We start from the raw sequence: 72,089 nt of genomic DNA on the forward strand, positions 1-72,089 counted from the left end.
CAAATGATTATGACATCATCTAATGATTATGACATCATCAAATGATTATGACATCAACAAAATGATTATGACATCATCAAATGATTATGACATCAACAAAATGATTATGACATCATCTAATGATTATGACATCATCAAATGATTATGACATCAAATGATTATGACATCATCAAATCATTATGACATCAACAAAATGATTATGACATCAACAAAATGATTATGACATCATCCAATGATTATGACATCTAATGATTATGACATCATCAAATGATTATGACATCATCTAATGTTTATGACATCATCAAATGATTATGACATCAACAAAATGATTATGACATCATCCAATGATTATGACATCAAATGATTATGACATCAACAAAATAATTATGACATCATCCAATGATTATGACATCATCCAATGATTATAACATCATCAAATCATTATGACATCAACAAAATGATTATGACATCAACAAAATGATTATGGCATCATCAAATGATTATGACATCAAAAAATGATTATGACATCATCCAATGATTATGACATCATCCAATGATTATGACATCATCAAATCATTATGACATCAACAAAATGATTATGACATCAACAAAATGATTATGACATCATCAAATGATTATACAATCAACAAAATGATTATGACATCATCCAATGATTATGACATCAAATGATTATGACATCATCAAATGATTATGACATCAACAAAATGATTATGACATCATCCAATGATTATGACATCATCCAATGATTATGACATCATCAAATCATTATGACATCAACAAAATGATTATGACATCAACAAAATGATTATGACATCATCAACTGATTATGACGACATCCAAAGATTATGACATCAAATGATTATGACATCATCAAATGATTATGACATCAACAAAATGATTATGACATCATCCAATGATTATGACATCAAATGATTATGACATCATCAAATGATTATGCCATCAACAAAATGATTATGGCATCATCAAATGATTATGACATCAACAAAATGATTATGACATCATCCAATGATTATGACATCAACAAAATGATTATGACATCATCAAATGATTATGACATCAACAAAATGATTATGACATCATCTAATGATTATGACATAATCTAATGATTATGACATCAACAAAATGATTATGACATCATCCAATGATTATGACATCAAATGATTATGACATCATCAAATGATTATGACATCAACAAAATGATTATGACATCATCCAATGATTATGACATCAAATGATTATGACATCATCAAATGATTATGACATCAACAAAATGATTATGACATCATCCAATGATTAAGACATCATCAAATGTTTATGACATCAACAAAATGGTTATGACATCATCCAATGATTATGACATCAAATGATTATGACATCATCTAATGATTATGACATCATCAAATGATTATGACATCAACAAAATGATTATGACATCATCAAATGATTATGACATCAACAAAATGATTATGACATCATCTAATGATTATGACATCATCAAATGATTATGACATCAAATGATTATGACATCATCAAATCATTATGACATCAACAAAATGATTATGACATCAACAAAATGATTATGACATCATCCAATGATTATGACATCAAATGATTATGACATCATCAAATGATTATGACATCAACAAAATGATTATGACATCATCCAATGATTATGACATCAAATGATTATGACATCATCAAATCATTATGACATCAACAAAATGATTATGACATCAACAAAATAATTATGACATCATCTAATGATTATGACATCATCAAATGATTATGACATCAACAAAATGATTATGACATCATCCAATGATTATGACATCAAATGATTATGACATCATCAAATCATTATGACATCAACAAAATGATTATGACATCAACAAAATGATTATGACATCATCTAATGATTATGACATCAAATGATTATGACATCAACAAAATGATTATGACATCATCCAATGATTATGACATCAAATGATTATGACATCATCAAATGATTATGACATCAACAAAATGATTATGACATCATCCAATGATTATGACATCAAATGATTATGACATCATCAAATCATTATGACATCAACAAAATTATTATGACATCAACAAAATAATTATGACATCATCTAATGATTATGACATCATCAAATGATTATGACATCAAATGATTATGACATCATCTAATGATTATGACATCATCAAATGATTATGACATCAACAAAATGATTATGACATCATCCAATTATTATGACATCAACAAATGATTATGACATCAACAAAATGATTATGACATCATCCAATGATTATGACATCAACAAAATGATTATGGCATCATCAAATGATTATGACATCAACAAAAGGATTAAGGCATCATCAAATGATTATGACATCAACAAAATGATTATGACATCATCAAATGATTATGACATCATCCAATGATTATCACATCAAATGATTATGACATCAACAAAATTATTATGACATCAACAAAATGATTGACATCATCAAATGATTATGACATCAACAAAATGATTATGACATCATCCAATGATTATGACATGAAATGATTATGACATCATCAAATCATTATGACATCAACAAAATGATTATGACATCAACAAAATGATTATGGCATCATCAAATGATTATGACATCAACAAAATCATTATGACATCATCAAATGATTAAGACATCAACAAAATGATTATGACATCATCCAATGATTATGACATCAAATGATTATGACATCATCAAATCATTATGACATCAACAAAATGATTATGACATCAACAAAATGATTATGACATCATAAAATGATTATGACATCAACAAAATGATTATGGCATCATCAAATGATTATGACATCAACAAAATGATTATGACATCATCCAATGATTATGACATCATCAAATCATTATGACATCAACAAAATGATTATGACATCAACAAAATGATTATGACATCATCAAATGATTATGACATCAAATGATTATGACATCATCAAATGATTATGACATCAACAAAATGATGATGACATCATCCAATGATTATGACATCATCCAATGATTATGACATCATCAAATCATTATGACATCAACAAAATGATTATGACATCATCTAATGATTATGACATCATCAAATGATTATGACATCAACAAAATGATTATGACATCATCCAATGATTATGACATCAAATGATTATGACATCATCAAATGATTATGACATCAATAAAATGATTATGACATCATCAAATGATTATGACATCAAAAAAATGATTATGGCATCAACAAAATGATTATGACATCATCTAATGATTATGACATTATCAAATGATTATGACATCAACAAAATGATTATGACATCATCCGATGATTATGACAACAAATGATTATGACATCATCAAATGATTATGACATCAACAAATTGATTATGACATCATCTAATGATTATGACATCATCAAATGATTATGACATCAACAAAATGATTATGACATCATCTAATGATTATGACATCATCAAATGATTATGACATCAACAAAATGATTATGACATCATCCAATGATTATGACATCAAATGATTATGACATCATCAAATGATTATGACATCAACAAAATGAATATGACATCATCTAATGATTATGACATCATCAAATGATTATGACATCAACAAAATGATTATGACATCATCCAATGATTATGACATCAAATGATTATGACATCAACAAAATGATTATGACATCATCCAATGATTATGACATCATCCAATGATTATAACATAATCAAATCATTATGACATCAACAAAATGATTATGACATCAACAAAATGATTATGACATCATCAAATGATTATGACATCAACAAAATGATTATGACATCATCAAATGATTATGACATCAACAAAATGATTATGACATCATCCAATGATTATGACATCATCCAATGATTATGACATCAAATGATTTTGACATCATCAAATGATTATGATATCAACAAAATGATTATGACATCATCCAATGATTATGACATCAAATGATTATGACATCATCAAATGATTATGCCATCAACAAAATGATTATGGCATCATCAAATGATTATGACATCAACAAAATGATTATGACATCATCCAATGATTATGACATCAAATGATTATGACATCATCTAATGATTATGACATCATCAAATGATTATGACATCAACAAAATGATTATGACATCAAATGATTATGACATCAACAAAATGATTATGACATCATCCAATGATTATGACATCAAATGATTATGACATCATCAAATGATTATGACATCAAAAAAATGATTATGACATCAACAAAATGATTATGACATCATCTAATGATTATGACATTATCAAATGATTATGACATCAACAAAATGATTATGACATCATCCGATGATTATGACAACAAATGATTATGACATCATCAAATGATTATGACATCAACAAAATGATTATGACATCATCTAATGATTATGACATCATCAAATGATTATGACATCAACAAAATGATTATGACATCATCCAATGATTATGACATCAAATGATTATGACATCATCAAATGATTATGACATCAATAAAATGATTATGACATCATCAAATGATTATGACATCAAAAAATGATTATGACATCAACAAAATGATTATGACATCATCTAATGATTATGACATTATCAAATGATTATGACATCAACAAAATGATTATGACATCATCTAATGATTATGACATCATCAAATGATTATGACATCAACAAAATGATTATGACATCATCTAATGATTATGACATCATCAAATGATTATGACATCAACAAAATGATTATGACATCATCCATTGATTATGACATCAAATGATTATGACATCATCAAATGATTATGACATCAACAAAATGATTATGACATCATCTAATGATTATGACATCATCAAATGATTATGACATCAACAAAATGATTATGACATCATCCAATGATTATGACATCAAATGATTATGACATCAACAAAATGATTATGACATCATCCAATGATTATAACATCATCAAATCATTATGACATCAACAAAATGATTATGACATCAACAAAATGATTATGGCATCATCAAATGATTATGACATCAACAAAATGATTATGACATCATCCAATGATTATGACATCATCCAATGATTATGACATCATCAAATCATTATGACATCAACAAAATGATTATGACATCAACAAAATGATTATGACATCATCAAATGATTATGACATCAACAAAATGATTATGACATCATCCAATGATTATGACATCAAATGATTATGACATCATCAAATGATTATGACATCAACAAAATGATTATGACATCATCCAATGATTATGACATCATCCAATGATTATGACATCAACAAAATGATTATGACATCAACAAAATGATTATGACATCATCAAATGATTATGACATCAACAAAATGATTATGATATCATCAAATGATTATGACATCAACAAAATGATTATGACATCATCAAATGATTATGACATCATCCAATGATTATGACATCAAATGATTATGACATCATCAAATGATTATGATATCAACAAAATGATTATGACATCATCCAATGATTATGACATCAAATGATTATGACATCATCAAATGATTATGCCATCAACAAAATGATTATGGCATCATCAAATGATTATGACATCAACAAAATGATTATGACATCATCCAATGATTATGACATCAAATGATTATGACATCATCTAATGATTATGACATCATCAAATGATTATGACATCAACAAAATGATTATGACATCAAATGATTATGACATGATCTAATGATTATGACATCATCAAATGATTATGACATCAACAAAATGAATATGACATCATCCAATGATTATGACATCATCAAATGATTATGACATCAACAAAATGATTATGACATCATTAAATGATTATGACATCAACAAAATGATTATGGCATCATCAAATGATTATGACATCAAAAAAAATGATTATGGCATCATCAAATGATTATGACATCAACAAAATGATTATGACATCATCAAATGATTATGACATCATCCAATGATTATCACATCAAATGATTATGACATCATCAAATGATTATGACATCAACAAAATTATTATGACATCATCCAATGATTATGACATCATCCAATGATTATGACATCATCAAATCATTATGACATCAACAAAATGATTATGACATCAACAAAATGATTGACATCATCAAATGATTATGACATCAACAAAATGATTATGACATCATCCAATGATTATGACATCAAATGATTATGACATCATCAAATGATTATGCCATCAACAAAATGATTATGACATCATCAAATGATTATGACATCAACAAAATGATTATGACATCATCTAATGATTATGCCATCATCAAATTATTATGACATCAACAAAATGATTATGACATCATCCAATGATTATGACATCAAATGATTATGACATCATCAAATGATCATGACATCAACAAAATGATTATGACATCATCAAATGATTATGACATCAACAAAATGATTATGACATCATCTAATGATTATGACATCAATAAAATGATTATGACATCATCCAATGGTTATGACATCATCCAATGATTATGACATCAAATGATTATGACATCATCAAATGATTATGACATCAACAAAATGATTATGACATCATCTAATGATTATGACATCATCAAATGATTATGACATCAACAAAATGATTATGACATCATCTAATGATTATGACATCATCAAATGATTATGACATCAACAAAATGATTATGACATCATCTAATGATTATGACATCATCAAATGATTATGACATCAACAAAATGATTATGGCTTCATCAAATGATTATGACATCAACAAAATCATTATGACATCATCAAATGATTAAGACATCAACAAAATGATTATGACATCATCCAATGATTATGACATCAAATGATTATGACATCATCAAATCATTATGACATCAACAAAATGATTATGACATCAACAAAATGATTATGACATCATAAAATGATTATGACATCAACAAAATGATTATGGCATCATCAAATGATTATGACATCAACAAAATGATTATGACATCATCCAATGATTATGACATCATCAAATCATTATGACATCAACAAAATGATTATGACATCAACAAAATGATTATGACATCATCAAATGATTATGACATCAAATGATTATGACATCATCAAATGATTATGACATCAACAAAATGATGATGACATCATCCAATGATTATGACATCATCCAATGATTATGACATCATCAAATCATTATGACATCAACAAAATGATTATGACATCATCTAATGATTATGACATCATCAAATGATTATGACATCAACAAAATGATTATGACATCATCCAATGATTATGACATCAAATGATTATGACATCATCAAATGATTATGACATCAATAAAATGATTATAACATCATCAAATGATTATGACATCAAAAAAATGATTATGGCATCAACAAAATGATTATGACATCATCTAATGATAATGACATTATCAAATGATTATGACATCAACAAAATGATTATGACATCATCCGATGATTATGACAACAAATGATTATGACATCATCAAATGATTATGACATCAACAAAATGATTATGACATCATCCAATGATTATGACATCAAATGATTATGACATCATCAAATGATTATGACATCAACAAAATGAATATGACATCATCTAATGATTATGACATCATCAAATGATTATGACATCAACAAAATGATTATGACATCATCCAATGATTATGACATCAAATGATTATGACATCAACAAAATGATTATGACATCATCCAATGATTATGACATCATCCAATGATTATAACATCATCAAATCATTATGACATCAACAAAATGATTATGACATCAACAAAATGATTATGACATCATCAAATGATTATGACATCAACAAAATGATTATGACATCATCAAATGATTATGACATCAACAAAATGATTATGACATCATCAAATGATTATGACATCATCCAATGATTATGACATCAAATGATTTTGACATCATCAAATGATTATGATATCAACAAAATGATTATGACATCATCCAATGATTATGACATCAAATGATTATGACATCATCAAATGATTATGCCATCAACAAAATGATTATGGCATCATCAAATGATTATGACATCAACAAAATGATTATGACATCATCCAATGATTATGACATCAAATGATTATGACATCATCTAATGATTATGACATCATCAAATGATTATGACATCAACAAAATGATTATGACATCAAATGATTATGACATCAACAAAATGATTATGACATCATCCAATGATTATGACATCAAATGATTATGACATCATCAAATGATTATGACATCAATAAAATGATTATGACATCATCAAATGATTATGACATCAAAAAAATGATTATGACATCAACAAAATGATTATGACATCATCCAATGGTTATGACATCATCCAATGATTATGACATCAACAAAATGATTATGACATCATCCAATGATTATGACATCAAATGATTATGACATCATCAAATGATTATGACATCAATAAAATGATTATGACATCATCAAATGATTATGACATAAAAAAAATGATTATGACATCAACAAAATGATTATGACATCATCTAATGATTATGACATTATCAAATGATTATGACATCAACAAAATGATTATGACATCATCTAATGATTATGACATCATCAAATGATTATGACATCAACAAAATGATTATGACATCATCTAATGATTATGACATCATCAAATGATTATGACATCAACAAAATGATTATGACATCATCCAATGATTATGACATCAAATGATTATGACATCATCAAATGATTATGACATCAACAAAATGATTATGACATCATCTAATGATTATGACATCATCAAATGATTATGACATCAACAAAATGATTATGACATCATCCAATGATTATGACATCAAATGATTATGACATCAACAAAATGATGATGACATCATCCAATGATTATAACATCATCAAATCATTATGACATCAACAAAATGATTATGACATCAACAAAATGATTATGGCATCATCAAATGATTATGACATCAACAAAATGATTATGACATCATCCAATGATTATGACATTATCCAATGATTATGACATCATCAAATCATTATGACATCAACAAAATGATTATGACATCAACAAAATGATTATGACATCATCAAATGATTATGACATCAACAAAATGATTATGACATCATCCAATGATTATGACATCAAATGATTATGACATCATCAAATGATTATGACATCAACAAAATGATTATGACATCATCCAATGATTATGACATCATCCAATGATTATGACATCAACAAAATGATTATGACATCAACAAAATGATTATGACATCATCAAATGATTATGACATCAACAAAATGATTATGATATCATCAAATGATTATGACATCAACAAAATGATTATGACATCATCAAATGATTATGACATCATCCAATGATTATGACATCAAATGATTATGACATCATCAAATGATTATGATATCAACAAAATGATTATGACATCATCCAATGATTATGACATCAAATGATTATGACATCATCAAATGATTATGCCATCAACAAAATGATTATGGCATCATCAAATGATTATGACATCAACAAAATGATTATGACATCATCCAATGATTATGACATCAAATGATTATGACATCATCTAATGATTATGACATCATCAAATGATTATGACATCAACAAAATGATTATGACATCAAATGATTATGACATGATCTAATGATTATGACATCATCAAATGATTATGACATCAACAAAATGAATATGACATCATCCAATGATTATGACATCATCAAATGATTATGACATCAACAAAATGATTATGACATCATCCAATGATTATTACATCAACAAAATGATTATGGCATCATCAAATGATTATGACATCAACAAAATGATTATGGCACCATCAAATGATTATGACATCAACAAAATGATTATGACATCATCAAATGATTATGACATCATCCAATGATTATCACATCAAATGATTATGACATCATCAAATGATTATGACATCAACAAAATTATTATGACATCATCCAATGATTATGACATCATCCAATGATTATGACATCATCAAATCATTATGACATCAACAAAATGATTATGACATCAACAAAATGATTGACATCATCAAATGATTATGACATCAACAAAATGATTATGACATCATCCAATGATTATGACATCAAATGATTATGACATCATCAAATGATTATGCCATCAACAAAATGATTATGACATCATCAAATGATTATGACATCAACAAAATGATTATGACATCATCTAGTGATTATGCCATCATCAAATTATTATGACATCAACAAAATGATTATGACATCATCCAATGATTATGACATCAAATGATTATGACATCATCAAATGATCATGACATCAACAAAATGATTATGACATCATCAAATGATTATGACATCAACAAAATGATTATGACATCATCTAATGATTATGACATCAATAAAATGATTATGACATCATCCAATGGTTATGACATCATCCAATGATTATGACATCAACAAAATGATTATGACATCATCCAATGATTATGACATCAAATGATTATGACATCATCAAATGATTATGACATCAATAAAATGATTATGACATCATCAAATGATTATGACATCAAAAAAATGATTATGGCATCAACAAAATGATTATGACATCATCTAATGATTATGACATTATCAAATGATTATGACATCAACAAAATGATTATGACATCATCCGATGATTATGACAACAAATGATTATGACATCATCAAATGATTATGACATCAACAAATTGATTATGACATCATCTAATGATTATGACATCATCAAATGATTATGACATCAACAAAATGATTATGACATCATCTAATGATTATGACATCATCAAATGATTATGACATCAACAAAATGATTATGACATCATCCAATGATTATGACATCAACTGATTATGACATCATCAAATGATTATGACATCAACAAAATGAATATGACATCATCTAATGATTATGACATCATCAAATGATTATGACATCAACAAAATGATTATGACATCATCCAATGATTATGACATCAAATGATTATGACATCAACAAAATGATTATGACATCATTCAATGATTATGACATCATCCAATGATTATAACATCATCAAATCATTATGACATCAACAAAATGATTATGACATCAACAAAATGATTATGACATCATCAAATGATTATGACATCAACAAAATGATTATGACATCATCAAATGATTATGACATCAACAAAATGATTATGACATCATCCAATGATTATGACATCATCCAATGATTATGACATCAAATGATTTTGACATCATCAAATGATTATGATATCAACAAAATGATTATGACATCATCCAATGATTATGACATCAAATGATTATGACATCATCAAATGATTATGCCATCAACAAAATGATTATGGCATCATCAAATGATTATGACATCAACAAAATGATTATGACATCATCCAATGATTATGACATCAAATGATTATGACATCATCTAATGATTATGACATCATCAAATGATTATGACATCAACAAAATGATTATGACATCAAATGATTATGACATCAACAAAATGATTATGACATCATCCAATGATTATGACATCAAATGATTATGACATCATCAAATGATTATGACATCAATAAAATGATTATGACATCATCAAATGATTATGACATCAAAAAAATGATTATGACATCAACAAAATGATTATGACATCATCTAATGATTATGACATTATCAAATGATTATGACATCAACAAAATGATTATGACATCATCCGATGATTATGACAACAAATGATTATGACATCATCAAATGATTATGACATCAACAAAATGATTATGACATCATCTAATGATTATGACATCATCAAATGATTATGACATCAACAAAATGATTATGACATCATCCAATGATTATGACATCAAATGATTATGACATCATCAAATGATTATGACATCAATAAAATGATTATGACATCATCAAATGATTATGACATCAAAAAAATGATTATGACATCAACAAAATGATTATGACATCATCTAATGATTATGACATTATCAAATGATTATGACATCAACAAAATGATTATGGCATCATCAAATGATTATGACATCAACAAAATGATTATGACATCATCCAATGATTATGACATCATCCAATGATTATGACATCATCAAATCATTATGACATCAACAAAATGATTATGACATCAACAAAATGATTATGACATCATCAAATGATTATGACATCAACAAAATGATTATGACATCATCCAATGATTATGACATCAAATGATTATGACATCATCAAATGATTATGACATCAACAAAATGATTATGACATCATCCAATGATTATGACATCATCCAATGATTATGACATCAACAAAATGATTATGACATCAACAAAATGATTATGACATCATCAAATGATTATGACATCAACAAAATGATTATGATATCATCAAATGATTATGACATCAACAAAATGATTATGACATCATCAAATGATTATGACATCATCCAATGATTATGACATCAAATGATTATGACATCATCAAATGATTATGATATCAACAAAATGATTATGACATCATCCAATGATTATGACATCAAATGATTATGACATCATCAAATGATTATGCCATCAACAAAATGATTATGGCATCATCAAATGATTATGACATCAACAAAATGATTATGACATCATCCAATGATTATGACATCAAATGATTATGACATCATCTAATGATTATGACATCATCAAATGATTATGACATCAACAAAATGATTATGACATCAAATGATTATGACATGATCTAATGATTATGACATCATCAAATGATTATGACATCAACAAAATGAATATGACATCATCCAATGATTATGACATCATCAAATGATTATGACATCAACAAAATGATTATGACATCATCCAATGATTATGACATCAACAAAATGATTATGGCATCATCAAATGATTATGACATCAACAAAATGATTATGGCATCATCAAATGATTATGACATCAACAAAATGATTATGACATCATCAAATGATTATGACATCATCCAATGATTATCATATCAAATGATTATGACATCATCAAATGATTATGACATCAACAAAATTATTATGACATCATCCAATGATTATGACATCATCCAATGATTATGACATCATCAAATCATTATGACATCAACAAAATGATTATGACATCAACAAAATGATTGACATCATCAAATGATTATGACATCAACAAAATGATTATGACATCATCCAATGATTATGACATCAAATGATTATGACATCATCAAATGATTATGCCATCAACAAAATGATTATGACATCATCAAATGATTATGACATCAACAAAATGATTATGACATCATCAAATGATTATGACATCATCAAATTATTATGACATCAACAAAATGATTATGACATCATCCAATGATTATGACATCAAATGATTATGACATCATCAAATGATCATGACATCAACAAAATGATTATGACATCATCAAATGATTATGACATCAACAAAATGATTATGACATCATCTAATGATTATGACATCAATAAAATGATTATGACATCATCCAATGGTTATGACATCATCCAATGATTATGACATCAAATGATTATGACATCATCAAATGATTATGACATCAACAAAATGATTATGACATCATCTAATGATTATGACATCATCAAATGATTATGACATCAACAAAATGATTATGACATCATCTAATGATTATGACATCATCAAATGATTATGACATCAACAAAATGATTATGACATCATCTAATGATTATGACATCATCAAATGATTATGACATCAACAAAATGATTATGGCATCATCAAATGATTATGACATCAACAAAATCATTATGACATCATCAAATGATTAAGACATCAACAAAATGATTATGACATCATCCAATGATTATGACATCAAATGATTATGACATCATCAAATCATTATGACATCAACAAAATGATTATGACATCAACAAAATGATTATGACATCATAAAATGATTATGACATCAACAAAATGATTATGGCATCATCAAATGATTATGACATCAACAAAATGATTATGACATCATCCAATGATTATGACATCATCAAATCATTATGACATCAACAAAATGATTATGACATCAACAAAATGATTATGACATCATCAAATGATTATGACATCAAATGATTATGACATCATCAAATGATTATGACATCAACAAAATGATGATGACATCATCCAATGATTATGACATCATCCAATGATTATGACATCATCAAATCATTATGACATCAACAAAATGATTATGACATCATCTAATGATTATGACATCATCAAATGATTATGACATCAACAAAATGATTATGACATCATCCAATGATTATGACATCAAATGATTATGACATCATCAAATGATTATGACATCAATAAAATGATTATAACATCATCAAATGATTATGACATCAAAAAAATGATTATGGCATCAACAAAATGATTATGACATCATCTAATGATTATGACATTATCAAATGATTATGACATCAACAAAATGATTATGACATCATCCGATGATTATGACAACAAATGATTATGACATCATCAAATGATTATGACATCAACAAATTGATTATGACATCATCAAATGATTATGACATCATCAAATGATTATGACATCAACAAAATGATTATGACATCATCTAATGATTATGACATCATCAAATGATTATGACATCAACTAAGTGATTATGACATCATCCAATGATTATGACATCAAATGATTATGACATCATCAAATGATTATGACATCAACAAAATGAATATGACATCATCTAATGATTATGACATCATCAAATGATTATGACATCAACAAAATGATTATGACATCATCCAATGATTATGACATCAAATGATTATGACATCAACAAAATGATTATGACATCATCCAATGATTATGACATCATCCAATGATTATAACATCATCAAATCATTATGACATCAACAAAATGATTATGACATCAACAAAATGATTATGACATCATCAAATGATTATGACATCAACAAAATGATTATGACATCATCAAATGATTATGACATCATCCAATGATTATGACATCAAATGATTTTGACATCATCAAATGATTATGATATCAACAAAATGATTATGACATCATCCAATGATTATGACATCAAATGATTATGACATCATCAAATGATTATGCCATCAACAAAATGATTATGGCATCATCAAATGATTATGACATCAACAAAATGATTATGACATCATCCAATGATTATGACATCAAATGATTATGACATCATCTAATGATTATGACATCATCAAATGATTATGACATCAACAAAATGATTATGACATCAAATGATTATGACATCAACAAAATGATTATGACATCATCCAATGATTATGACATCAAATGATTATGACATCATCAAATGATTATGACATCAATAAAATGATTATGACATCATCAAATGATTATGACATCAAAAAAATGATTATGACATCAACAAAATGATTATGACATCATCTAATGATTATGACATTATCAAATGATTATGACATCAACAAAATGATTATGACATCATCCGATGATTATGACAACAAATGATTATGACATCATCAAATGATTATGACATCAACAAAATGATTATGACATCATCTAATGATTATGACATCATCAAATGATTATGACATCAACAAAATGATTATGACATCATCCAATGATTATGACATCAAATGATTATGACATCATCAAATGATTATGACATCAATAAAATGATTATGACATCATCAAATGATTATGACATCAAAAAAATGATTATGACATCAACAAAATGATTATGACATCATCTAATGATTATGACATTATCAAATGATTATGACATCAACAAAATGATTATGACATCATCTAATGATTATGACATCATCAAATGATTATGACATCAACAAAATGATTATGACATCATCTAATGATTATGACATCATCAAATGATTATGACATCAACAAAATGATTATGACATCATCCAATGATTATGACATCAAATGATTATGACATCATCAAATGATTATGACATCAACAAAATGATTATGACATCATCTAATGATGATGACGACATCATCAAATGATTATGACATCAACAAAATGATTATGACATCATCCAATGATTATGACATCAAATGATTATGACATCAACAAAATGATTATGACATCATCCAATGATTATAACATCATCAAATCATTATGACATCAACAAAATGATTATGACATCAACAAAATGATTATGGCATCATCAAATGATTATGACATCAACAAAATGATTATGACATCATCCAATGATTATGACATCATCCAATGATTATGACATCATCAAATCATTATGACATCAACAAAATGATTATGACATCAACAAAATGATTATGACATCATCAAATGATTATGACATCAACAAAATGATTATGACATCATCCAATGATTATGACATCAAATGATTATGACATCATCAAATGATTATGACATCAACAAAATGATTATGACATCATCCAATGATTATGACATCATCCAATGATTATGACATCAACAAAATGATTATGACATCAACAAAATGATTATGACATCATCAAATGATTATGACATCAACAAAATGATTATGATATCATCAAATGATTATGACATCAACAAAATGATTATGACATCATCAAATGATTATGACATCATCCAATGATTATGACATCAAATGATTATGACATCATCAAATGATTATGATATCAACAAAATGATTATGACATCATCCAATGATTATGACATCAAATGATTATGACATCATCAAATGATTATGCCATCAACAAAATGATTATGGCATCATCAAATGATTATGACATCAACAAAATGATTATGACATCATCCAATGATTATGACATCAAATGATTATGACATCATCTAATGATTATGACATCATCAAATGATTATGACATCAACAAAATGATTATGACATCAAATGATTATGACATGATCTAATGATTATGACATCATCAAATGATTATGACATCAACAAAATGAATATGACATCATCCAATGATTATGACATCATCAAATGATTATGACATCAACAAAATGATTATGACATCATCCAATGATTATGACATCAACAAAATGATTATGGCATCATCAAATGATTATGACATCAACAAAATGATTATGGCACCATCAAATGATTATGACATCAACAAAATGATTATGACATCATCAAATGATTATGACATCATCCAATGATTATCACATCAAATGATTATGACATCATCAAATGATTATGACATCAACAAAATTATTATGACATCATCCAATGATTATGACATCATCCAATGATTATGACATCATCAAATCATTATGACATCAACAAAATGATTATGACATCAACAAAATGATTGACATCATCAAATGATTATGACATCAACAAAATGATTATGACATCATCCAATGATTATGACATCAAATGATTATGACATCATCAAATGATCATGACATCAACAAAATGATTATGACATCATCAAATGATTATGACATCAACAAAATGATTATGACATCATCTAATGATTATGACATCAATAAAATGATTATGACATCATCCAATGGTTATGACATCATCCAATGATTATGACATCAAATGATTATGACATCATCAAATGATTATAACATCAACAAAATTATTATGACATCATCTAATGATTATGACATCATCAAATGATTATGACATCAACAAAATGATTATGACATCATCTAATGATTATGACATCATCAAATGATTATGACATCAACAAAATGATTATGACATCATCTAATGATTATGACATAATCAAATGATTATGACATCAACAAAATGATTATGACATCATCCAATGATTATGACATCAAATGATTATGACATCAACAAAATGATTATGACATCATCCAATGATTATGACATCATCCAATGATTATAACATCATCAAATCATTATGACATCAACAAAATGATTATGACATCAACAAAATGATTATGTCATCATCAAATGATTATGACATCAACAAAATTATTATGACATCATCCAATGATTATGACATCATCCAATGATTATGACATCATCAAATCATTATGACATCAACAAAATGATTATGACATCAACAAAATGATTATGACATCATCAAATGATTATGACATCAACAAAATGATTATGACATCATCCAATGATTATGACATCAAATGATTATGACATCATCAAATGATTATGACATCAACAAAATGATTATGACATCATCCAATGATTATGACATCATCCAATGATTATGACATCATCAAATCATTATGACATCAACAAAATGATTATGACATCAACAAAATGATTATGACATCATCAAATGATTATGACATCAACAAAATGATTATGACATCATCCAATGATTATGACATCAAATGATTTTGACATCATCAAATGATTATGATATCAACAAAATGATTATGACATCATCCAATGATTATGACATCAAATGATTATGACATCATCAAATGATTATGCCATCAACAAAATGATTATGGCATCATCAAATGTTTATGACATCAACAAAATGATTATGACATCATCCAATGATTATGACATCAAATGATTATGACATCATCTAATGATTATGACATCATCAAATGATTATGACATCAACAAAATGATTATGACATCAAATGATTATGACATCAATAGTGTTGAGCATTCCGATACCGCAAGTATCGGGTATCGGCCGATACTTGCTGTATCGGAATTCCGATACCGACTTCCGATATTTTTTCAATATCGGAATTCGGCATCGGAATCGGAAGTTCAGTTGATTGACGGCCTGACATCATCATGATGCGCGGTGTGTGCGCATCATGATGCGCCCTCATTTCGGGCCTTCCGGGGGTCTCTGCCGGCCTGCCGGGGGGCTGTGCCGGCCTGCCGGGGGGCTGTGTGGACTGCCCGGGGTCTCTGCCGGCCTGCCGGGGGGCTGTGCCGGCCTGCCGGTGGTCTGTGCACCCTGTGGGGGTCTGTGCCGGCCTGCCGGGGGGCTGTGCCGGCCTGCCGGGGGGCTGTGCTGATGTCCGGGGGTCTGTGCAAGCATCGTCCGATGGGACTACAAGTCCCATCGGGCGATGCCTGCTACCATGACAGTGATTGACACATTAGCCAATGATGGGACAGTAGTAGTCCCATCATCCGGCTAATGTGTTAAATGTTAAAAAAAAAAAAAAAATACTACATACATACTACATGCATGCTACATACATACTACATGCTACATACATACTACATACATACATACTACATAACACATATATACTACATACATACTACATACATACTACATACATACTACATACATACATACTACATAACACATATATACTACATACATACTACATGCTACATACATACTACATGCTACATACATACTACATGCTACATACATACTACATGCTACATACATACTACATATATATTACATACATACTACATACATGCTACATACATACTACATGCATGCTACATACATACTACATGCTACATACATACTACATGCATGCTACATACATACTACATGCTACATACATACTACATGCTACATACATACTACATATATACTACATACATACTACATACATGCTACATACATACTACATGCATGCTACATACATACTACATGCTACATACATACTGCATGCATGCTACATACATACTACATGCATGCTACATACATACTGCATGCTACATACATACTACATGCATGCTACATACATACTACATGCATGCTACATACATACTACATGCATACTACATATATACTACATGCTACATACATACTGCATGCTACATACATACTACATATATACTACATACATACTACATACATACTACATGCTACATACATACTACATGCTACATACATACTACATGCTACATACATACTACATGCTACATACATACTACATGCTACATACATACTACATATATACTACATACATACTACATACATGCTACATACATACTGCATGCTACATACATACTACATACATGCTACATATATACTACATGCATGCTACATACATACTACATATATACTACATGCATGCTACATACATACTACATACATACCACATATATACTACATACATACAATACATACATAGACATACAGTACATATAACATAGAGTAACATACTTACCAATACTTGTCACATTGTTCCCTGAAGCCATTGTCTTTCCGGAATAAATATTAACATAACAAACCACAAAAATACTCACCCACGATCCGAAGCAGTCCACGAGTGTGTCCCACGACGATCTTGGGTAGAGAACTGCAGCATCAGATGATGCTGCCGTTGTCTACGGGCTGCAGGAATCCAATGACGGAAGGTAGGTATCCTTCCGCACTGTATTCCTCCGCCACTTAAAAAAAAAAAAGTCCCTAGTCTCACTTTATGCCATTGCTGTGTGGGAATTTCCCACGCAGCAATGGCATAAAGTGAGACTAGAGACTTTTTTTTTTTTAAGTGGCGGAGGAATACAGTGCGGAAGGATACCTACCTTCCGTCATTGGATTCCTGCAGCCAGTAGAGAACGGCAGCAACAGCTGATGCTGCAGTTCTCTACCCAAGATCGTCGTGGGACACACTCGTGGACTGCTTCGGATCGTGGGTGAGTATTTTTGTGGTTTGTTATGTTAATATTTATTCCGGAAAGACAATGGCTTCGGGGAACAATGTGACAAGTATTGGTAAGTATGTTACTCTATGTTATATGTACTGTATGTCTATGTATGTATTGTATGAATGTATTGTATGTATGTAGTATATATGTGGTATGTATGTAGTATGTTTGTAGTATGTATGTAGCATGCATGTAGCATGCAGTATGTATGTAGCATGCATGTAGTATGTATGTAGCATGCATGTAGTATATATGTAGTATGTATGTAGCATGCAGTATGTATGTAGCATGTATGTAGTATGTATGTAGTATATATGTAGTATGTATGTAGCATGTAGTATGTATGTAGCATGCATGCAGTATGTATGTAGCATGTATGTAGTATATATGTGGTATGTATGTAGCATGCATGTAGTATATATGTAGTATGTATGTAGCATGCATGTAGTATATATGTAGTATGTATGTAGCATGCATGTAGTATATATGTAGTATGTATGTAGTATGTATGTAGCATGCAGTATGTATGTAGCATGCATGTAGTATATATGTAGTATGTATGTTGCATGTAGTATGAATGTAGCATGTATGTAGTATGTAGTATGTATGTAGTATGTATGTAGTATGCATGTTGTATGTATGTAGCATGTAATTTTTTTTTTTTTTTTTTTTTTTACATTTAACACATTAGCCGGATGATGGGACTACTACTGTCCCATCATTGGCTAATGTGTCAATCACTGTCATGGTAGCAGGCATCGCCCGATGGGACTTGTAGTCCCATCGGACGATGCCTGCACAGACCCCCGGAGCCTGCACAGCCCCCCGGCAGGCCGGCACAGCCCCCCGGCAGGCCGGCACAGCCCCCCGGAGCCTGCACAGCCCCCCGGCAGGCCGGCACAGCCCCCCGGCAGGCCGGCACAGCCCCCCGGAGCCTGCACAGACCACCGGCAGGCCGGCACAGACCACCGGAGCCTGCACAGACCCCCTGGCAGGCCGGCACAGCCCCCCGAAAGGCCCGTACAGACCCCAGAGAGGCTGTACAAGGGCAGGAAAGGGTTTTTCTTATTCCGATACCGGAAGTCCCATAGACTTGAATGGGACTTCCGGTATCGGAATCGGCGATACCGATACTTTTTTTAAAGATCGGCCGATACCATCCGATACGATACTTTGAAGTATCGGACGGTATCGCTCAACTCTAGACATCAACAAAATGATTATGACATCATCCAATGATTATGACATCAAATGATTATGACATCATCAAATGATTATGACATCAATAAAATGATTATGACATCATCAAATGATTATGACATCAAAAACATGATTATGACATCAACAAAATGATTATGACATCATCTAATGATTATGACATTATCAAATGATTATGACATCAACAAAATGATTATGACATCATCCGATGATTATGACAACAAATGATTATGACATCATCAAATGATTATGACATCAACAAAATGATTATGACATCATCTAATGATTATGACATCATCAAATGATTATGACATCAACAAAATGATTATGACATCATCCAATGATTATGACATCAAATGATTATGACATCATCAAATGATTATGACATCAATAAAATGATTATGACATCATCAAATGATTATGACATCAATAAAATGATTATGACATCATCAAATGATTATGACATCAAAAAAATGATTATGACATCAACAAAATGATTATGACATCATCTAATGATTATGACATTATCAAATGATTATGACATCAACAAAATGATTATGACATCATCTAATGATTATGACATCATCAAATGATTATGACATCAACAAAATGATTATGACATCATCTAATGATTATGACATCATCAAATGATTATGACATCAACAAAATGATTATGACATCATCCAATGATTATGACATCAAATGATTATGACATCATCAAATGATTATGACATCAACAAAATGATTATGACATCATCTAATGATTATGACATCATCAAATGATTATGACATCAACAAAATGATTATGACATCATCCAATGATTATGACATCAAATGATTATGACATCAACAAAATGATTATGACATCATCCAATGATTATAACATCATCAAATCATTATGACATCAACAAAATGATTATGACATCAACAAAATGATTATGGCATCATCAAATGATTATGACATCAACAAAATGATTATGACATCTTCCAATGATTATGACATCATCCAATGATTATGACATCATCAAATCAATATGACATCAACAAAATGATTATGACATCAACAAAATGATTATGACATCATCAAATGATTATGACATCAACAAAATGATTATGACATCATCCAATGATTATGACATCAAATGATTATGACATCATCAAATGATTATGACATCAACAAAATGATTATGACATCATCCAATGATTATGACATCATCCAATGATTATGACATCAACAAAATGATTATGACATCAACAAAATGATTATGACATCATCAAATGATTATGACATCAACAAAATGATTATGATATCATCAAATGATTATGACATCAACAAAATGATTATGACATCATCAAATGATTATGACATCATCCAATGATTATGACATCAAATGATTATGACATCATCAAATGATTATGATATCAACAAAATGATTATGACATCATCCAATGATTATGACATCAAATGATTATGACATCATCAAATGATTATGCCATCAACAAAGTGATTATGGCATCATCAAATGATTATGACATCAACAAAATGATTATGACATCATCCAATGATTATGACATCAAATGATTATGACATCATCTAATGATTATGACATCATCAAATGATTATGACATCAACAAAATGATTATGACATCAAATGATTATGACATGATCTAATGATTATGACATCATCAAATGATTATGACATCAACAAAATGAATATGACATCATCCAATGATTATGACATCATCAAATGATTATGACATCAACAAAATGATTATGACATCATCCAATGATTATGACATCAACAAAATGATTATGGCATCATCAAATGATTATGACATCAACAAAATGATTATGGCATCATCAAATGATTATGACATCAACAAAATGATTATGACATCATCAAATGATTATGACATCATCCACTGATTATCACATCAAATGATTATGACATCATCAAATGATTATGACATCAACAAAATTATTATGACATCATCCAATGATTATGACATCATCCAATGATTATGACTTCATCAAATCATTATGACATCAACAAAATGATTATGACATCAACAAAATGATTGACATCATTAAATGATTATGACATCAACAAAATGATTATGACATCAACAAAATGATTATGACATCATCTAATGATTATGCCATCATCAAATTATTATGACATCAACAAAATGATTATGACATCATCCAATGATTATGACATCAAATGATTATGACATCATCAAATGATCATGACATCAACAAAATGATTATGACATCATCAAATGATTATGACATCAACAAAATGATTATGACATCATCTAATGATTATGACATCATCAAATGATTATGACATCAATAAAATGATTATGACATCATCCAATGGTTATGACATCATCCAATGATTATGACATCAAATGATTATGACATCATCAAATCATTATGACATCAACAAAATGATTATGACATCAACAAAATGATTATGACATCATAAAATGATTATGACATCAACAAAATGATTATGGCATCATCAAATGATTATGACATCAACAAAATCATTATGACATCATCAAATGATTATGACATCAACAAAATGATTATGACATCATCCAATGATTATGACATCAAATGATTATGACATCATCAAATCATTATGACATCAACAAAATGATTATGACATCAGCAAAATGATTATGACATCATAAAATGATTATGACATCAACAAAATGATTATAGCATCATCAAATGATTATGACATCAACAAAATGATTATGACTAGTGTTGAGCATTCCGATACCGCAAGTATCGGGTATCGGCCGATACTTGCTGTATCGGAATTCCGATACCGACTTCCGATATTTTTTCAATATCGGAATTCGTCATCGGAATCGGAAGTTCAAAGTTGATTGACAGACTGACGTCATCATGATGCGCGGTGTGTGCGCATCATGATGCGCCGTCATTTCGGGCCTTCCGGGGGTCTCTGCCGGCCTGCCGGGGGGCTGTGCAGGCCTGCCAGGGGGCTGTGTGGACTGCCCGGGTCTGTACCGGCCTGCCGGGGGGCTGTGCCGGCCTGCCGGTGGTCTGTGCACCCTGTGGGGGTCTGTACCGGCCTGCCGGGGGGCTGTGCCGGCCTGCCGGTGGTCTGTGCACCCTGTGGGGGTCTGTACCGGCCTGCCGGGGGGCTGTGCCGGCCTGCCGGGGGGCTGTGCTGATGTCCGGGGGTCTGTGCAAGCATCGTCCGATGGGACTACAAGTCCCATCGGGCGATGCCTGCTACCATGACAGTGATTGACACATTAGCCAATGATGGGACAGTAGTAGTCCCATCATCCGGCTAATGTGTTAAATGTAAAAAAAAAAAAAAAAATACTACATACATACTACATGCATGCTACATACATACTATATATATACTACATACATGCTACATACATACTACATGCATGCTACATACATACTACATGCTACATACATACTACATGCATGCTACATACATACTACATGCTACATACATACTACATATATATACTACATACATACTACATATATACTACATACATACTACATACATGCTACATACATACTGCATGCTACATACATACTACATACATACTACATACATACTACATGCATGCTACATGCATGCTACATACATACTACATGCATGCTACATGCATGCTACATACATACTACATGCTACATACATACCACATACATACTACATACATACTACATACTACATATATACTACATGCATGCTACATACATACTACTTGCTACATACATACCACATACATACTACATACATGCTACATACTACATACATACTACATACATACTACATGCATGCTACATACATACTACATGCATGCTACATACATACTACATGCCACATACATACCACATACATACTACATACATACTACATACATACTACATGATACATACATACTACATATATACTACATGCATGCTACATACATACTGCATGCTACATGCATGCTACATACATACTACATACATACTACATGCTACATACATACCACATACATACTACATACATGCTACATACATACTACATGCATGCTACATACATACTACATATATACTACATGCATGCTACATACATAACACATGCTACATACATACTACATACATACTACATACATACTACATGCTACATACATACCACATATATACTACATACATACTACATACAATACATTCATACAATACATACATAGACATACAGTACATATAACATAGAGTAACATACTTACCAATACTTGTCACATTGTTCCCCGAAGCCATTGTCTTTTCCGGAATAAATATTAACATAACAAACCACAAAAATACTCACCCACGATCCGAAGCAGTCCACGAGTGTGTCCCACGACGATCTTGGGTAGAGAACGGCAGCATCAGATGATGCTGCCGTTCTCTACGGGCTGCAGGAATCCAATGACGGAAGGTAGGTATCCTTCCGCACTGTATTCCTCCGCCACTTAAAAAAAAAAAAGTCCCTAGTCTCACTTTATGCCATTGCTGCGTGGGAAATTCCCACACAGCAATGGCATAAAGTGAGACTAGGGACTTTTTTTTTTAAGTGGCGGAGGAATACAGTGCGGAAGGATACCTACCTTCCGTCATTGGATTCCTGCAGCCCGTAGAGAACGGCAGCAACAGCTGATGCTGCAGTTCTCTACCCAAGATCGTCGTGGGACACACTCGTGGACTGCTTCGGATCGTGGGTGAGTATTTTTGTGGTTTGTTATGTTAATATTTATTCCGGAAAAGACAATGGCTTTGGGGAACAATGTGACAAGTATTGGTAAGTATGTTACTCTATGTTATATGTACTGTATGTCTATGTATGTATTGTATGAATGTATTGTATGTATGTAGTATATATGTGGTATGTATGTAGCATGTAGTATGTATGTAGTATGTATGTAGCATGCATGTAGCATGCAGTATGTATGTAGCATGCATGTAGTATATATGTAGTATGTATGTAGCATGTAGTATGTAGCATGCATGTAGTATATATGTAGTATGTATGTAGCATGTAGTATGTATGTAGCATACATGTAGTATATATGTGTTATGTATGTGGTATGTATGTAGCATGCATGTAGCATGCATGTAGTATGTATGTAGTATGTATGTAGTATATATGTAGTATGTATGTAGCATGTAGTATGTATGTAGCATGCATGTAGTATATATGTAGTATGTATGTAGCATGTAGTATGTATGTAGCATGCATGTAGTATATATGTAGTATGTAGTATGTAGTATGTATGTAGCATGCATGTAGTATATATGTAGTATGTAGCATGTAGTATGTATGTAGCATGCATGTAGTATATATGTTATGAATGTAGCATGTAGCATGCATGTAGCATGTATGTAGTATGTATGTAGTATATATGTGGTATGTATGTAGCATGCAGTATGTATGTAGCATGCATGTATTATATATGTAGTATGTATGTTGCATGTAGTATTTATGTAGTATGAATGTAGCATGTATGTAGTATGTAGTATGAATGTAGCATGTATGTAGTATGCATGTTGTATGTATGTAGCATGTAATTTTTTTTTTTTTTTTTTTTTTTTACATTTAACACATTAGCCGGATGATGGGACTACTACTGTCCCATCATTGGCTAATGTGTCAATCACTGTCATGGTAGCAGGCATCGCCCGATGGGACTTGTAGTCCCATCGGACGATGCCTGCACAGACCCCCGGAGCCTGCACAGACCACCGGCAGGCCGGCAAAGCCCCCCGGAGCCTGCACAGCCCCCCGGCAGGCCGGCACAGCCCACCGGAGCCTGCACAGCCCCCCTGGCAGGCCGGCACAGCCCCCCGGCAGGCCGGCACAGACCACCGGAGCCTGCACAGACCCCCTGGCATGCCGGCACAGCCCCCCGAAAGGCCCGTACAGACCCCAGAGAGGCTGTACAAGGGCAGGAAAGGGTTTTTCTTATTCCGATACCGGAAGTCCCATAGACTTGAATGGGACTTCCGGTATCGGAATCGGCGATACCGATACTTTTTTTAAAGATCGGCCGATACCATCCGATACGATACTTTGAAGTATCGGACGGTATCGCTCAACTCTAATTATGACATCATCCAATGATTATGACATCATCAAATCGTTATGACATCAACAAAATGATTATTACATCAACAAAATGATAATGACATCATCAAATGATTATGACATTAACAAAATGATTATGACATCATCCAATGATTATGACATCAAATGATTATGACATCATCAAATGATTATGACATCAACAAAATGATGATGACATCATCCAATGATTATGACATCATCAAATCATTATGACATCAACAAAATGATTATGACATCATCTAATGATTATGACATCATCAAATGATTATGACATCAACAAAATGATTATGACAACATCCCATGATTATGATATCAAATGATTATGACATCATCAAATGATTATGACATCAACAAAATGATTATGACATCATCAAATGATTATGACTTCAACAAAATGATTATGACATCATCAAATGATTATGACATCAACAAAATGTTTACGACATCATCCAATGATTATGACATCAAATGATTATGACATCAACAAAATGATTATGACATCATCTAATGATTATGACATCATCAAATGATTATGACATCAACAAAATGATTATGACATCATCTAATGATTATGACATCATCAAATGATTATGACATCAACAAAATGATTATGACATCATCTAATGATTATGACATCATCAAATGATTATGACATCAACAAAATGATTATGACATCATCTAATGATTATGACATCATCCAATGATTATGACATCAAATGATTATGACATCATCAAATGATTATGACATCAATAAAATGATGATGACATCATCTAATGATTATGACATCAACAAAATGATTATGGCATCATCAAATGATTATGACATCAACAAAATGATTATGGCATCATCAAATGATTATGACATCAACAAAATGATTATGACATCATCAAATGATTATGACATCATCCAATGATTATCACATCAAATGATTATGACATCAACAAAATTATTATGACATCATCCAATGATTTTGACATCATCAAATCATTATGACATCAACAAAATGATTATGACATCAACAAAATGATTGACATCATCAAATGATTATGACATCAACAAAATGATTATGACATCATCCAAGGATTATGACATCAAATGATTATGACATCATCAAATCATTATGACATCAACAAAATGATTATGGCATCAACAAAATGATTATGGCATCATCAAATCATTATGACATCATCAAATGATTATGACATCAACAAAATGATTATGACATCAACAAAATGATTATGACATCATCCAATGATTATGACATCATCAAATCATTATGACATCAACAAAATGATTATGACATCAACAAAATGATTATGACATCATAAAATGATTATGACATCAACAAAATGATTATGGCATCATCAAATGATTATGACATCAACAAAATGATTATGACATCATTCAATGATTATGACATCATCAAATCATTATGACATCAACAAAATGATTATGACATCAACAAAATGATTATGACATCTTCAAATGATTATGACATCAAGTGATTATGACATCATCAAATGATTATGACATCAACAAAATGATGATGACATCATCCAATGATTATGACATCATCCAATGATTATGACATCATCAAATCATTATGACATCAACAAAATGATTATGACATCATCTAATGATTATGACATCATCAAATGATTATGACATCAACAAAATGATTATGACATCATCCAATGATTATGACATCAAATGATTATGACATCATCAAATGATTATGACATCAATAAAATGATTATGACATCATCAAATGATTATGACATCAACAAAATGATTATGACATCAACAAAATGATTATGACATCATCTAATGATTATGACATTATCAAATGATTATGACATCAACAAAATGATTATGACATCATCCGATGATTATGACATCAACAAAATGATTATGACATCATCCAATGATTATGACATCAAATGATTATGACATCATCAAATGATTATGACATCAACAAAATGATTATGACATCATCTAATGATTATGACATCATCAAATGATTATGACATCAACAAAATGATTATGACATCGTCCAATGATTATGACTTCAAATGATTATGACATCAACAAAATGATTATGACATCATCCAATGATTATGACATCATCCAATGATTATAACATCATCAAATCATTATGACATCAACAAAATGATTATGACATCAACAAAATGATTATGGCATCATCAAATGATTATGACATCAACAAAATGATTATGACATCATCCAATGATTATGACATCATCCAATGATTATGACATCATCAAATCATTATGACATCAACAAAATGATCATGACATCAACAAAATGATTATGACATCATCAAATGATTATGACATCAACAAAATGATTATGACATCATCCAATGATTATGACATCAAATGATTATGACATCATCAAATGATTATGACATCAACAAAATGATTATGACATCAACAAAATGATTATGGCATCATCAAATGATTATGACATCAAATGATTATGACATCATCAAATGATTATGACATCAACAAAATGATGATGACATCATCCAATGATAATGACATCATCAAATCATTATGACATCAACAAAATGATTATGACATCAACAAAATGATTATGACATCATCAAATGATTATGACATCAAATGATTATGACATCATCAAATGATTATGACATCAACAAAATGATGATGACATCATCCAATGATTATGACATCATCCAATGATTATGACATCATCAAATCATTATGACATCAACAAAATGATTATGACATCATCTAATGATTATGACATCATCAAATGATTATGACATCAACAAAATGATTATGACATCATCCAATGATTATGACATCAAATGATTATGACATCATCAAATGATTATGACATCAATAAAATGATTATGACATCATCAAATGATTATGACATCAAAAAAACGATTATGACATCAACAAAATGATTATGACATCATCTAATCATTATGACATTATCAAATGATTATGACATCAACAAAATGATTATGACATCATCCGATGATTATGACATCAAATGATTATGACATCATCAAATGATTATGACATCAACAAAATGATTATGAAATCATCTAATGATTATGACATCATCAAATGATTATGACATCAACAAAATGATTATGACATCATCTAATGATTATGACATCATCAAATGATTATGACATCAACAAAATGATTATGACATCATCCAATGATTATGACATCAAATGATTATGACATCATCAAATGATTATGACATCAACAAAATGATTATGACATCATCTAATGATTATGACATCATCAAATGATTATGACATCAACAAAATGATTATGACATCATCCAATGATTATGACATCAAATGATTATGACATCAACAAAATGATTATGACATCATCCAATGATTATGACATCATCCAATGATTATAACATCATCAAATCATTATGACATCAACAAAATGATTATGACATCAACAAAATGATTATGGCATCATCAAATGATTATGACATCAACAAAATGATTATGACATCATCCAATGATTAGGACATCATCAAATCATTATGACATCAACAAAATGATTATGACATCAACAAAATGATTATGACATCATCAAAATGATTATGACATCATCCAATGATTATGACATCAAATGATTATGACATCATCAAATGATTATGACATCAACAAAATGATTATGACATCATCCAATGATTATGACATCATCCAATGATTATGACATCATCAAATCATTATGACATCAACAAAATGATTATGACATCAACAAAATGATTATGACATCATCAAATGATTATGACATCAACAAAATGATCATGACATCATCAAATGATTATGACATCATCCAATGATTATGACATCATCCAATGATTATGACATCATCAAATGATTATGACATCAACAAAATGATTATGACATCATCTAATGATTATGACATCATCAAATGATTATGACATCAACAAAATGATTATGACATCATCCAATGATTATGACATCAAATGATTATGACATCATCAAATGATTATGACATCAACAAAATGATTATGACATCATCTAATGATTATGACATCATCAAATGATTATGACATCAACAAAATGATTATGACATCATCCAATGATTATGACATCAAATGATTATGACATCAACAAAATGATTATGACATCAACAAAATGATTATGGCATCATCAAATGATTATGACATCAACAAAATGATTATGACATCATCCAATGATTATGACATCATCAAATCATTATGACATCAACAAAATGATTATGACATCAACAAAATGATTATGACATCATCCAATGATTATGACATCAAATGATTATGACATCAACAAAATGATTATGACATCAACAAAATGATTATGGCATCATCAAATGATTATGACATCAACAAAATGATTATGACATCATCCAATGATTATGACATCATCAAATCATTATGACATCATCAAATGATTATGACATCAACAAAATGATTATGACATCATCCAATGATTATGACATCAAATGATTATGACATCATCAAATGATTATGACATCAACAAAATGATTATGACATCATCCAATGATTATGACATCATCCAATGATTATGACATCATCAAATCATTATGACATCATCAAATGATTATGACATCAACAAAATGATTATGACATCATCAAATGATTATGACATCATCCAATGATTATGACATCAAATGATTATGACATCATCAAATGATTATGACATCAACAAAATGATTATGACATCAAATGATTATGACATCAAATGATTATGACATCATCAAATGATTATGCCATCAACAAAATGATTATGGCATCATCAAATGATTATGACATCAACAAAATGATTATGACATCATCCAATGATTATGACATCAAATGATTATGACATCATCTAATGATTATGACATCATCAAATGATTATGACATCAACAAAATGATTATGACATCAAATGATTATGACATGATCTAATGATTATGACATCATCAAATGATTATGACATCAACAAAATGAATTTGACATCATCCAATGATTATGACATTATCAAATGATTATGACATCAACAAAATGATTATGACATCAACAAAATGATTATGACATCATCAAATGATTATGACATCATCGAATGATTATGACATCAAATGATTATGACATCATCAAATGATTATGACATCAACAAAATGATGATGACATCATCCAATGATTATGACATCATCCAATGATTATGACATCATCAAATCATTATGACATCAACAAAATGATTATGACATCATCTAATGATTATGACATCATCAAATGATTATGACATCAACAAAATGATTATGACATCATCCAATGATTATGACATCAAATGATTATGACATCATCAAATGATTATGACATCAATAAAATGATTATGACATCATCAAATGATTATGACATCAACAAAATGATTATGACATCATCTAATGATTATGACATTATCAAATGATTATGACATCAACAAAATGATTATGACATCATCCGATGATTATGACATCAACAAAATGAGTATGACATCATCCAATGATTATGACATCAAATGATTATGACATCATCAAATGATTATGACATCAACAAAATGATTATGACATCATCTAATGATTATGACATCATCAAATGATTATGACATCAACAAAATGATTATGACATCATCCAATGATTATGACATCAAATGATTATGACATCAACAAAATGATTATGACATCATCCAATGATTATAACATCATCAAATCATTATGACATCAACAAAATGATTATGACATCATCTAATGATTATGACATTATCAAATGATTATGACATCAACAAAATGATTATGACATCATCCGATGATTATGACATCAACAAAATGATTATGACATCATCAAATGATCATGACATCAACAAAATGATTATGACATCATCTAATGATTATGACATCATCAAATGATTATGACATCAACAAAATGATTATGACATCATCCAATGATTATGACATCAAATGATTATGACATCAACAAAATGATTATGACATCATCCAATGATTATGACATCATCCAATGATTATAACATCATCAAATCATTATGACTTCAACAAAATGATTATGACATCAACAAAATGATTATGGCATCATCAAATGATTATGACATCAACAAAATGATTATGACATCATCCAATGATTATGACATCATCAAATCATTATGACATCATCAAATCATTATGACATCAACAAAATGATTATGACATCAACAAAATGATTATGACATCATCAAATGATTATGACATCAACAAAATGATTATGACATCATCCAATGATTATGACATCAAATGATTATGACATCATCAAATGATTATGACATCAACAAAATGATTATGACATCAACAAAATGATTATGGCATCATCAAATGATTATGACATCAAATGATTATGACATCATCAAATCATTATGACATCAACAAAATGATTATGACATCAACAAAATGATTATGACATCATCTAATGATTATGACATCATCAAATGATTATGACATCAACAAAATGATTATGACATCATCCAATGATTATGACATCACATGATTATGACATCAACAAAATGATTATGACATCATCCAATGATTATGACATCATCCAATGATTATAACATCATCAAATCATTATGACATCAACAAAATGATTATGACATCAACAAAATGATTATGACATCATCCAATGATTATGACATCATCCAATGATTATGACATCATCAAATCATTATGACATCAACAAAATGATTATGACATCAACAAAATGATTATGACATCATCAAATGATTATGACATCAACAAAATGATTATGACATCATCAAATGATTATGACATCATCCAATGATTATGACATCAAATGATTATGACATCATCAAATGATTATGACATCAACAAAATGATTATGACATCATCCAATGATTATGACATCATCAAATGATTATGCCATCAACAAAATGATTATGGCATCATCAAATGATTATGACATCAACAAAATGATTATGACATCATCCAATGATTATGACATCAAATGATTATGACATCATCTAATGAATATGACATCATCAAATGATTATGACATCAACAAAATGATTATGACATCAAATGATTATGACATGATCTAATGATTATGACATCATCAAATGATTATGACATCAACAAAATGAATATGACATCATCCAATGATTATGACATCATCAAATGATTATGACATCAACAAAATGATTATGACATCATCCAATGATTATGACATCAACAAAATGATTATGGCATCATCAAATGATTATGACATCAACAAAATGATTATGACATCATCAAATGATTATGACATCATCCAATGATTATGACATCAAATGATTATGACATCATCAAATGATTATGACATCAACAAAATGATGATGACATCATACAATGATTATGACATCATCCAATGATTATGACATCATCAAATCATTATGACATCAACAAAATGATTATGACATCATCTAATGATTATGACATCATCAAATGATTATGACATCAACAAAATGATTATGACAACATCAAATGATTATGACATCATCAAATGATTATGACATCAGCAAAATGATTATGACATCATCAAATCATTATGACATCAACAAAATGATTATGACATCAACAAAATGATTATGACATCATCCAAGGATTATGACATCAAATGATTATGACATCATCAAATCATTATGACATCAACAAAATGATTATGGCATCAACAAAATGATTATGGCATCATCAAATCATTATGACATCATCAAATGATTATGACATCAACAAAATGATTATGACATCATCCAATGATTATGACATCAAATGATTATGACATCATCAAATCATTATGACATCAACAAAATGATTATGACATCAACAAAATGATTATGACATCATAAAATGATTATGACATCAACAAAATGATTATGACATCATCCAATGATTATGACTTCAAATGATTATGACATCAACAAAATGATTATAACATCATCCAATGATTATGACATCATCAAATCATTATGACATCAACAAAATGATTATGACATCAACAAAATGATTATGACATCATCAAATGATTATGACATCAAATGATTATGACATCATCAAATGATTATGACATCAACAAAATGATGATGACATCATCCAATGATTATGACATCATCAAATCATTATGACATCAACAAAATGATTATGACATCATCTAATGATTATGACATCATCAAATGATTATGACATCAACAAAATGATTATGACATCATCCAATGATTATGACATCAAATGATTATGACATCATCAAATGATTATGACATCAATAAAATGATTATGACATCATCAAATGATTATGACATCAAAAAAACGATTATGACATCAACAAAATGATTATGACATCATCTAATCATTATGACATTATCAAATGATTATGACATCAACAAAATGATTATGACATCATCCGATGATTATGACATCAAATGATTATGACATCATCAAATGATTATGACATCAACAAAATGATTATGAAATCATCTAATGATTATGACATCAAATGATTATGACATCATCAAATAATTATGACATCAACAAAATGATTATGACATCAATAAAATGATTATGACATCATCCAATGGTTATGACATCATCCAATGATTATGACATCAAATGATTATGACATCATCAAATGATTATGACATCAACAAAATGATTATGAAATCATCTAATGATTATGACATCAAATGATTATGACATCATCAAATAATTATGACATCAACAAAATGATTATGACATCAATAAAATGATTATGACATCATCCAATGATTATGACATCATCAAATAATTATGACATCAACAAAATTATTATGACATCAACAAAATGATTGACATCATCAAATGATTATGACATCAACAAAATGATTATGACATCATCCAAGGATTATGACATCAAATGATTATGACATCATCAAATCATTATGACATCAACAAAATGATTATGGCATCAACAAAATGATTATGGCATCATCAAATCATTATGACATCATCAAATGATTATGACATCAACAAAATGATTATGACATCAACAAAATGATTATGACATCATCCAATGATTATGACATCATCAAATCATTATGACATCAACAAAATGATTATGACATCAACAAAATGATTATGACATCATAAAATGATTATGACATCAACAAAATGATTATGGCATCATCAAATGATTATGACATCAACAAAATGATTATGACATCATTCAATGATTATGACATCATCAAATCATTATGACATCAACAAAATGATTATGACATCAACAAAATGATTATGACATCATCAAATGATTATGACATCAAGTGATTATGACATCATCAAATGATTATGACATCAACAAAATGATGATGACATCATCCAATGATTATGACATCATCAAATCATTATGACATCAACAAAATGATTATGACATCATCTAATGATTATGACATCATCAAATGATTATGACATCAACAAAATGATTATGACATCATCCAATGATTATGACATCAAATGATTATGACATCATCAAATGATTATGACATCAATAAAATGATTATGACATCATCAAATGATTATGACATCAACAAAATGATTATGACATCAACAAAATGATTATGACATCATCTAATGATTATGACATTATCAAATGATTATGACATCAACAAAATGATTATGACATCATCCGATGATTATGACATCAACAAAATGATTATGACATCATCCAATGATTATGACATCAAATGATTATGACATCATCAAATGATTATGACATCAACAAAATGATTATGACATCATCTAATGATTATGACATCATCAAATGATTATGACATCAACAAAATGATTATGACATCGTCCAATGATTATGACTTCAAATGATTATGACATCAACAAAATGATTATGACATCATCCAATGATTATGACATCATCCAATGATTATAACATCATCAAATCATTATGACATAAACAAAATGATTATGACATCAACAAAATGATTATGGCATCATCAAATGATTATGACATCAACAAAATGATTATGACATCATCCAATGATTATGACATCATCCAATGATTATGACATCATCAAATCATTATGACATCAACAAAATGATCATGACATCAACAAAATGATTATGACATCATCAAATGATTATGACATCAACAAAATGATTATGACATCATCCAATGATTATGACATCAAATGATTATGACATCATCAAATGATTATGACATCAACAAAATGATTATGACATCAACAAAATGATTATGGCATCATCAAATGATTATGACATCAACAAAATCATTATGACATCATCAAATGATTATGACATCAAATGATTATGACATCATCAAATGATTATGACATCAACAAAATGATGATGACATCATCCAATGATAATGACATCATCAAATCATTATGACATCAACAAAATGATTATGACATCAACAAAATGATTATGACATCATCAAATGATTATGACATCAAATGATTATGACATCATCAAATGATTATGACATCAACAAAATGATGATGACATCATCCAATGATTATGACATCATCCAATGATTATGACATCATCAAATCATTATGACATCAACAAAATGATTATGACATCATCTAATGATTATGACATCATCAAATGATTATGACATCAACAAAATGATTATGACATCATCCAATGATTATGACATCAAATGATTATGACATCATCAAATGATTATGACATCAACAAAATGATTATGACATCATCTAATGATTATGACATCATCAAATGATTATGACATCAATAAAATGATTATGACATCATCAAATGATTATGACATCAAAAAAACGATTATGACATCAACAAAATGATTATGACATCATCTAATCATTATGACATTATCAAATGATTATGACATCAACAAAATGATTATGACATCATCCGATGATTATGACATCAAATGATTATGACATCATCAAATGATTATGACATCAACAAAATGATTATGAAATCATCTAATGATTATGACATCATCAAATGATTATGACATCAACAAAATGATTATGACATCATCTAATGATTATGACATCATCAAATGATTATGACATCAACAAAATGATTATGACATCATCCAATGATTATGACATCAAATGATTATGACATCATCAAATGATTATGACATCAACAAAATGATTATGACATCATCTAATGATTATGACATCATCAAATGATTATGACATCAACAAAATGATTATGACATCATCCAATGATTATGACATCAAATGATTATGACATCAACAAAATGATTATGACATCATCCAATGATTATGACATCATCCAATGATTATAACATCATCAAATCATTATGACATCAACAAAATGATTATGACATCAACAAAATGATTATGGCATCATCAAATGATTATGACATCAACAAAATGATTATGACATCATCCAATGATTAGGACATCATCAAATCATTATGACATCAACAAAATGATTATGACATCATCAAAATGATTATGACATCATCCAATGATTATGACATCAAATGATTATGACATCATCAAATGATTATGACATCAACAAAATGATTATGACATCATCCAATGATTATGACATCATCCAATGATTATGACATCATCAAATCATTATGACATCAACAAAATGATTATGACATCAACAAAATGATTATGACATCATCAAATGATTATGACATCAACAAAATGATCATGACATCATCAAATGATTATGACATCATCCAATGATTATGACATCAAATGATTATGACATCATCAAATGATTATGACATCAACAAAATGATTATGACATCATCCAATGATTATGACATCAAATGATTATGACATCATCAAATGATTATGCCATCAACAAAATGATTATGGCATCATCAAATGATTATGACATCAACAAAATGATTATGACATCATCCAATGATTATGACATCAAATGATTATGACATCATCTAATGATTATGACATCATCAAATGATTATGACATCAACAAAATGATTATGACATCAAATGATTATGACATGATCTAATGATTATGACATCAACAAAATGAATATGACATCATCCAATGATTATGACATCATCAAATGATTATGACATCAACAAAATGATTATGACATCATCCAATGATTATGACATCAACAAAATGATTATGGCATCATCAAATGATTATGACATCAACAAAATGATTATGACATCATCAAATGATTATGAAATCATCCAATGATTATGACATCAAATGATTATTTCATCATCAAATGATTATGACATCAACAAAATGATGATGACATCATCCAATGATTATGACATCATCCAATGATTATGACATCATCAAATGATTATGACATCATCCAATGATTATGACATCATCAAATGATTATGACATCAACAAAATGATTATGACATCAAATGATTATGACATCAAATGATTATGACATCATCAAATGATTATGCCATCAACAAAATGATTATGGCATCATCAAATGATTATGACATCAACAAAATGATTATGACATCATCCAATGATTATGACATCAAATGATTATGACATCATCTAATGATTATGACATCATCAAATGATTATGACATCAACAAAATGATTATGACATCAAATGATTATGACATGATCTAATGATTATGACATCATCAAATGACTATGACATCAACAAAATGAATTTGACATCATCCAATGATTATGACATCATCAAATGATTATGACATCAACAAAATGATTATGACATCAACAAAATGATTATGACATCATCAAATGATTATGACATCATCCAATGATTATGACATCAAATGATTATGACATCATCAAATGATTATGACATCAACAAAATGATGATGACATCATCCAATGATTATGACATCATCCAATGATTATGACATCATCAAATCATTATGACATCAACAAAATGATTATGACATCATCTAATGATTATGACATCATCAAATGATTATGACATCAACAAAATGATTATGACATCATCCAATGATTATGACATCAAATGATTATGACATCAATAAAATGATTATGACATCATCAAATGATTATGACATCAACAAAATGATTATGACATCATCTAATGATTATGACATTATCAAATGATTATGACATCAACAAAATGATTATGACATCATCCGATGATTATGACATCAACAAAATGATTATGACATCATCCAATGATTATGACATCAAATGATTATGACATCATCAAATGATTATGACATCAACAAAATGATTATGACATCATCTAATGATTATGACATCATCAAATGATTATGACATCAACAAAATGATTATGACATCATCCAATGATTATGACATCAAATGATTATGACATCAACAAAATGATTATGACATCATCCAATGATTATGACATCATCCAATGATTATAACATCATCAAATCATTATGACATCAACAAAATGATTATGACATCATCTAATGATTATGACATTATCAAATGATTATGACATCAACAAAATGATTATGACATCATCCGATGATTATGACATCAACAAAATGATTATGACATCATCAAATGATCATGACATCAACAAAATGATTATGACATCATCTAATGATTATGACATCATCAAATGATTATGACATCAACAAAATGATTATGACATCATCCAATGATTATGACATCAAATGATTATGACATCAACAAAATGATTATGACATCATCCAATGATTATGACATCATCCAATGATTATAACATCATCAAATCATTATGACATCAACAAAATGATTATGACATCAACAAAATGATTATGGCATCATCAAATGATTATGACATCAACAAAATGATTATGACATCATCCAATGATTATGACATCATCAAATCATTATGACATCATCAAATCATTATGACATCAACAAAATGATTATGACATCAACAAAATGATTATGACATCATCAAATGATTATGACATCAACAAAATGATTATGACATCATCCAATGATTATGACATCAAATGATTATGACATCATCAAATGATTATGACATCAACAAAATGATTATGACATCAACAAAATGATTATGGCATCATCAAATGATTATGACATCAAATGATTATGACATCATCAAATCATTATGACATCAACAAAATGATTATGACATCAACAAAATGATTATGACATCATCTAATGATTATGACATCATCAAATGATTATGACATCAACAAAATGATTATGACATCATCCAATGATTATGACATCACATGATTATGACATCAACAAAATGATTATGACATCATCCAATGATTATGACATCATCCAATGATTATAACATCATCAAATCATTATGACATCAACAAAATGATTATGACATCAACAAAATGATTATGACATCATCCAATGATTATGACATCATCCAATGATTATGACATCATCAAATCATTATGACATCAACAAAATGATTATGACATCAACAAAATGATTATGACATCATCAAATGATTATGACATCAACAAAATGATTATGACATCATCAAATGATTATGACATCATCCAATGATTATGACATCAAATGATTATGACATCATCAAATGATTATGACATCAACAAAATGATTATGACATCATCCAATGATTATGACATCATCAAATGATTATGCCATCAACAAAATGATTATGGCATCATCAAATGATTATGACATCAACAAAATGATTATGACATCATCCAATGATTATGACATCAAATGATTATGACATCATCTAATGAATATGACATCATCAAATGATTATGACATCAACAAAATGATTATGACATCAAATGATTATGACATGATCTAATGATTATGACATCAACAAAATGAATATGACATCATCCAATGATTATGACATCATCAAATGATTATGACATCAACAAAATGATTATGACATCATCCAATGATTATGACATCAACAAAATGATTATGGCATCATCAAATGATTATGACATCAACAAAATGATTATGACATCATCAAATGATTATGAAATCATCCAATGATTATGACATCAAATGATTATTTCATCATCAAATGATTATGACATCAACAAAATGATGATGACATCATCCAATGATTATGACATCATCCAATGATTATGACATCATCAAATGATTATGACATCATCCAATGATTATGACATCATCAAATGATTATGACATCAACAAAATGATTATGACATCAAATGATTATGACATCAAATGATTATGACATCATCAAATGATTATGCCATCAACAAAATGATTATGGCATCATCAAATGATTATGACATCAACAAAATGATTATGACATCATCCAATGATTATGACATCAAATGATTATGACATCATCTAATGATTATGACATCATCAAATGATTATGACATCAACAAAATGATTATGACATCAAATGATTATGACATGATCTAATGATTATGACATCATCAAATGACTATGACATCAACAAAATGAATTTGACATCATCCAATGATTATGACATCATCAAATGATTATGACATCAACAAAATGATTATGACATCAACAAAATGATTATGACATCATCAAATGATTATGACATCATCCAATGATTATGACATCAAATGATTATGACATCATCAAATGATTATGACATCAACAAAATGATGATGACATCATCCAATGATTATGACATCATCCAATGATTATGACATCATCAAATCATTATGACATCAACAAAATGATTATGACATCATCTAATGATTATGACATCATCAAATGATTATGACATCAACAAAATGATTATGACATCATCCAATGATTATGACATCAAATGATTATGACATCAATAAAATGATTATGACATCATCAAATGATTATGACATCAACAAAATGATTATGACATCATCTAATGATTATGACATTATCAAATGATTATGACATCAACAAAATGATTATGACATCATCCGATGATTATGACATCAACAAAATGATTATGACATCATCCAATGATTATGACATCAAATGATTATGACATCATCAAATGATTATGACATCAACAAAATGATTATGACATCATCTAATGATTATGACATCATCAAATGATTATGACATCAACAAAATGATTATGACATCATCCAATGATTATGACATCAAATGATTATGACATCAACAAAATGATTATGACATCATCCAATGATTATGACATCATCCAATGATTATAACATCATCAAATCATTATGACATCAACAAAATGATTATGACATCATCTAATGATTATGACATTATCAAATGATTATGACATCAACAAAATGATTATGACATCATCCGATGATTATGACATCAACAAAATGATTATGACATCATCAAATGATCATGACATCAACAAAATGATTATGACATCATCTAATGATTATGACATCATCAAATGATTATGACATCAACAAAATGATTATGACATCATCCAATGATTATGACATCAAATGATTATGACATCAACAAAATGATTATGACATCATCCAATGATTATGACATCATCCAATGATTATAACATCATCAAATCATTATGACATCAACAAAATGATTATGACATCAACAAAATGATTATGGCATCATCAAATGATTATGACATCAACAAAATGATTATGACATCATCCAATGATTATGACATCATCAAATCATTATGACATCATCAAATCATTATGACATCAACAAAATGATTATGACATCAACAAAATGATTATGACATCATCAAATGATTATGACATCAACAAAATGATTATGACATCATCCAATGATTATGACATCAAATGATTATGACATCATCAAATGATTATGACATCAACAAAATGATTATGACATCAACAAAATGATTATGGCATCATCAAATGATTATGACATCAAATGATTATGACATCATCAAATCATTATGACATCAACAAAATGATTATGACATCAACAAAATGATTATGACATCATCTAATGATTATGACATCATCAAATGATTATGACATCAACAAAATGATTATGACATCATCCAATGATTATGACATCACATGATTATGACATCAACAAAATGATTATGACATCATCCAATGATTATGACATCATCCAATGATTATAACATCATCAAATCATTATGACATCAACAAAATGATTATGACATCAACAAAATGATTATGACATCATCCAATGATTATGACATCATCCAATGATTATGACATCATCAAATCATTATGACATCAACAAAATGATTATGACATCAACAAAATGATTATGACATCATCAAATGATTATGACATCAACAAAATGATTATGACATCATCAAATGATTATGACATCATCCAATGATTATGACATCAAATGATTATGACATCATCAAATGATTATGACATCAACAAAATGATTATGACATCATCCAATGATTATGACATCATCAAATGATTATGCCATCAACAAAATGATTATGGCATCATCAAATGATTATGACATCAACAAAATGATTATGACATCATCCAATGATTATGACATCAAATGATTATGACATCATCTAATGAATATGACATCATCAAATGATTATGACATCAACAAAATGATTATGACATCAAATGATTATGACATGATCTAATGATTATGACATCATCAAATGATTATGACATCAACAAAATGAATATGACATCATCCAATGATTATGACATCATCAAATGATTATGACATCAACAAAATGATTATGACATCATCCAATGATTATGACATCAACAAAATGATTATGGCATCATCAAATGATTATGACATCAACAAAATGATTATGACATCATCAAATGATTATGACATCATCCAATGATTATGACATCAAATGATTATGACATCATCAAATGATTATGACATCAACAAAATGATGATGACATCATACAATGATTATGACATCATCCAATGATTATGACATCATCAAATCATTATGACATCAACAAAATGATTATGACATCATCTAATGATTATGACATCATCAAATGATTATGACATCATCAAAATGATTATGACAACATCCCATGATTATGACATCAAATGATTATGACATCATCAAATGATTATGACATCAACAAAATGATTATGACATCATCAAATGATTATGACATCAACAAAATGATTATGACATCATCAAATGATTATGACATCAACAAAATGTTTATGACATCATCCAATGATTATGACATCAAATGATTATGACATCAACAAATGATTATGACATCAACAAAATGATTATGACATCATCTAATGATTATGACATCATCAAATGATTATGACATCAACAAAATGATTATGACATCATCTAATGATTATGACATCATCAAATGATTATGACATCAACAAAATGATTATGACATAATCTAATGATTATGACATCATCAAATGATTATGACATCAACAAAATGATTATGACATCATCTAATGATTATGACATCATCAAATGATTATGACATCAACAAAATGATTATGACATCATACAATGATTATGACATCAAATGATTATGACATCATCAAATGATTATGACATCAATAAAATGATGATGACATCATCTAATGATTATGACATCAACAAAATGATTATGGCATCATCAAATGATTATGACATCAACAAAATGATTATGGCATCATCAAATGATTATGACATCAACAAAATGATTCTGGCATCATCAAATTATTATGACATCAACAAAATTATTATGACATCATCCAATGATTTTGACATCATCAAATCATTATGACATCAACAAAATGATTATGACATCAACAAAATGATTGACATCATCAAATGATTATGACATCAACAAAATGATTATGACATCATCCAAGGATTATGACATCAAATGATTATGACATCATCAAATGATTATGACATCAACAAAATGATTATGACATCAAATGATTATGACATGATCTAATGATTATGACATCATCAAATGATTATGACATCAACAAAATGAATATGACATCAACAAAATGATTATGGCATCATCAAATGATTATGACATCAACAAAATGATTATGACATCATCAAATGATTATGACATCAACAAAATGATTATGGCATCATCAAATGATTATGACATCAACAAAATGATTATGACATCATCAAATGATTATGACATCATCCAATGATTATGACATCAAATGATTATGACATCATCCAATGATTATGACATCAACAAAATGATTATGGCATCATCAAATGATTATGACATCAACAAAATGATTATGACATCATCAAATGATTATGACATCATCCAATGATTATGACATCAAATGATTATGACATCATCAAATGATTATGACATCAACAAAATGATGATGACATCATACAATGATTATGACATCATCCAATGATTATGACATCATCAAATCATTATGACATCAACAAAATGATTATGACATCATCTAATGATTATGACATCATCAAATGATTATGACATCAACAAAATGATTATGACAACATCCCATGATTATGACATCAAATGATTATGACATCATCAAATGATTATGACATCAACAAAATGATTATGACATCATCAAATGATTATGACATCAACAAAATGATTATGACATCATCAAATGATTATGACATCAACAAAATGTTTATGACATCATCCAATGATTATGACATCAAATGATTATGACATCAACAAATGATTATGACATCAACAAAATGATTATGACATCATCTAATGATTATGACATCATCAAATGATTATGACATCAACAAAATGATTATGACATCATCTAATGATTATGACATCATCAAATGATTATGACATCAACAAAATGATTATGACATAATCTAATGATTATGACATCATCAAATGATTATGACATCAACAAAATGATTATGACATCATCTAATGATTATGACATCATCAAATGATTATGACATCAACAAAATGATTATGACATCATACAATGATTATGACATCAAATGATTATGACATCATCAAATGATTATGACATCAATAAAATGATGATGACATCATCTAATGATTATGACATCAACAAAATGATTATGGCATCATCAAATGATTATGACATCAACAAAATGATTATGGCATCATCAAATGATTATGACATCAACAAAATGATTCTGGCATCATCAAATTATTATGACATCAACAAAATTATTATGACATCATCCAATGATTTTGACATCATCAAATCATTATGACATCAACAAAATGATTATGACATCAACAAAATGATTGACATCATCAAATGATTATGACATCAACAAAATGATTATGACATCATCCAAGGATTATGACATCAAATGATTATGACATCATCAAATGATTATGACATCAACAAAATGATTATGACATCAAATGATTATGACATGATCTAATGATTATGACATCATCAAATGATTATGACATCAACAAAATGAATATGACATCATCCAATGATTATGACATCATCAAATGATTATGACATCAACAAAATGATTATGACATCATCCAATGATTATGACATCAACAAAATGATTATGGCATCATCAAATGATTATGACATCATCCAATGATTATGACATCAAATGATTATGACATCATCAAATGATTATGACATCAACAAAATGATGATGACATCATCCAATGATTATGACATCATCCAATGATTATGACATCATCAAATCATTATGACATCAACAAAATGATTATGACATCATCTAATGATTATGACATCATCAAATGATTATGACATCAACAAAATGATTATGACATCATCCAATGATTATGACATCAAATGATTATGACATCATCAAATGATTATGACATCAATAAAATGATTATGACATCATCAAATGATTATGACATCAAAAAAATGATTATGACATCAACAAAATGATTATGACATCATCTAATGATTATGACATTATCAAATGATTATGACATCAACAAAATGATTATGACATCATCCGATGATTATGACATCAACAAAATGATTATGACATCATCCAATGATTATGACATCAAATGATTATGACATCATCAAATGATTATGACATCAACAAAATGATTATGACATCATCTAATGATTATGACATCATCAAATGATTATGACATCAACAAAATGATTATGACATCATCCAATGATTATGACATCAAATGATTATGACATCAACAAAATGATTATGACATCATCCAATGATTATGACATCATCCAATGATTATAACATCATCAAATCATTATGACATCAACAAAATGATTATGACATCAACAAAATGATTATGGCATCATCAAATGATTATGACATCAACAAAATGATTATGACATCATCCAATGATTATGACTTCATCAAATCATTATGACATCATCAAATCATTATGACATCAACAAAATGATTATGACATCAACAAAATGATGATGACATCATCAAATGATTATGACATCAACAAAATGATTATGACATCATCCAATGATTATGATATCAAATGATTATGACATCATCAAATGATTATGACATCAACAAAATGATTATGACATCAACAAAATGATTATGGCATCATCAAATGATTATGACATCAACAAAATCATTATGACATCATCAAATGATTATGACATCAACAAAATGAATATGACATCATCCAATGATTATGACATCAAATGATTATGACATCATCAAATCATTATGACATCAACAAAATGATTATGACATCAACAAAATGATTATGACATCATCTAATGATTATGACATCATCAAATGATTATGACATCAACAAAATGATTATGACATCATCCAATGATTATGACATCACATGATTATGACATCATCAAATGATTATGACATCAACAAAATGATTATGACATCATCAAATGATTATGACATCATCCAATGATTATGACATCAAATGATTATGACATCATCAAATGATTATGACATCAACAAAATGTTTATGACATCATCCAATGATTATGACATCAAATGATTATGACATCATCAAATGATTATGCCATCAACAAAATGATTATGGCATCATCAAATGATTATGACATCAACAAAATGATTATGACATCATCCAATGATTATGACATCAAATGATTATGACATCATCTAATGAATATGACATCATCAAATGATTATGACATCAACAAAATGATTATGACATCAAATGATTATGACATGATCTAATGATTATGACATCATCAAATGATTATGACATCAACAAAATGAATATGACATCATCCAATGATTATGACATCATCAAATGATTATGACATCAACAAAATGATTATGACATCATCCAATGATTATGACATCAAATGATTATGACATCAACAAAATGATGATGACATCATCTAATGATTATGACATCAACAAAATGATTATGGCATCATCCAATGATTATGACATCAACAAAATTATTATGGCATCATCAAATGATTATGACATCAACAAAATGATTATGACATCATCAAATGATTATGACATCATCCAATGAATATCACATCAAATGATTATGACATCAACAAAATTATTATGACATCATCCAATGATTATGACATCATCAAATCATTATGACATCAACAAAATGATTATGACATCAACAAAATGATTGACATCATCAAATGATTATGACATCAACAAAATGATTATGACATCATCCAAGGATTATGACATCAAATGATTATGACATCAACAAATCATTATGACATCAACAAAATGATTATGACATCAACAAAATGATTATGGCATCATCAAATGATTATGACATCAACAAAATCATTATGACATCATCAAATGATTATGACATCAACAAAATGATTATAACATCATCCAATGATTATGACATCAAATGATTATGACATCATCAAATCATTATGATATCAACAAAATGATTATGACATCAACAAAATGATTATGACATCATAAAATGATTATGACATCAACAAAATGATTATGGCATCATCAAATGATTATGACATCAACAAAATGATTATGACATCATCCAATGATTATGACATCATCAAATCATTATGACATCAACAAAATGATTATGACATCAACAAAATGATTATGACATCATCAAATGATTATGACATCAAATGATTATGACATCATCAAATGATTATGACATCAACAAAATGATGATGACATCATCCAATGATTATGACATCATCCAATGATTATGACATCATCAAATCATTATGACATCAACAAAATGATTATGACATCATCTAATGATTATGACATCATCAAATGATTATGACATCATCCAATGATCATGACATCAAATGATTATGACATCATCAAATGATTATGACATCAATAAAATGATTATGACATCATCAAATGATTATGACATCAAAAAAATGATTATGACATCATCCGATGATTATGACATCAAATGATTATGACATCATCAAATGATTATGACATCAACAAAATGATTATGACATCATCTAATGATTACGACATCATCAAATGATTATGACATAAACAAAATGATAATGACATCATCTAATGATTATGACATCATCAAATGATTATGACATCATCAAATGATTATGACATCAACAAAATGATTATGACATCATCCAGTGATTATGACATCATCAAATGATTATGACATCAACAAAATGAATATGACATCATCCAATGATTATGACATCAAATGATTATGACATCATCTAATGATTATGACATCATCAAATGATTATGACATCAACAAAATGATTATGACATCAAATGATTATGACATGATCTAATGATTATGACATCATGAAATGATTATGACATCAACAAAATGAATATGACATCAACAAAATGATTATGGCATCATCAAATGATTATGACATCAACAAAATGATTATGACATCATCCAATGATTATGACATCATCCAATGATTATGACATCATCAAATCATTATGACATCAACAAAATGATTATGACATCAACAAAATGATTATGACATCATCAAATGATTATGACATCAACAAAATGATTATGACATCATCCAATGATTATGACATCAAATGATTATGACATCATCAAATGATTATGACATCAACAAAATGATTATGACATCATCCAATGATTATGACATCATCCAATGATTATGACATCATCAAATCATTATGACATCAACAAAATGATTATGACATCAACAAAATGATTATGACATCATCAAATGATTATGACATCAACAAAATGATTATGACATCATCAAATGATTATGACATCAACAAAATGATTATGACATCATCAAAAGATTATGACATCATCAAATGATTATGACATCAAATGATTATGACATCATCAAATGATTATGACATCAACAAAATGATTATGACATCATCCAATGATTATGACATCAAATGATTATGACATCATCAAATGATTATGCTATCAACAAAATGATTATGGCATCATCAAATGATTATGACATCAACAAAATGATTATAACATCATCCAATGATTATGACATCAACAAAATGATTATGACATCATCAAATGATTATGACGTCAACAAAATGATTATGACATCATCTAATGATTATGACATCAACAAAATGATTATGTCATCATCCAATGATTATGACATCAAATGATTATGACATCATCAAATGATTATGACATCAACAAAATGATTATGACATCATCCAATGATTATGACATCAAATGATTATGACATCATCAAATGATTATGACATCAACAAAATGAATATGACATCATCCAATGATTATGACATCAAATGATTATGACATCATCTAATGATTATGACATCATCAAATGATTATGACATCAACAAAATGATTATGACATCAAATGATTATGACATGATCTAATGATTATGACATCAACAAAATGATTATGACATCATCAAATGATTATGACATCATCAAATGATTATCACATCAAATGATTATGACATCATCAAATGATTATGACATCAACAAAATTATTATGACATCATCCAATGATTATGACATCATCCAATGATTATGACATCATCAAATCATTATGACATCAACAAAATGAATATGACATCAACAAAATGATTGACATCATCAAATGATTATGACATCAACAAAATGATTATGACATCATCCAATGATTATGACATCAAATGATTATGACATCATCAAATCAATATGACATCAACAAAATGATTATGACATCAAAAAAATGATTATGACATCATCTAATGATTATGACATCATCAAATGATTATGACATCAAATGATTATGACATCATCAAATGATTATGACATCAACAAAATGATTATGACATCATCAAATGATTATGACATCAACAAAATGATTATGACATCATATAATGATTATGACATCATCAAATGATTATGACATCAACAAAATGATTATGACATCATCCAATGATTATGACATCATCCAATGATTATGACATCAAATGATTATGACATCATCAAATGATTATGACATCAACAAAATGATTATGACATCATCCAATGATTATGACATCAAATGATTATGACATCATCAAATGATTATGACATCAACAAAATGAATATGACATCATCCAATGATTATGACATCAAATGATTATGACATCATCTAATGATTATGAAATCATCAAATGATTATGACATCAACAAAATAATTATGACATCAAATGATTATGACATGATCTAATGATTATGACATCATGAAATGATTATGACATCAACAAAATGAATATGACATCATCCAATGATTATGACATCATCAACTGATTATGACATCAACAAAATGATTATGACATCATATAATGATTATGACATCATCAAATGATTATGACATCAACAAAATGATTATGACATCATCCAATGATTATGGCATCATCAAATGATTATGACATCAACAAAATGATTATGACATCATCAAATGATTATGACATCATCAAATGATTATGACATCATCCAATGATTATCACATCAAATGATAATGACATCATCAAATGATTATGACATCAACAAAATTATTATGACATCATCCAATGATTATGACATCATCCAATGATTATGACATCATCAAATCATTATGACATCAACAAAATGAATATGACATCAACAAAATGATTGACATCATCAAATGATTATGACATCAACAAAATGATTATGACATCATCCAATGATTATGACATCAAATGATTATGACATCATCAAATCAATATGACATCAACAAAATGATGATGACATCAAAAAAATGATTATGACATCATCTAATGATTATGACATCATCAAATGATTATGACATCAACAAAATGATTATGACATCATCCAATGATTATGACATCAAATGATTATGACATCATCAAATGATTATGACATCAACAAAATGATTATGACATCATCAAATGATTATGACATCAACAAAATGATTATGACATCATATAATGATTATGACATCATCAAATGATTATGACATCAACAAAATGATTATGACATCATCCAATGATTATGACATCATCCAATGATTATGACATCAAATGATTATGACATCATCAAATCATTATGACATCAACAAAATGATTATGACATCATAAAATGATTATGACATCAACAAAATGATTATGGCATCATCAAATGATTATGACATCAACAAAATCATTATGACATCATCAAATGATTATGACATCAACAAAATGATTATGACATCATCCAATGATTATGACATCAAATGATTATGACATCATCAAATCATTATGACATCAACAAAATGATTATGACATCAACAAAATGATTATGACATCATAAAATGATTATGACATCAACAAAATGATTATGACATCATCCAATGATTATGACATCATCAAATCATTATGACATCAACAAAATGATTATTACATCAACAAAATGATTATGACATCATCAAATGATTATGGCATTAACAAAATGATTATGACATCATCCAATGATTCTGACATCAAATGATTATGACATCATCAAATGATTATGACATCAACAAAATGATGATGACATCATCCAATGATTATGACATCATCCAATGATTATGACATCATCAAAGCATTATGACATCAACAAAATGATTATGACATCATCTAATGATTATGACATCATCAAATGATTATGACATCAACAAAACGATTATGACAGCATCCCATGATTGTGACATCAAATGATTATGACATCATCAAATGATTATGACATCAACAAAATGATTATGACATTGTCAAATGATTATGACATCAACAAAATGATTATGACATCATCTAATGATTATGACATCATCAAATGATTATGACATCAACAAAATGATTATGACATGATCAAATGATTATGACATCAACAAAATGTTTATGACATCATCCAATGATTATGACATCAAATGATTATGACATCATCAAATGATTATGACATCAACAAAATGATTATGACATCATCTAATGATTATGACATCATCAAATGATTATGACATCAACAAAATGATTATGACATCATCTAATGATTATGACATCATCAAATGATTATGACATCAACAAAATGATTATGACATCATCTAATGATTATGACATCAACAAAATGATTATGACATCATCTAATGATTATGACATCATCAAATGATTATGACATCAACAAAATGATTATGACATCATCCAATGATTATGACATCAAATGATTATGACATCATCAAATGATTATGACATCAACAAAATGATTATGACATCATCTAATGATTATGACATCAAATGATTATGACATCAACAAAATGATTATGACATCATCCAATGATTATGACATCTACAAAATTATTATGACATCATCCAATGATTATGACATCATCCAATGATTATGACATCATCAAATCATTATGACATCAACAAAATGAATATGACATCAACAAAATGATTGACATCATCAAATGATTATGACATCAACAAAATGATTATGACATCATCCAATGATTATGACATCAAATGATTATGACATCATCAAATCAATATGACATCAACAAAATGATTATGACATCAAAAAAATGATTATGACATCATCTAATGATTATGACATCATCAAATGATTATGACATCAACAAAATGATTATGACATCATCCAATGATTATGACATCAAATGATTATGACATCATCAAATGATTATGACATCAACAAAATGATTATGACATCATCAAATGATTATGACATCAACAAAATGATTATGACATCATCTAATGATTATGACATCATCAAATGATTATGACATCAACAAAATGATTATGACATCATCCAATGATTATGACATCAAATGATTATGACATCATCAAATGATTATGACATCAACAAAATGATTATGACATCATCAAATGATTATGACATCAACAAAATGATTATGACATCATCCAATGATTATGACATCATCCAATGATTATGACATCAAATGATTATGACATCATCAAATCATTATGACATCAACAAAATGATTATGACATCAACAAAATGATTATGACATCATAAAATGATTATGACATCAACAAAATGATTATGGCATCATCAAATGATTATGACATCAACAAAATCATTATGACATCATCAAATGATTATGACATCAACAAAATGATTATGACATCATCCAATGATTATGACATCAAATGATTATGACATCATCAAATCATTATGACATCAACAAAATGATTATGACATCAACAAAATGATTATGACATCATAAAATGATTATGACATCAACAAAATGATTATAGCATCATCAAATGATTATGACATCAACAAAATGATTATGACATCATCCAATGATTATGACATCATCAAATCATTATGACATCAACAAAATGATTATTACATCAACAAAATGATTATGACATCATCAAATGATTATGACATTAACAAAATGATTATGACATCATCCAATGATTCTGACATCAAATGACTATGACATCATCAAATGATTATGACATCAACAAAATGATGATGACATCATCCAATGATTATGACATCATCCAATGATTATGACATCATCAAAGCATTATGACATCAACAAAATGATTATGACATCATCTAATGATTATGACATCATCAAATGATTATGACATCAACAAAACGATTATGACAGCATCCCATGATTGTGACATCAAATGATTATGACATCATCAAATGATTATGACATCAACAAAATGATTATGACATCGTCAAATGATTATGACATCAACAAAATGATTATGACATCATCTAATGATTATGACATCATCAAATGATTATGACATCAACAAAATGATTATGACATGATCAAATGATTATGACATCAACAAAATGTTTATGACATCATCCAATGATTATGACATCAAATGATTATGACATCATCAAATGATTATGACATCAACAAAATGATTATGACATCATCTAATGATTATGAAATCATCAAATGATTATGACATCAACAAAATGATTATGACATCATCTAATGATTATGACATCATCAAATGATTATGACATCAACAAAATGATTATGACATCATCTAATGATTATGACATCATCAAATGATTATGACATCAACAAAATGATTATGACATCATCTAATGATTATGACATCATCAAATGATTATGACATCAACAAAATGATTATGACATCATCCAATGATTATGACATCAAATGATTATGACATCATCAAATGATTATGACATCAACAAAATGATTATGACATCATCTAATGATTATGACATCAACAAAATGATTATGACATCATCTAATGATTATGACATCAAATGATTATGACATCAACAAAATGATTATGACATCATCCAATGATTATGACATCAAATGATTATGACATCATCAAATGATTATGACATCAACAAAAAGATTATGACATCATCCAATGATTATGACATCAAATGATTATGACATCATAAAATCATTATGACATCAACAAAATGATGATGACATCATCCAATGATTATGACATCATCCAATGATTATGACATCATCAAATCATTATGACATCAACAAAATGATTATGACATCATCTAATGATTATGACATCATCAAATGATTATGACATCAACAAAATGATTATGACATCATCCAATGATTATGACATCAAATGATTATGACATCATCAAATGATTATGACATCAACAAAATGATGATGACATCATCTAATGATTATGACATCAACAAAATGATTATGGCATCATCCAATGATTATGACATCAACAAAATGATTATGGCATCATCAAATGATTATGACATCAACAAAATGATTATCACATCATCAAATGATTATGACATCATCCAATGATTATCACATCAAATGATTATGACATCAACAAAATTGTTATGACATCATCCAATGATTATGACATCATCAAATCATTATGACATCAACAAAATGATTATGACATCAACAAAATGATTGACATCATCAAATGATTATGACATCAACAAAATGATTATGACATCATCCAAGGATTATGACATCAAATGATTATGACATCATCAAATCATTATGACATCAACAAAATGATTATGACATCAACAAAATGATTATGGCATCATCAAATGATTATGACATCAACAAAATCATTATGACATCATCAAATGATTATGACATCAACAAAATGATTATGACTTCATCCAATGATTATGACATCAAATGATTATGACATCATCAAAACATTATGACATCAACAAAATGATTATGACATCAACAAAATGATTATGACATCATAAAATGATTATGACATCATCAAATGATTATGACATCAACAAAATGATTATGACATCATCCAATGATTATGACATCATCAAATCATTATGACATCAACAAAATGATTATGACATCAACAAAATGATTATGACATCATCAAATGATTATGACATCAAATGATTATGACATCATCAAATGATTATGACATCAACAAAATGATGATGACATCATCCAATGATTATGACATCAAATGATTATGACATCATCAAATCATTATGACATCAACAAAATGATTATGACATCAACAAAATGATTATGACATCATAAAATGATTATGACATCAACAAAATGATTATAGCATCATCAAATGATTATGACATCAACAAAATGATTATGACATCATCCAATGATTATGACATCATCAAATCATTATGACATCAACAAAATGATTATTACATCAACAAAATGATTATGACATCATCAAATGATTATGACATTAACAAAATGATTATGACATCATCCAATGATTCTGACATCAAATGACTATGACATCATCAAATGATTATGACATCAACAAAATGATGATGACATCATCCAATGATTATGACATCATCCAATGATTATGACATCATCAAAGCATTATGACATCAACAAAATGATTATGACATCATCTAATGATTATGACATCATCAAATGATTATGACATCAACAAAACGATTATGACAGCATCCCATGATTGTGACATCAAATGATTATGACATCATCAAATGATTATGACATCAACAAAATGATTATGACATCGTCAAATGATTATGACATCAACAAAATGATTATGACATCATCTAATGATTATGACATCATCAAATGATTATGACATCAACAAAATGATTATGACATGATCAAATGATTATGACATCAACAAAATGTTTATGACATCATCCAATGATTATGACATCAAATGATTATGACATCATCAAATGATTATGACATCAACAAAATGATTATGACATCATCTAATGATTATGAAATCATCAAATGATTATGACATCAACAAAATGATTATGACATCATCTAATGATTATGACATCATCAAATGATTATGACATCAACAAAATGATTATGACATCATCTAATGATTATGACATCATCAAATGATTATGACATCAACAAAATGATTATGACATCATCTAATGATTATGACATCATCAAATGATTATGACATCAACAAAATGATTATGACATCATCCAATGATTATGACATCAAATGATTATGACATCATCAAATGATTATGACATCAACAAAATGATTATGACATCATCTAATGATTATGACATCAACAAAATGATTATGACATCATCTAATGATTATGACATCAAATGATTATGACATCAACAAAATGATTATGACATCATCCAATGATTATGACATCAAATGATTATGACATCATCAAATGATTATGACATCAACAAAAAGATTATGACATCATCCAATGATTATGACATCAAATGATTATGACATCATAAAATCATTATGACATCAACAAAATGATGATGACATCATCCAATGATTATGACATCATCCAATGATTATGACATCATCAAATCATTATGACATCAACAAAATGATTATGACATCATCTAATGATTATGACATCATCAAATGATTATGACATCAACAAAATGATTATGACATCATCCAATGATTATGACATCAAATGATTATGACATCATCAAATGATTATGACATCAACAAAATGATGATGACATCATCTAATGATTATGACATCAACAAAATGATTATGGCATCATCCAATGATTATGACATCAACAAAATGATTATGGCATCATCAAATGATTATGACATCAACAAAATGATTATCACATCATCAAATGATTATGACATCATCCAATGATTATCACATCAAATGATTATGACATCAACAAAATTGTTATGACATCATCCAATGATTATGACATCATCAAATCATTATGACATCAACAAAATGATTATGACATCAACAAAATGATTGACATCATCAAATGATTATGACATCAACAAAATGATTATGACATCATCCAAGGATTATGACATCAAATGATTATGACATCATCAAATCATTATGACATCAACAAAATGATTATGACATCAACAAAATGATTATGGCATCATCAAATGATTATGACATCAACAAAATCATTATGACATCATCAAATGATTATGACATCAACAAAATGATTATGACTTCATCCAATGATTATGACATCAAATGATTATGACATCATCAAAACATTATGACATCAACAAAATGATTATGACATCAACAAAATGATTATGACATCATAAAATGATTATGACATCATCAAATGATTATGACATCAACAAAATGATTATGACATCATCCAATGATTATGACATCATCAAATCATTATGACATCAACAAAATGATTATGACATCAACAAAATGATTATGACATCATCAAATGATTATGACATCAAATGATTATGACATCATCAAATGATTATGACATCAACAAAATGATGATGACATCATCCAATGATTATGACATCATCCAATGACTATGACATCATCAAATCATTATGACATCAACAAAATGATTATGACATCATCTAATGATTATGACATCATCAAATGATTATTACATCAACAAAATGATTATGACATCATCCAATGATTATGACATCAAATGATTATGACATCATCAAATGATTATGACATCAACAAAATGATTATGACATCATCTTATGATTATGACATCATCAAATGATTATGACATCAACAAAATGATTAGGACATCATCCAATGATTATGACATCAAATGATTATGACATCAACAAAATGATTATGACATCATCCAATGATTATGACATCATCCAATGATTATAACATCATCAAATCATTATGACATCAACAAAATGATTATGACATCAACAAAATGATTATGGCATCATCAAATGATTATGACATCAACAAAATGATTATGACATCAACAAAATGATTATGACATCATCAAATGATTATGACATCAACAAAATGATTATGACATCATCAAATGATTATGACATCAACAAAATGATTATGACATCATCAAAAAATATTATGACATCATCAAATGATTATGACATCAAATGATTATGACATCATCAAATGATTATGACATCAACAAAATGATTATGACATCATCCAATGATTATGACATCAAATGATTATGACATCATCATATGATTATGCCATCAACAAAATGATTATGGCATCATCCAATGATTATGACATCAACAAAATGATTATGACATCATCAAATGATTATGACGTCAACAAAATGATTATGACATCATCTAATGATTATGACATCATCTAATGATTATGACATCAACAAAATGATTATGTCATCATCCAATGATTATGACATCAAATGATTATGACATCATCAAATGATTATGACATCAACAAAATGATTATGACATCATACAATGATTATGACATCAAATGATTATGACATCATCAAATGATTATGACATCAACAAAATGAATATGACATCATCCAATGATTATGACATCAAATGATTATGACATCATGAAATGATTATGACATCAACAAAATGAATATGACATCATCCAATGATTATGACATCATCAAATGATTATGACATCAACAAAATGATTATGACATCATCCAATGATTATGACATCAACAAAATGATTATGGCATCATCAAATAATTATGACATCAACAAAATGATTATGGCATCATCAAATGATTATGACATCAACAAAATGATTATGACATCATCAAATGATTATGACATCATCCAATGATTATCACATCAAATGATTATGACATCATCAAATGATTATGACATCAACCAAATTATTATGACATCATCCAATGATTATGACATCATCCAATGATTATGACATCATCAAATCATTATGACATCAACAAAATGAATATGACATCAACAAAATGATTGACATCATCAAATGATTATGACATCAACAAAATGATTATGACATCATCCAATGATTATGACATCAAATGATTATGACATCATCAAATCAATATGACATCAACAAAATGATTATGACATCAAAAAATGATTATGACATCATCTAATGATTATGACATCATCAAATGATTATGACATCAACAAAATGATTATGACATCATCCAATGATTATTACATCAAATGATTATGACATCATCAAATGATTATGACATCAACAAAATGATTATGACATCATCAAATGATTATGACATCAACAAAATGATTATGACATCATATAATGATTATGACATCATCAAATGATTATGACATCAACAAAATGATTATGACATCATCAAATGATTATGACATCAACAAAATGATTATGACATCATATAATGATTATGACATCATCAAATGATTATGACATCAACAAAATGATTATGACATCATCCAATGATTATGACATCAAATGATTATGACATCATCAAATGATTATGACATCAACAAAATGAATATGACATCATCCAATGATTATGACATCAAATGATTATGATATCATCTAATGATTATGACATCATCAAATGATTATGACATCAACAAAATGATTATGACATCAAATGATTATGACATGATCTAATGATTTTGACATCATGAAATGATTATGACATCAACAAAATGAATATGACATCATCCAATGATTATGACATCATCAAATGATTATGACATCAACAAAATGATTATGACATCATCCAATGATTATGACATCAACAAAATGATTATGGCATCATCAAATAATTATGACATCAACAAAATGATTATGGCATCATCAAATGATTATGACATCAACAAACTGATTATGACATCATCAAATGATTATGACATCATCCAATGATTATCACATCAAATGATTATGACATCATCAAATGATTATGACATCAACAAAATTATTATGACATCATCCAATGATTATGACATCATCCAATGATTATGACATCATCAAATCATTATGACATCAACAAAATGAATATGACATCAACAAAATGATTGACATCATCAAATGAATATGACATCAACAAAATGATTATGACATCAAAAAATGATTATGACATCATCTAATGATTATGACATCATCAAATGATTATGACATCAACAAAATGATTATGACATCATCCAATGATTATGACATCAAATGATTATGACATCAACAAAATGATTATGACATCATGAAATGATTATGACATCAACAAAATGATTATGACATCATATAATGATTATGACATCATCAAATGATTATGACATCAACAAAATGATTATGACATCATCCAATGATTATGACATCATCCAATGATTATGACATCAAATGATTATGACATCATCAAATCATTATGACATCAACAAAATGATTATGACATCAACAAAATGATTATGACATCATAAAATGATTATGACATCAACAAAATGATTATGGCATCATCAAATGATTATGACATCAACAAAATCATTATGACATCATCAAATGATTATGACATCAACAAAATGATTATGACATCATCCAATGATTATGACATCAAATGATTATGACATCATCAAATCATTATGACATCAACAAAATGATTATGACATCAACAAAATGATTATGACATCAACAAAATGATTATGACATCATCAAATGATTATGACATCAACAAAATGATTATGACATCATCAAATGATTATGACATCAACAAAATGATTATGACATCATCAAAAAATATTATGACATCATCAAATGATTATGATATCAAATGATTATGACATCATCAAATGATTATGACATCAACAAAATGATTATGACATCATCCAATGATTATGACATCAAATGATTATGACATCATCATATGATTATGCCATCAACAAAATGATTATGGCATCATCCAATGATTATGACATCAACAAAATGATTATGACATCATCAAATGATTATGACGTCAACAAAATGATTATGACATCATCTAATGATTATGACATCATCTAATGATTATGACATCAACAAAATGATTATGTCATCATCCAATGATTATGACATCAAATGATTATGACATCATCAAATGATTATGACATCAACAAAATGATTATGACATCATACAATGATTATGACATCAAATGATTATGACATCATCAAATGATTATGACATCAACAAAATGAATATGACATCATCCAATGATTATGACATCAAATGATTATGACATCATGAAATGATTATGACATCAACAAAATGAATATGACATCATCCAATGATTATGACATCATCAAATGATTATGACATCAACAAAATGATTATGACATCATCCAATGATTATGACATCAACAAAATGATTATGGCATCATCAAATAATTATGACATCAACAAAATGATTATGGCATCATCAAATGATTATGACATCAACAAAATGATTATGACATCATCAAATGATTATGACATCATCCAATGATTATCACATCAAATGATTATGACATCATCAAATGATTATGACATCAACCAAATTATTATGACATCATCCAATGATTATGACATCATCCAATGATTATGACATCATCAAATCATTATGACATCAACAAAATGAATATGACATTAACAAAATGATTGACATCATCAAATGATTATGACATCAACAAAATGATTATGACATCATCCAATGATTATGACATCAAATGATTATGACATCATCAAATCAATATGACATCAACAAAATGATTATGACATCAAAAAATGATTATGACATCATCTAATGATTATGACATCATCAAATGATTATGACATCAACAAAATGATTATGACATCATCCAATGATTATTACATCAAATGATTATGACATCATCAAATGATTATGACATCAACAAAATGATTATGACATCATCAAATGATTATGACATCAACAAAATGATTATGACATCATATAATGATTATGACATCATCAAATGATTATGACATCAACAAAATGATTATGACATCATCAAATGATTATGACATCAACAAAATGATTATGACATCATATAATGATTATGACATCATCAAATGATTATGACATCAACAAAATGATTATGACATCATCCAATGATTATGACATCAAATGATTATGACATCATCAAATGATTATGACATCAACAAAATGAATATGACATCATCCAATGATTATGACATCAAATGATTATGATATCATCTAATGATTATGACATCATCAAATGATTATGACATCAACAAAATGATTATGACATCAAATGATTATGACATGATCTAATGATTTTGACATCATGAAATGATTATGACATCAACAAAATGAATATGACATCATCCAATGATTATGACATCATCAAATGATTATGACATCAACAAAATGATTATGACATCATCCAATGATTATGACATCAACAAAATGATTATGGCATCATCAAATAATTATGACATCAACAAAATGATTATGGCATCATCAAATGATTATGACATCAACAAACTGATTATGACATCATCAAATGATTATGACATCATCCAATGATTATCACATCAAATGATTATGACATCATCAAATGATTATGACATCAACAAAATTATTATGACATCATCCAATGATTATGACATCATCCAATGATTATGACATCATCAAATCATTATGACATCAACAAAATGAATATGACATCAACAAAATGATTGACATCATCAAATGAATATGACATCAACAAAATGATTATGACATCAAAAAATGATTATGACATCATCTAATGATTATGACATCATCAAATGATTATGACATCAACAAAATGATTATGACATCATCCAATGATTATGACATCAAATGATTATGACATCAACAAAATGATTATGACATCATGAAATGATTATGACATCAACAAAATGATTATGACATCATATAATGATTATGACATCATCAAATGATTATGACATCAACAAAATGATTATGACATCATCCAATGATTATGACATCATCCAATGATTATGACATCAAATGATTATGACATCATCAAATCATTATGACATCAACAAAATGATTATGACATCAACAAAATGATTATGACATCATAAAATGATTATGACATCAACAAAATGATTATGGCATCATCAAATGATTATGACATCAACAAAATCATTATGACATCATCAAATGATTATGACATCAACAAAATGATTATGACATCATCCAATGATTATGACATCAAATGATTATGACATCATCAAATCATTATGACATCAACAAAATGATTATGACATCAACAAAATGATTATGACATCAACAAAATGATTATGACATCATCAAATGATTATGACATCAACAAAATGATTATGACATCATCAAATGATTATGACATCAACAAAATGATTATGACATCATCAAAAAATATTATGACATCATCAAATGATTATGACATCAAATGATTATGACATCATCAAATGATTATGACATCAACAAAATGATTATGACATCATCCAATGATTATGACATCAAATGATTATGACATCATCATATGATTATGCCATCAACAAAATGATTATGGCATCATCCAATGATTATGACATCAACAAAATGATTATGACATCATCAAATGATTATGACGTCAACAAAATGATTATGACATCATCTAATGATTATGACATCATCTAATGATTATGACATCAACAAAATGATTATGTCATCATCCAATGATTATGACATCAAATGATTATGACATCATCAAATGATTATGACATCAACAAAATGATTATGACATCATACAATGATTATGACATCAAATGATTATGACATCATCAAATGATTATGACATCAACAAAATGAATATGACATCATCCAATGATTATGACATCAAATGATTATGACATCATGAAATGATTATGACATCAACAAAATGAATATGACATCATCCAATGATTATGACATCATCAAATGATTATGACATCAACAAAATGATTATGACATCATCCAATGATTATGACATCAACAAAATGATTATGGCATCATCAAATAATTATGACATCAACAAAATGATTATGGCATCATCAAATGATTATGACATCAACAAAATGATTATGACATCATCAAATGATTATGACATCATCCAATGATTATCACATCAAATGATTATGACATCATCAAATGATTATGACATCAACCAAATTATTATGACATCATCCAATGATTATGACATCATCCAATGATTATGACATCATCAAATCATTATGACATCAACAAAATGAATATGACATCAACAAAATGATTGACATCATCAAATGATTATGACATCAACAAAATGATTATGACATCATCCAATGATTATGACATCAAATGATTATGACATCATCAAATCAATATGACATCAACAAAATGATTATGACATCAAAAAAATGATTATGACATCATCTAATGATTATGACATCATCAAATGATTATGACATCAACAAAATGATTATGACATCATCCAATGATTATTACATCAAATGATTATGACATCATCAAATGATTATGACATCAACAAAATGATTATGACATCATCAAATGATTATGACATCAACAAAATGATTATGACATCATATAATGATTATGACATCATCAAATGATTATGACATCAACAAAATGATTATGACATCATCAAATGATTATGACATCAACAAAATGATTATGACATCATATAATGATTATGACATCATCAAATGATTATGACATCAACAAAATGATTATGACATCATCCAATGATTATGACATCAAATGATTATGACATCATCAAATGATTATGACATCAACAAAATGAATATGACATCATCCAATGATTATGACATCAAATGATTATGATATCATCTAATGATTATGACATCATCAAATGATTATGACATCAACAAAATGATTATGACATCAAATGATTATGACATGATCTAATGATTTTGACATCATGAAATGATTATGACATCAACAAAATGAATATGACATCATCCAATGATTATGACATCATCAAATGATTATGACATCAACAAAATGATTATGACATCATCCAATGATTATGACATCAACAAAATGATTATGGCATCATCAAATAATTATGACATCAACAAAATGATTATGGCATCATCAAATGATTATGACATCAACAAACTGATTATGACATCATCAAATGATTATGACATCATCCAATGATTATCACATCAAATGATTATGACATCATCAAATGATTATGACATCAACAAAATTATTATGACATCATCCAATGATTATGACATCATCCAATGATTATGACATCATCAAATCATTATGACATCAACAAAATGAATATGACATCAACAAAATGATTGACATCATCAAATGAATATGACATCAACAAAATGATTATGACATCAAAAAATGATTATGACATCATCTAATGATTATGACATCATCAAATGATTATGACATCAACAAAATGATTATGACATCATCCAATGATTATGACATCAAATGATTATGACATCAACAAAATGATTATGACATCATCAAATGATTATGACATCAACAAAATGATTATGACATCATATAATGATTATGACATCATCAAATGATTATGACATCAACAAAATGATTATGACATCATCCAATGATTATGACATCATCCAATGATTATGACATCAAATGATTATGACATCATCAAATCATTATGACATCAACAAAATGATTATGACATCAACAAAATGATTATGACATCATAAAATGATTATGACATCAACAAAATGATTATGGCATCATCAAATGATTATGACATCAACAAAATCATTATGACATCATCAAATGATTATGACATCAACAAAATGATTATGACATCATCCAATGATTATGACATCAAATGATTATGACATCATCAAATCATTATGACATCAACAAAATGATTATGACATCAACAAAATGATTATGACATCATAAAATGATTATGACATCAACAAAATGATTATAGCATCATCAAATGATTATGACATCAACAAAATGATTATGACATCATCTAATGATTATGACATCATTAAATGATTATGACATCAACAAAATGATTATGACATCATCTAATGATTATGACATCATCAAATGATTATGACATCAACAAAATGATTATGACATCATCTAATGATTATGACATCATCAAATGATTATGACATCAACAAAATGATTATGACATCATCTAATGATTATGACATCATCAAATGATTATGACATCAACAAAATGATTATGACATCATCTAATGATTATGACATCAAATGATTATGACATCAACAAAATGATTATGACATCATCCAATGATTATGACATCAAATGATTATGACATCATCAAATGATTATGACATCAACAAAATGATTATGACATCATCCAATGATTATGACATCAAATGATTATGACATCATAAAATCATTATGACATCAACAAAATGATTATGACATCAACAAAATAATTATGACATCATCTAATGATTATGACATCATCAAATGATTATGACATCAACAAAATGATTATGAGATCATCCAATGATTATGACATCAAATGATTATGACATCATCAAATGATTATGACATCAACAAAATGATGATGACATCATCCAATGATTATGACATCATCCAATGATTATGACATCATCAAATCATTATGACATCAACAAAATGATTATGACATTATCAAATGATTATGACATCATCCAATGATTATCACATCAAATGATTATGACATCAACAAAATTGTTATGACATCATCCAATGATTATGACATCATCAAATCATTATGACATCAACAAAATGATTATGACATCAACAAAATGATTGACATCATCAAATGATTATGACATCAACAAAATGATTATGACATCATCCAAGGATTATGACATCAAATGATTATGACATCATCAAATCATTATGACATCAACAAAATGATTATGACATCAACAAAATGATTATGGCATCATCAAATGATTATGACATCAACAAAATCATTATGACATCATCAAATGAATATGACATCAACAAAATGATTATGACATCATCCAATGATTATGACATCAAATGATTATGACATCATCAAAACATTATGACATCAACAAAATGATTATGACATCAACAAAATGATTATGACATCATAAAATGATCATGACATCAACAAAATGATTATGGCATCATCAAATGATTATGACATCAACAAAATGATTATGACATCATCCAATGATTATGACATCATCAAATCATTATGACATCAACAAAATGATTATGACATCAGCAAAATGATTATGACATCATCAAATGATTATGACATCAAATGATTATGACATCATCAAATGATTATGACATCAACAAAATGATGATGACATCATCCAATGATTATGACATCATCCAATGACTATGACATCATCAAATCATTATGACATCAACAAAATGATTATGACATCATCAAATGATTATGACATCAACAAAATGATTATGACATCATCCAATTATTATGACATCAAATGATTATGACATCATCAAATGATTATGACATCAATAAAATGATTATGACATCATCAAATGATTATGACATCAAAAAAATGATTATGACATCAACAAAATGATTATGACATCATCTAATGAATATGACATTATCAAATGATTATGACATCAACAAAATGATTATGACATCATCCGATGATTATGACATCAAATGATTATGACATCATCAAATGATTATGACATCAACAAAATGATTATGACATCATCTAATGATTATGACATCATCAAATGATTATGACATAAACAAAATGATTATGACATCATCTAATGATTATGACATCATCAAATGATTATGACATCAACAAAATGATTATGACATCATCCAATGATTATGACATCAAATGATTATGACATCCTCAAATGATTATGACATCAACAAAATGATTATGACATCATCTAATGATTATGACATCATCAAATGATTATGACATCAACAAAATG

The sequence above is a fragment of the Dendrobates tinctorius genome, unplaced genomic scaffold (assembly GCF_039654945.1).
Source record: "Dendrobates tinctorius isolate UK_male_01 unplaced genomic scaffold, ASM3965494v1 ptg000019l, whole genome shotgun sequence".
Lineage (NCBI taxonomy): Eukaryota > Metazoa > Chordata > Amphibia > Anura > Dendrobatidae > Dendrobates > Dendrobates tinctorius.